General features: G+C 35.8%; 2 protein-coding genes across 2 annotated transcripts in view; one reads left to right on the top strand and one right to left on the bottom strand.

The window, feature by feature from the left end:
- LOC149846110 (ras-related protein RABA5a-like) overlaps positions 1-562 on the bottom strand; it is a 6,676-nt gene extending 6,114 nt beyond the window's left edge. The window contains exon 1 of the mRNA XM_089996177.1: positions 433-562. The gene's annotated coding sequence lies outside the window, so the exon portion shown is untranslated. The remainder of the gene's footprint in view (positions 1-432) is intronic.
- Positions 563-29,888: 29,326 nt separating this feature from the next.
- On the top strand, positions 29,889-60,154 carry LOC149846111 (zinc finger (CCCH type) helicase family protein). The gene is made up of 14 exons (XM_089990481.1): positions 29,889-30,042; positions 34,364-34,541; positions 36,675-36,851; positions 37,170-37,317; positions 41,480-41,797; positions 42,580-42,726; positions 42,797-42,977; positions 43,511-43,797; positions 43,888-44,010; positions 56,953-57,097; positions 57,179-57,444; positions 57,529-57,717; positions 59,262-59,789; positions 59,924-60,154. Exons 1-14 carry the CDS (start codon positions 29,901-29,903, stop codon positions 60,152-60,154), a joined length of 3,060 nt encoding a protein of 1,019 aa, XP_089846607.1. The 5' UTR covers positions 29,889-29,900.
- Positions 60,155-60,948: the final 794 nt, after the last annotated feature.

Genomic DNA, 60,948 nt, shown 5'->3' on the forward strand with positions numbered 1-60,948 from the left:
ATCACCTCATAACCTTAAGAGTTTCAAAGGCCCCACCAACGATCTTTGCCAGGAGAGACGCTAAACCTACGAACCTTCATGTCTCTCTCAAGCAGTCTCAGAACAAGACCCCCAAAAATAGTCTGAACTGAACCTACGTCGTCAATCTCAGAGCGAACATTCCCCACCTTTTTCCTTTTTTTGTTTAAGAAAACCTCCCCGCCTCATCATTTCTCGATCTGCTTTAACCGAGAATCTTTCCATACTAGAATTGCCGGGGGAAAAGTAACAAAATAGAACAACTACAAAACACCCCAAACTTCATACAATATAAACAGAAGAATCCGCTCTATCCAAAACAAAAACACAAAAGAAAACAAAAAAAAAAGACAGGGAAAAGAGATGAAGAATTCGCAATGGAAATTCAAGATGAGAGCGATTGATCAAGACTACCAGAAGAGGCGATGGTTGATCCCTGGATCCTCCCCTCTCCACAAGACGAAGACCGAAAATCAGAATCCTCCTCTTAGTACTCTGTGAGTCGCTGTCGATGACAACCGGTAGAAGTAAGAACCCTGTCTCTCTCTCTCTCTCCCTCTCTAATTTCAGCCTTCTTAGCATGTCCGCGTGTGTCCGCCTCTAATAACTTGTTTAATTGCATAATATTCGTTTCCTCTTCCTACTTACTTCCCCTTTTTATCTCTTGTTTGAGGATTGGTAAATTTGTGATAGGAAGCACATAGAGTGAATGGTGTGGCCCCTTGGTATTCCCCTCTTCCCTCTTTTCTTATCATTTATCAGTCTGTTAGTGTACCACATCGACTTGTCTCAATCGCCCAACAAGTCCTCTGAAAATTCAACACTGGCACCCCTTCGGTTGGCTTTTTTTTTCTTGAGTAATTTACAAAAAATCGACTCACATTCACATTTAGATAATCAGATTTTTTGTTTTTGAAATAACACATTGATAATCAGATTTAGTAGTATGCTCTCACAACTTATGTTTCAAAGACACTTTTCCTCTTAAAAGAGAAAAACATTCAAAGCAACGTAACTAAGGCTATGTTTGTGAGCCTTGCAATGGATGGGATCGCGGTTTCAGTACAAACAAACAACAACAACAACTATGCCTTCATCCCAAAACAATTGGGGTCGGCGATATGAACCAACAAAGAAAATCATTATGGGTCTTCCACATGAATCCTTCTCCTTCATTCATTTTTATCCAATGTCATGTCTTCGGTGAGGTTCAAAGCATTCATATCCTTTCCTATCACCTCCATCCATGTCTTTCTAGGCCTACCCCGACCTCTTTTAACTAATATATTTAGGCAGACTTGCAATGGATGGGAACGCGGTTTCAGTGTGTTGCCAAAATAGTGATGTTGAGAGATGGAGTTGCCCATAACATCCTCTAGTAAAAGGTGTTGAATTGTGGTGAAGGCCACTCTCAACGCATTGTTTTTTTTTATATAAGCTAGGCAGACCCCACCAGAGTAATACATCATACCATTGAGATTTGAACTTTCAAAGTCCCAAACACAAGATGACGTGCACTAACAGCTCCTACCAAACAAACGGAGCCCTAGTTGAACTCAACGCATTATTTCAACACCACCGCTGCTGCTAAACAGCAATAGAGTATTGGAGCATGGCGAAAACCACAACATAACCACTTACTCAAGGCTCCCAAACATAGCCTAAAACACATTCATTTGTTTCATTTGCTTAAAGGAAGATCATAAGCTATGTCATCTTATAACTCAACCAGGTGATTGAAATGCATTCATATAATTGTCACTAATCTTGTTATCCGAAACTCTTGCGATATATAAGTTCCTTTTTTTTTTGGAGTCCCATGAAAATATTGGTGTGTTTTAATTTTTATCACATGAGAAAATATATAAAAATATAAGGAAAACATTAACGTATTCAAATGTATAGAAATTGCAAATATCATGTTAATAACGTGATAGTGATGAGATAAAAATGCGATGCTTTCAATATAGGTGATATTTTGAGACTTACATTTATCTTATGATTGTGTCTGTTTTTTTTTTTTCTGGTGATTTTATCATGAGATTTTAGAATTAGAACGATATTGGTGACTATGATTCATATAAAATAGACTATTAAATGTAAATAACCAGAACATTATGTGGGGTTTTTTTGTAAATATATGAAAAGTATTTTTTTTTCTTTGGTAAGTTCAGTCAGTCTTTGAGCTAATCGCCACAAGATATCCCTTCATCTGGTAGGGGCAACTTGTAAATGTCACCAAGTTGACGGGACATCACAAGTTCGAAACCGACGAATGGCATCCCGCAAGATCGAAGCTAAGTGTACTCTTTGGACCTTAAGGGTTTAATCAGTCCGAGGTCAGCCAATGTGCAGTCGGTGATGGGGAGGTTTTTTCTTTGAATTATCCAAAAAAAAAAAATCTCTAAGAATCAATTGGGTCAAGCATTGTGTTGTTCTTTCACCTTTGTTTCCTTGGTATAGCATTGGCAAGGATTCAACCACTTTGGCCTAAGACCATCCAGGCTCAAATCAGTAAGAAACAGAGCAGTACTGGCTGAAAGCCTGTGGTCCATTTAACAGTCCAGCTCATGTAAATATACGATAACTATGCCCCTCTTATGCCCGAGTTCTTTGGGCTCAGCTCGTGAAAATTGTAAAGATGATGATTTTAGAAGGTTAAATATTATACAATCAGGATTATGGTAATAGCGGCGTTAGAGACGATAAATTATGTCAATTGTTCAAAAAAAAGTCTAGTACAATCAAAACCATTTTGTGATAAAATATATCCCGATATTAGATTACATTGATGGCGTGATTGAGCCACGAGTGAACCAACAAACAGTTCATGTTTGTACTGCCTTGTGATTCTTGGATGATTCTTGGATTTTATCAAGATCTTGTGAATGTAAATCACAATTGCATCATTTTAGCAAGGTTCAACAATCTTCTACTTTCTCCATTGTGATTGTTCATCCCCTATGATCAAAGCAAACATGCATAGGAAGGGATCTTTTTATCCCTACCAACTTGATCTTGTTGCCCCTGGCAACAAACATGCATGAACCATTTCGCGGAGTATGTGTCTGAATAGCCCCTATTACGTGGAGGGGATTGCAATTTTCTATGAATTTCTCATTTCTCGCTCAACGATGAAACTTTGCTTATTTCTTTTTTTGAGGATTGACGAATCAAATAATATTTCTCTTCTAATTTCTACCTCTTCTTCTCCCTCTGAATCAAACTTTTTTTTGCCATAATGGTTTACTTCCTATTATTACCAATGATACATAATACAGATCGGAGGATCCTAGATGTATAAATATAAGAAGGTGCGTCCCCCTCTCCATCGAAACAAAAAAATAGATTTTTTCTGATACTACGCCTTTGTTTTGAAAATAAATAATCAACTTAACCAAATTTGCCCGACGTAGAAGCAATCAAGAAAGTTGCATAGGTAAATATATAACCTACATAAAAGTGAGCTAAGCCAACCAATCTTGCGTGTACAATGGAAAGAGCTACCGGTTTATCCATCCAGCAAATCAAATTAGCCAAAGGTATGCGCGTTCATGAGGTGAAAGATATATGTAATCAGATTTGACCTTTGGATCTATATAAAGATCACTTGTTTTATTTCCATTAAAATCAAATAGAAGCAATTTGATTGGTATGATCTACGGATTAGTCCTATATCGATCATAAAGTGACACAAATTTTGGTAATAACCAAGGGTCCAGATTCGATATAGTACGATCTAACATTTGTTCATTCTTTCCCATCCAATCAAAAAATAACTCTTTTTGCTTTGTTTGGATTTCTTGATGAATTTTGATATAAAGATCTTTTTTATTGGTTCCAGTCATTGAACCCATAAACGTTAGTATTTTAGATTTCTATCTAAGTCACTATGTCTTCCAAAATCACTAACGCTAGTTTGTAGATTAGAGCTTTCACGGTCACTACCCCCCTTTCACTATCGTTACAAATATAATTATAAATGTAATTGTGGCTGGAATTGTTGCTACCATTCTAAATGCAACCATCCATATGGGTTCCAGAAGGAATATAACTATCAATGCAACAATTAATGTAATTCTCCCAACTATGTCTAGTATCATACACGTACGGATCATAACAGCGATTGTAATCCTTAGACCCATTATTTAGATTCAAATAACTAGAAAATAAACTTTCTAGTTCACTCGTAAACTTTTTAGTTCACCCCGAAAGTAACTATCAATATCAATCTCAAAAATCTTATTTTCAATATCAAAATATAAGGAATAACTGTCACCATTACTATCCTAACCCAAAAAGTGTCACCGGAGATGAGACTCCAAATGTCCTTGACACCGTCCAAGCCAAGTAAGTAATCAACATTATTGTAACTATAACTACCCCTATCACTCCAACTATGAATGTTTTTCTCATTATCATTTGTAATGAGAACAAAAAGTTGTTGACAGTTTTGAACAATGTTGTTGGTATCTATGTTAACTGGGCTTAATATAATTTACCCAAAATCAATTCTATTGTCTAGTTTGAGGAAACCCACAGCTTTTGATGCATTTTTGTGGGGCCCACAGCGGCAACGCAAACAGGGGACTCCCTTTCCTCGCGAAAAAGGAGCCCCAAAATCAATGCTGGACCCTCCCCTGTTCCACGGGAATGGTTACTGCATGTGTAGGGATGCACACGAGTCAGGTTCGAGCTGAGCTTGGGCTGGCTCAGCTCAGCTCAGCTCAAAAAGAAATTTCGGCATTCAAGCTCCGCTCAAGCTCGAGCCGAGCTTGAACACCTTTTGCCTGGTATCGGCTCAAGCTGAATACCTTTAATTTATTTTTTTAAAGTTTTTTTGAAAATCATGACAGGGGCCCCAAAATCAACGTTGGGCACCCCTTTCCATGGTAGTGGTTACTGTGTGTGTAGGGATGCACACAAGCCAAGTTTGAGCTGAGCTTGGGCTGGCTTGACTCAGCTCAAGAAACAATTTTTGCTGTTCACTCTCGGCTCAAGCTTGAACACCTTTTGCTCGGGATTGGCTCAAGCTGAATACCTTTAATTTATTTTTTTAGTTTTTGAAAATCATGTCAAAGGCTTTTTTGAAACAAGGAAAGACAATGGGATTTGATCTCACGCCACTTCTAAGAAATACCAACAACCTACCCATTAAGGTAGGATCTTTCTTTATAATCATATTATAAACAAAATAATACATATATAAAGTCTATTTTTTTTTATATACCTATGTCAGCCAAGCTTAATCTTGCTTACCAAGCTAGACTGGCTTTTCAAAGCTTGCCTCGATTACGTATACCAAGCATGAACCCTTGTTCAAGCTAGGCTCATTATTTGCTTGAACGAGTTCAAGACAAGCTTAAACGGTAAAAGCTAGCTCATTGTGCATCCCTATGTGTGGGGGCTACTCATCTTTCGCAGAAGAGAGCACCACGGTAAAAGCTCTCTTCGGTCACACAAACGGATCCTGTATTGGGGGATTCGGCCCCTTTATATATTCAGATGACAACTCGAATTGAACAAAATCAGCCCAATTCTAGTTTAATCGACCTTTATTTTAACGTTTTATTATTTAAAGTGTTAAATCAATTTTAATTAAAAAAATGTCAAGGTGGCCAATTCAGCTCGATTTGGTTCGAGTCTCAATCGGCCAATTCGCTGAACCAACTTGACAACATTCTTTTTAAAAACACAAATGTACTCTTTAAGGTCAAAAAGTTGCCTTCATTTCTCAACGTAAAATTATTAAAATAGTCTTTATTATTTTTCAAATTTTGATTTTGGGTTATTGGTTTGCTGTGAAACAAACGACCTGCTTCACATCTAACAAAATTTTCATGCCAAGGTGGTATCCCATGATGTGGTAAGCGGGGTCCTGTGCCAAAGCTGCCCAGGTTCGAATCCCTTTGCCACATGGGGCTTAAAAGATATCTGTTAGGGGTCTGTTTTTAAGCCCAGCTTGTCTTTAAAAAAAAAAAAATCATGTTTCAAAATGCCACCTGTCTTTTAGTGTTTTAATGATTTTTTTTATAACAAAGGAAAACTCTCACCGAGAAGGGAGAGGGTGTTGCGTGTTCTCCCTCAAAGATGCATTGTTTGCTACAGTGCGTGTTAGGGGGTCCGATTGAGCGTCATATATATAAGCATGTGGAGCTCGTATCCCCATGTGTGTCGACATCACTTAGTATCGGAGTTCGGATACTCTTTTCTGCTATTCTCGCCATGAAAGGACGGTTCGAGAAAAGGACAAAAATGTCCTCTATCCAAAAAAGGAAAACGACGGTTCGAAAAAAGAACAAAAATGTCCTCCATCCAGAAAGTCGAGGATGATGTTAACTCTTCAAAGTCCAAACATTCTATTTGCACCATCTGCTGTAACAGAAGCTTCTTTTGACGACGCACTCTTTATCGTCGTTTGTTGCCGCCAGAGCACCCTTTGTCGTCGTCTCGAGTCCAGGTTCTCACCTTGGTTTTCAGCTTATGTTACAACACATTATCGCCTTCTCGTTCCTGCCTTGTGTTACAAAACATTCCCGGGTTCGTTCCTACCTCGTGGAGATAACTATAAATCAATCGACTGGTTTGATCATTGGTGGGCATCATAGGGGCATTTGTCGGCCATCTCTTTTTACAGTCTTCTCTTCTTTTTCTTTTTCGTTAGCCAATATGGAAAAAAGCAATGACGCACAAACATTCCAACAAGTGCCATTAAGGCATCGTGAGTACCTTTCCATGTCATCATGCTATTGTTGAAGAATGTATGTCGTCGTGAGTGCCATTAAGGCGTTTTGTTATTGTAAGTGGATCTTGTCTTTTTTACAGTTGAAAAATTAAAGATATTTGTACGTTGGGACCTGTTGACAAGAATGCTTGTTTACAGATGCGAGGAAGGGCCTCTACCACATCCGGTATCGTCCATTCACTCAGTATATGCAATATATCGCAAATCGCTGTTGTATATTATTTTGTTTGCTAATATCAATTTGAAATATATTTTGCGATATATATATATATATATATCATTTTATAAGATATTATGTGTTTTGTAGTATCGATTTATAAGCTATTATGCTGAATTTCTTTATCGATTTATAATATAATTTGTGATATGTATATCGATTTGTAAGATATTATGTGTTTTGTAGTGTCCATTTATAAGCTATTATGCTGAATTTCCGTATCGATTTATAATATAATTTGCGACATGCAAATCGATTTGTAAGATATTATGTGTTTTGTAGTGTCAATTTGTAAGCTATTATGCTGAATTGATTTGTAATATATTATGTGATATGTTTATCGATTTATAAGATATTATGTGTTTTCTAGTATTGATTTATAAGATATTTGTAGAAACAATTTTAAAATGTGTGTATGCGGAAATACATTGTTGCATGCTTGCGATGGCAATTTTCGTATTCAAATTGTTGCTTATTTAGTGTTTTTTATTGAAATCGCTTTACAACATCATAGATATAATTAAATCGTTGTCACCTGAATCGATATCGTCAACACACGTATACAACAAATTGTTTCTTGTATTGGCATGGTAAGTAACAACTCGATGCATAGTATAAGCAAATAACAAATCATTATTGCTTTTATATTGTGATTCGTTGAATCATTTCTTTGACTTGCTTAACCTTATCGGTATTTGTTGTTATATGCGTCTTGAATAAATTGTAGTAAATGTATGTGCTAGCTAATGCAAAATAATATCTTTCTTATGACAGTGGTGAGCTTATCATCTGATTGCAATGAAGATGATCTATCTCAATCATTGAAAAGTTATGGAGAAGTGAACATTTGTACTAATGACGCACTTGAAGAAGTGAACATGTGCACTAATGATGCACATGATAAGAACGGTGCAGACATTGGATTCACTATTGACTTGAATGTTCCAATAGAAGAAATACAATTCGATAATGTGGTAGACGATCATGACAACACACTTGATAAAGGTACAGGCACTGGGAATGTACATGATAGTACACTTGACTTTGTTCCCGTAGAAGGAATGCAGTTTAATAATGAGGAAGTTGCATACAAATTTTATAATGATTATGCCTTAAAACTTGGCTTCAGTGTTATAAGATATTCTTGCTCAAAAAATGCATAGAGTGTCGTGGTGAGAAAGACATATGTTTGTTCTAAGGAAGGTTGGAAGAAGTCAAGTGGAAATCCAATAAGGAGCAAGTCAGATTCAAGATGTGGATGTCCAATGAGAATGGTGTTAAGAAGACTTCCGAATGAGAAATATTTAGTTCATACTTTAATCAGTGATCATAACCATGATTTAGGAGCTTCATTTATGACTCCTATGTTAAGGTCACATCATAAAGTAACTTAAGCACATATTGCAATTGCTGAAATAGTTGATAGCGGTGGCATTTCACCAAGAAAGACATATAATTTGTGCGTGCACATAGATGTGGTCGCGAGAATATGCCATTCACACCTATGGATCTAAGAAACCACTTGAGAAGGAAGAGAACAAATAACATGAAAAATAGATAAATATATTCTTTAGTTGATTACTTACCGAAGAAATCAAGCATTGACCCTGGTTTCTTTAATGCAATGCAACTAGATGAAAATGGATATTATGTAAATATGTTTTGGGCAGATTCAAAGTCTAAGAAACAACTAGAATTTGTTAGCAATAAAAGGTTTAAGAAACAACCAACCGCTAAGTAAAAGCAATCAAGCTCTTCGCATGAACAAGTATGTAATACATTATATTGCCTCTCATGTAAATTGCATTACGTGCAGCTTATCAATATCTAACTTGTGTAATTTCCAACATGCATCTATACCCTACAAACGTGCACTCCAATATTGTAACCTTCAATCCTTCCAACCAGTTTTTCTGGAATGATAGCTTCAGTTTTACAAGTCTTTTGGTATGTAATCAATGTTGGGAGGATGTTTGCATTTCTTGTGGAACTTAATGTAGTATCTTATATTGTTCTGTTTTATGACAGGCTCAGATCAATTTAAAAGCTAGCTATGGAACACAAGAATCACGTGTGAATTTTGTTTAAGTCTTACCATAAAGTTAGTTGTTATGCCTCTTTGCATGACCCAATTTCTATATTGTCGAATTTGTTAAGAGTTTAGCAAAATAGGAGTTGAATATGCTTATACACTGGATGATCTTATTAAGAAAGAGTTTTTGGATGAAGCCATTTTCATGAATCGTGAGCCACAAAAATAGAATTGTTAATATTTTTGTGGATCACCGTTCATGAAAATGGTTTCATCTAAAAAGCTATGGAACACAGAAATGGCGTGTGAATTCTATTTAATAATGTATCATTCACATGTATAAATTGTTGTCTCATCGCGGTTGTAGTAACATACTACAGATTTGTAAGATATTGTTTTGTTTATTAATATTGATTTGTAAGTTATTATGCTGAATTTTCGTATCGATTTATAATATATTTTGTCATATGTATATCGATTTGTAAGATATTATGTGTTTTGTAGTGTCGATTTGTTAGCTATTATGCTGAATTTTCGTATCGATTTGTAATATATTATGCAATATGTATATCGATTTGTAAGATATTATGTATTTTCTAGTATCGATTTGTAAGATGTTATACCATGTAGTGTCCTATCGCGATCTACACAATGATGCCTATGTCGGCAACAACTAGATGAAAATCGCAATGTGCATGAGTATAAATCATGATAAAAGTGCAGAGACAAGTCGTTGTCTCATATAGCCTTCAAATATACACATCATTGTACAACCCAATCTAATCACTCCCCCACCTAAACCCATAAATACAAATCGACGTGAAATTCAACAAAAAAATGAGGTAAATTCAAAGTGATTTACAGCATGATACTGATTTACGTTTTACATAGAAACAATATTTTAGTAACAGTGCAAATCGATGAATAAATCGCGATATTATGTATCGATATTATTTACAAAGATATATCGTTGTCGCGGTAGCTTCTTAAATACAAATTGATTTGTACTTTACTAAGTTTAAACATCATGTCGATTTCTGTACATGTACGTAAAACTTTACAAAATGTAAAACCTTAATATAGATCTATATATAAACCCCTACTCGTCCCCACCCAACCCGTTGTCTAGGTCTAAAACCCTAATTGATTTAACCTATCTTCCTTTTTTCTGCGACAACATAGCTTATTCTTCTTCTTCTTTTTTCTCTTCCGTCTTCGTCTTCTTCTTCTTCTTCTTTTCCTTCTTCTTGACAAAGCTTGAAACAACAAATCACGATTTATTTTTTCTTGACATGTCGACATATGTTTACCAATAAACATCATGTCGATTTATTTTTTCTTCCTTTTTTATCTTTTAGCAGTCATTGTGTAAATCGAGATAGAAAAATCGTTAACAAAGACAAAGCTCGTCAAAGCAAATCGCGATAGGACAAATTGTTGCAGTGAAATCAATTTGCAATTGTGACTTAAATCAGTACAAGTTGTAAATCGATTTATATTTATGAAGTAACCTTAAATTTTAAACTCTAAACCCTAAACCCCAATCCCTAAACCCTACACCCTAAACCCTACACCCCAATCCCTAAACCCTAAAACCCTAAACCCTAAACCCCTAAAACCCAAACCCTAAATCCTAAACCCTAAACCCTACACCCTAAACCTAAACCCTAAATCCCAATCCCTACAACATAAAACCCAAAAACCTAAATCTTAAACCCTAAACCCCTAAATCCTAAATCCTAAATCCTAAATCCTAAACCCTAAACCCTAAAACCCTAAACCCTAAACCCTAAACCCTAAACACTAAACCCTAAAACCCTAAACCCTAAACCCTAAACCCTAATCCCTAAACCGTAAACCCCAATCCCTACAACATAAAACACTAAACCCTACACCTAAACCCTAAACCCTAAACCCCAATCCTTACAACATAAAACTCAAAAACCTAAATCTTGAATCCTAAACCCTAAACCCCTAAATTTATGAAGTTACATTGATTTATAGTTTACTAAGTCTAAACATCGTGTCGATTTGTTTATTGTTTTTCCTTTCTGCCTTTTATGAATCAGTCATTGTGTAAATCGTGATACGACATATCGTTCACATAAAAAACGCTCGTAAAAGCAAATCGTGACAGGACAACAAACCCTAATCCTGATTCTTACTAATATAGCATTCTTATGTAAATCGCGATTTTTATTTATAAGTGTTAAACGTGAGATGACTATTTATAATAACGGGTTCTTTCTAATATAGCATTGTGTAAATCGCGATAAGACACCATTCACATAGACAAAGCTCGTAAACACAAATTGCGATAGGACAAATCATTTTTGCTTTATGTCTGTTGTTGTACAGATTGTGATAGAACACCTTCTATAAAACAATGATAGTGATTTGCAACTTTTACTTAAATATTTATATCAAGTTATAAATCGATTTGTACTTTACTAAGTTTAAACGTTGTGTCAATTTGTGTCCACATGGGTAAAACCCTATTCTATGTAAAACCCTAATATACACTTATGTAAAAGCCTATTCTATGTAAAACCCTGCCCGACTTGACCCGACCTATTGTCCACGTCTAAACCCTAATCTATTTAACCTCTCTTCCTCTTTTATGCGACAGCGCAGCTTCTTCTTCTTCTTTTTTCTCCTCCGCCTTCATCTTCTTCTTCTTCTTCCTTGTATTTTTCTTTCTTCTTTGTTCTTTTGTGTTCCTTCTACTTGTGCTTGATAGATGGGGTTTGATGCTAATAATGTAGTTGTTTCACATTGTGAGGAAAGATCTGTATAATCTTCGATGATGATTATGATTGTTATCTTCTGTGTATACATCGATATATTCATGACATATAAAATTGTGGCATATTTGTCGTGAAATATATCAAAGCTTACACAAAATATAATGACCATAATCATCTTCAATCGTTCCTGCCATACCAGAGCAAACACAGATATTCTGCATGATAGACAGGGAGTGATGTTGTTGTCCATCTATTTGATTTATTCCTATTGTCGGTCCCTCCATTTTGGGCAAACCATACTTCGCAGTTGAAAAAATATTTGCCTAATCTTCGATATACTTTATGATAAAATGGTGCAGTGAGAGTATCCTCAGTTGCACATAGAATCATTTTGAGATTATTTTCTTGAAAAAGATGTATCTGCAGTTGCACATAGAATCATTTTGCAGTAGGAAATAAACTCGACGATGAACAATATGGATGTTTTGGTGATCTCTTCTGTAAAAATAGGAGTCTCTAAAAGATAGATATGTGTTTGACAAAAATATCCTCCCATAAGTAGCTTTCCATGATGTATTGCAACTAAATACTCATTTGTTTTGATTGTTCTATGTGGGATTCTATCTGGGATGAGAATTTGAGAACTTTTGGAATCATTTGATTGAGTGTTAAATTTCCTCTGACTAGTGATAAATGCATGACCTGAAAGACCATTTGCTTTTGCAGTACATTCCTCCAGCCTTTGCAAGGCATATCAAGTTAGATAAATGTGCTAATGTCACCTTAAACAACCATATAGGCAGCCTTTGGTGTGCGAAAGTGCGCCTTTGCAAGGCATATCAAGTTAGATAAATGTGCTAATGTCACCTTAAACAGCCATATAGGCAGCCTTTGGTGTGCGAAAGTGCACGCTAAAGATGATGTCATGTTTCTCAAGAATGGTTGGCCAGCATTTGTCGCATGTCATTCTTTGCAATTTGGAGAATTTTTGGTGTTCAATTATAATGGTAATTTGGATTTTGATGTTAAGATATTTGGTAGAAGTGGATGTCAATGGGAAAATGCATATCTTGGTAAAAGTCTATGCATGGGAAAAGTCAAGCAGCTTTTATACGTTAGGAGGAACACATGAGAACAAGTATATGCATAATCAAGAGGTACAAATGTGCTACAAAAAAAACTTGCAAAGAGATAAGGACCTCCATTGGTAGATAGATTTGTCTTTTATCATTCTTAGTGACTAGCGAAGGACACTCAGTAAACTGAAAGTGCTAGTCATGCGGGTTGCATCTTCTCTACCTGTAGCAATTCATACCTTCAATATACTTCAGTTCTGCCGGAAAGCAAGTTGGATTTCATGCGCACTTTAATTGCACTTGAAGCACATAACTATTTGGACATGGGGATGATGTTGATGATGATATTTATTTTATTTGATGATGATGGTCATGTATTGTAACTAAATACTCATATATTTTATAAATGAATGTGGTTGTAATGTATCATTGAAGTTAACTCAATTTATAGTTTACTAAGTCTAAACATCATGTCAATTTGTTTATGAATCAGTCATTGTGCAAATCATGGTAGGACATGTTCACATATACAAAGCTCATAAAACTAATTCGCGAGAGGACAATCGGTATTAAGCAAATCACTATAGCAAGTATTGTTACAGTGAAATTGATTTGCTACTATTTCAGGATTTGTAGTTTACTAAGTCTAAACATCATATCGATTTGTTTATTATTTTTCTTTTCCGCCTTTTATGAATCAATCATTATGTAAATCGCGATAGACATATCGTTCATATAGACATAGCTCGTAAAAGCAAATCGTTAGAGGAAAAATATTATTATATTATGATACTTAAAGAATTGTTCTTCTAAGTAGATTTGTATTTATTCACCTTTTATCAGTTAGTGTAAATCGCGATAAGACACATTGTTGTACATATAATGTATCTGAATCGTTATACCAGATATTGTCCCAGAGCGATTTACATAATGATGTCTGTAACTTTGAAGTTAACTCGATTTGTTCTTTACTAAGTCTAAACATCGTGTTGATTTGTTTAGTTCTTTTTCGCCATATATGAATGTCATTGTGTAAATTGCAATGGAACGTATCGTTCGCTTAGACAAAGCTTGTAAAAACAAATCGCAATAGGATATTCAAACGGATTTGGTTAAATCATTTGATGGGTTTTGGTGGCATGGTTGTACAGATCGTGATGTAGCAAATAGCGATAGTATGTAGTCTTTATACGTATAAATCGTTTTATCCTTTTATCAATATTTGTATAAATCATGATATGAAGACAGCTCGTAAAAGCAATTTATAATTTATGCAGTACACAATATTAAATGCTTCTTCGATTTTTTTTTATGAAGGCCGAACATTACAATGATTTGTTTAATAACACTTGTAAGTTACGCTTATTAAAATATATATATATATATATATATTTATAAAATATCAGTTTATAAAAAAGAATTATAGAATTACAACAAAAAATTATAAAATTACAAGAAATAAATATCGGGATAAAAAATCAAATAATGTTTATTCAGTGGCACTTGACGACTCAGATGGACTTTGACATACAAATTGTCTCTTTATTTTTCTTGGTGGACTCTCTTTCCTCGATAGACTCTTGGTTCCCGCGATCTTATTAAAACCACTGATAATCAGCTCTACCAGTGACCACATTTGTCTTCCCAAATTCCTCACCTACTTCTGTAACTCCTTATTTTTCCTCTTCAGCATCTCAAACCTTATGGCGAAGTCAAATTTCTTTTTTCTGAGCTATGTTCGCTCCTCATTGTATATTGTAACTGAGGGAATCATTGTTGAAGCCGAAGGGACACGATGGACGCATTTTTTATGCTGGGAGACGACATGATAGGAGACAAGAGGAGCACATGGGTTCCCAACATTTTCACATTCCTTATTCTCAATCTCCAGATTTTGACGCATGAGTTCCCAATATTTTTTGAAATAGTTGGGGTCATATTGTCGTTCTTTATAATCATACGCTATGGCACAAACACCTCCTTTGTTCCAGCTATCCAATTGTTCCCTGAAGCGATCGTGTCAATTCACGTTCCTAGCCCCACCACTTTTCATCTTCCTTCTCACTTCCACAGGTTGCTTTGGGGTAGACTGTCCCAAGTCAGCTTGTAGGAGAACTCAACTACCATGTTGCAACTCGACTTCATAATTGCTAAACAACCGAATATCGTAGGCAGACAGTCTCGCAGCCTGAGCAACAATCTCTTGGTCCTCGTCCTTTTCGTCTCAATATGGTCTCCACACAACCTGTACATTGGAGATTATGGTTTAGGCATAGACATAATTATTCATGCTAATGAATGCTAAATATTAAAATAATTTATAATAATGAGTGCTAAATATATTATAATGATTGTTACTAATGATAGCTTTATATTAAAGCGATTTACATTAATGAATGCTACATATTATAATGATTTACAATAACGAATGCTAAATGCTAAAAAGATAACGCTTTATACTAACGAAGAAATAATCTTGCAACAATCATTGCTTAAGAGAGCTAACGATTATAATGATTTACACGCGATAACGATTTGTACTAAGAAATACAAAATCCTGTAATGATCATTACTTAAGAATGCTAACGATTATAACAATTTACATTAATGAAAGTTAAATGCTAAAGCGATAATAATTTGTACTAAGGAATACAAAATCCTGCAACGATCATTACTTAAGAATGTTAAACATTATAACAATTTGTACTAACGAAGTGAAAATTCTGCAGTGATGATTACTTAAGAATGCTAAACTTTTCAACAATTTATACTAATGAATGATAAATGCTGAAATGATTGTAAATGATTTTAAACCATTTACCTTATTTAATTGCAGACCATCTAAAATGAACTTAGCATTATCTTGCTTTACATTTATTCTAGCCCACCGGTCGATCTTTGGAAAACCATAAATCGTAGGGCCACACTGAGGACGCAAGACAACAATATGCTCCCACAACCAAGCCTACAAAATCATATATATTAGTAAGACTATAACCTTCAACTATCTTAGTCTACAACTACAAAATATATAATAAACAATTACCTAGACAAATGGCCAAAACTCTGCGATGATTTTTGTAACATTACTCGCATAGTAAAGTTGATTGTACAAGTGTGCAAGCATAGCAGCACCCCATAACTAGTTGTCGATTTTATCTAAGTCTTCAAAGAATTGCAGCTACGGGTAACTTATTCTCGAACCAGACAAATCAGAAAATAAAGTAAGTCCAAAAAAATAAAGAAGGAAGTCGCACAACTCTTGGTTAGCTCTTTCAGATGCACATGTAGTAGGTTGGCCTTCTTATTTATTATGGAAAGAATAAACTTTCATCGATGTAAAATTACTTCCACCAGAAATGCATTACCTCCATTCCTCCATCGACATTCCTAGAAGGGCCATGCACTTATCCCTTGCGGTATAGTTTGAATCTCGTAATAGGATAGCAATTCCATGACACTTAAGACCCATAATCCATGTCGCATCTTTTAGGGTCATGGTGATCTCAAAAGAATCAAACTGGAATATGTTCGTCTTATTATTCCACTTATTTACTAGATGGGTCATGGTGTTCCAACATGTTTCAAAAGAATGCTTGTCTAGAAGGTCGTCAAAGTGCATATTTCGCAATCAATCCTTCTGATTGTCACTCAGTTGTTCATACTACGACAGAACTACAGGTCACTGACACTGTCCTCTGAGCTTTTCACCTAGTTCTCTACTTTTCTTGTGACCTCCCTATAACACAAAATAACATATTATTCGTATCAAATCAAAATTAGTCTCACTTGTACTTCTACATGTCGTTGTACACAGTAATCGCTATAATAATAATCGTTACACACTCGCTATACACAGTAATCGCTATACATAATCATACCTATAATAGTGAATCACTTTTATAGTAATCGCTATCATAGTAAATCATTCATAGTAATCGCTATCACATTAATCGCTATACATAATCATACATATAACAATAAATCGTTCACAGTAATCGCTATATATAATAATCGATATCACAATAATCGCTATACATAGTAATCGCTATACATAATAATCGTTATTATATTAATCGCTATACATAGTAATAACTCTTATAGTAAATCATGACAAACATGATCGATTTATGTACCTTGGTCACACTTTTCTCCTTTTCATCCCCTCCCTCCATCCTCTGACTTTCTTCTTTCTTTCTTTGCTCCTTTGGCTCCTTACTTTGCTTTTCAATTACTTCCTTCATTTTCATTTCTTTCACTTCATCCTTCTGCTTTTTCCTTTCCCTTTCTTTCTCTTCTTCCTCCTGTTTTTTCCTTTCCCTTTTCTTCTCTTTCTCCTCCTGCTTCTTTCTTTCTCTTTCCTTATCTTCCTCGTCCTCCTTCTTCTTCATTTGTCCTTCCTTCTCTTCCTCATCCTCCTTCTCCTTCCTTTGCCTTTCCTTCTCTTTCTCATCCTTCTTCCTTCGCCTTTCCTTCTCTTCCTCATCCTCCTTCTCCTTCCTTTGCCTTTCCTTCTCTTTCTCATCCTCCTTCCTTCGCCTTTCTTTCTCTTTCTCATCCTGATGCTTCTTCCTTTGCCTTTCATCTTCCATCTTCATCATTTGTCTTTCCTTATCTTCCTCCTTCTTCTTCTTCAATTGTCTTTCCCCCTCCTCCTCCTCCTCCTCCTCCTTTCTTTGCTTTTCCCTCTCCTCCTCCTCCTCCTCCTCCTCCTTCTTCCTTTGCCTTTTCCTTTCCCTCTCCTTCTTCATTTGCCTTTGCTTTTCATTCTCCTCCTTCCTTTGCTTTTCCTTTTCTTCGCCATTCTTCTTATTCTTCTTCATCTTTAGTTCTTCCTCATGCTTCCTTTGATCTTCAACCTCAATATATAATGGATATTGCTCCGCATAATACAATTTCAATGCTTTGTCCCTTTCTTTATCATTCTCAATCTTCATTATATTTTGGTACCTTTCATAACACTCATATAGATGGGACTGGTGGATCATTTCAGTAAGTCTCATGAAATCGAACGACAAGAGAATTCTTGTCTGACGAGTTTTAGACATTGAAAACATGCACAACATATAAATTTAATTATAATAACCTCAATTTTTAACAACTAATTGTTTAAGTTTATTGGAAAATAACGGGTATTTTTCTAAATTTGGGCCTGGGATCCAAATTTCAGATCCAGAACCCATAAAGAGATTTTTCAAATAAATTTACCTCGTAAATTTGATATGTATGTATAAGTACAATAATTTTTAATTAATTAAATAATTCAGAGAATAATTATTTAATAGGGGTGCGTAGATGGGTATGGGATCCATATACCGGATCCATATACATATATATATTTTAATATATCTATATATATATATGTATAATCATAAATAAATAAAATTTTAATTTTTAAAAGTTAATCCGAGGATCCACAGTTGGATCCAACTTGTGGATCCATAGTGCTTGGAGTCGGGTTACGGGTCTCGGGTCCAAACCTAAGCCCCACCCCGTGTAACAGCCTTTTTAAAGAAAGAAAGGGCAACCCGATAAGGGTTGCCCGATAATGTTGTAACCGAAAACAAGAAAGGCGCAGAGGGGGGGGGGTACGCAGGGCATAACCGACCCCGCACCTCTCGGTAGAGGAGGGGTTTTGGGGTCGATAAAAGGAGGAGTGGAGAGGGGGGTTTTCCCTCTTCACTCAGTGGCTCTCTCTCTTCCCCCGTCTCTCTCTCTGTCAGTTTATGCACGTTGGAGGAAGGTTCGGTCGCCAGCAAAGCTCCGGCCATCCACAACCAACAGGGGCTTCGTCTGTCACAGCAGTGAGTGGAGCAACACCAGCGGCCCTACCCACGCGATTGCAGCCTCCGATCGCCGGAAAAGCTTCAAAAATGGTACAGTGCTTCTTGGATTTTGGGTGAGGGATCGAACCTGAGTTCGATTTCGGGTAGTGATTTGAGAGGTGGGGTTCGTAACGCCGGAAAAAATTTGAGAAATTTGGGGTTTTCGGTTTCTTTTCTTTGTTTTGGTGTATTCGAGCATTGATGGGATTTCGGTGGTTGGTAGGATGATGTGTTTTTCTTTAGAGTTATTGAAGATTCTTAGGTTGTGATAGTTGGAGATTTTGGTAAATCCCATATCGGAAAACCCCAAATCTTTGATTTGGGGGTTTCGGTTGTCATAAATAAAGGAGTGGGAGAAGGTTATGAGGGTTGACGGAAACCCTAATCAATCGGATTTGGGGGATTCGGCTGCCATGATCAAAATAAAATAAAAATTGATTTGGGGGTTTTCGATCTTAGAACCGATCATTCGAATCTAGATTGTTTTAAATTTTGTTTAGGTATACCACTTAGGACATGGGGTTTCTTCATCGTGAATATGCATAGGATGAGAAAATGAAAGGTGAAAACTGAAGTTGGAGGTTCATGAATGATTTTTATAACCCTAGTTGGTAGTGGGTTGGCAGAACATAACTTAAATGGTGAAATTTCTGTTAGTTGAATCTTTTAAGTCTATTTCTTGTAAAATGTTCAAATTAGGGTTTGCGGAACCCCCGCTATGTAAATCTTTAAATCCTTGGGTCGTTGATATCTATTAATAGATTTGTTGCTACTCGTTATTTTAGTGGTTTTTTTTCTATTTGACAATAAAGTGAATCTTTATGTTATAGTATTCGTTAATAGACTTGGTTTCTTTTTTTTATCAACATAGCTACTCATGTACTATCATTGACAGATATTCAGTCAGAACTTAGACGATTGAGTTCCCTGTTATCTATTCACACCTGTGTTGTTATTGATCAACACTAAGTCAGGACACTTATGTGTTAACTACCCGTACTAGATTTGATCCTAATCAATCCTGTATTTGCATGCTCTCTTGTTATATTGATCAGCCAGATAAATGGGTGTTAAATATTCATTTGAACCTAATAATAGATACTTCTATTTGGACATGTTGACTGTTATGAAATCATGTTGTTGGTCCTGGAAATCAATCCTGATTTAATAGGTTTAGCACATCATCTAAATTCAGATCTGAATAGAAAATAAAAATGGTCTCAGTGCCAAATAGAAAATAAACTCTTTGTAGGGAACTGAATGCATGTGTTGACCTCTCTAAAGCTGTAATAGGCATACTAACAGTCCAACACGCATTGGTATACGCTTAATAAGTTACCTATGTTTATCATGTTTGATGTTGTTCATAATTCTAATATTGTTCATTAATGTTAGGTTGACATATGTGTTCATGTACGAAAGTTATAAGTTCTGCCCAGCAATATGTATATGTGGTTAATCTTGCTAAACAGTGGTTCATTGTCCTGGTGATGCTATCATTATTGTGAGAATGTGTTGTCATTTAACTACCAAGTTATTGAGACTTTTGTAAGCATGTATGCTTGATGAGTATGTGTAATTTATGAGCACACTCACACTCAAAGGAAATGTGCATTGGTTAATACACGTATATGATGTAGCTACCAAACATAGTAAAAGTGAATATGGTTGAATAATTACATGTACATGTTTGGGGTTTATATTTGCATGAATATACATGCATTTGACACTTTGGCTTAGTGTATGAATAATTACTACTTGGGTTTTATTGTGTGATGCATCGATGGCTTAAATGGATCATCATCGGCCTGGAGAGCCGTGGGTATAGTTTTCTTTCACATATGTTTTTAAACTGCATCACTTGAGCCACATAAGATGGTTTGGCACATTACTACATTGTTCTAGTGGTTTATACAGGCTGGAGTCCCGAATGGGTCCCCGCAAGGGTGGATGAGGGTTTTCACTTTAATTTTGCATATGGTGTTGCAAACTTAAAGAATTAACTTTAATAAAAATATAATGAATAAGAACAGTGTAATATACATTCTGGGATATCTCATCTGGAGTATGAGAATCTTGGAGATCCAGTCGTGGAGAGACTGTGAGGATACAAAAACTTCGTGTGCTGTAATTTTGTCCCTTGAACCCGATATTGAGGTTATTTCTCCTGGCCACGGTTTTAGGGAGAGTCCGCCACTTTACCCGGGAGTGGTGTGTTTGACACGTCTGTTGTTTATGGTACCAAGAAAGTGGCACTTGTGGGCGTGGGGTGTCCCTTGTGTCCCCGACATTAGATGTAGATGTCTAATGTTCCGAAGGTGATTCGGTCGAGGGCTAAGTTGGAACTCAGTAATAAAATATAAATTGTGTGCTAAACTATTCTGGAAACCTACTTGACCTTAGGGATTGTACCCGTTTGATGTATCCGCGGGCAACGGTAATTAAAAAGAAGAACTTAAAGTTGTGTGCATTTAATAGGGCATGCATATGGAAAGATGAAACTTAAATGAAAGATAACAAAAGAAATCATGCATTGCACATAATTATGCATTTTTCATGTTATGCATTAGGTCATGCGTGTTTGAATCATTCTCTATATCATGACATGATTTGGTGGTAGCATAGGATTTACTTATTGAAATCATGTTGCAAGGTTTGGTTATCTAGTTCTTGATATATGGTACTGCTTTACTGTTCTTGACTGGTGAGCATATGTAATTGTTGGTAGGTATGAATATTTGAATGCTGCAAATTTTATATCTGCACTCACTCAAATCATTGCATGAAATCTTATCCATGTTATTTGTCTCACCTGGTTTCTTTAAAAGTAGCTGTGCTCAGAATTTCGGTTCTGACACTTGTAAACACCCCAAATTTTCACCCTCATCCAGTGTTTATATATTTCATGTGTCATTGCATGCATTCGGCATACCATTTCATTGCATTGCATGGCATTGCATGTCATTACATATCATTTTCGAGATCCAACACTCATGTTTTCAAAATATTTAATCCAGATTCGGGTTTTAAAACTTTTATTTCAAAAACAATTTTAAAACTTGGGTTTTTAATCAACATTCTCTCATTTTCCAACCTCCAGGACCTTATATTTTGAAGTGTTTTTTTCAGGAAACAATCTGGATTCGTTTTAAACTCAATTTTCAACTGATTTCAATTCTCAGATGTGGCCCATTTAGGTGGTGTCGCTTCTGAATTCCTTTATTTATCAAAAATCTCAAAAATTTTAGAGTCCTAGTTGGATCAGGACTCTTTTTTTCAGAGTCTCAGTTGGATCAGAACTCTACCTTTTACTACCTTTTCTACTTGTTTTTAAGAAAACCTTTCAAAATCTTTTGTTCTGGCCAAAATCCTAGAGTCTTAGTTGGATTAGGACTCTTCTTCAAGAATCCCAGTCGGATTAGGACTCTTCTTCAGAGTTTCAGTCGGACTAGGACTCTGTCTTTTGTCACTATTTTTACCTGTTTTTAACTAAATCTTTCAAAATGAGTCAAAAACTTAGAGTTTTAGTCAAAACAGGACTCTGTTCAGAGAGTTCTTGTTGGATCAGGACTCTGATTCTGATTTCAATTGTGAGAGAATCTTTCAAAAATCTTTCTATCTACCAAAACTATTATACTTTTATCAAATAATTTTGAAATTCTGAGGTTTTAGCCCAGAGTCGTGATCAAAACAGGACTCTACTCCAGAGTCTTGATCGAATCAGGACTCTATCCAAAGTTCATTTTCTCACTTCATTTTCACTGGTTTTCAAAAGCTTTGCTTAAAATTCATCATTTGCTTACCCGAAAAACCAAAATTCTTAGAGTTCTGATTGAATCACGACTCTTTCTCAGAGTCCTAATTAGATCAGGACTCTAAACCAAAACTTCAATTTCATCATGTTTTCACTTGTTTTTCAAAATTTTCTCATTTGTTTTCTCATAAAATTCAAAAATTAAAGAGTTCTAGTTCAATTAGGACTCTGTCCCCAGAGTCTCAGTTGAATCAGAACTCTGTTTTATTTCAATATTTGTTATTGCTTTCACTGTTTTCACAAGTTCTTTCATCTGTTTTTAAGAAAATACCAAAAAAAATTTAGAGTTTCTGTCCGATCAAGACTTTGTCCCAGAGTCCTAATCCAGTCAGGAGTCTGTTCTAGAGTCTGTTTTTACTTTTATTTTCATTTATTTTTATTTGTTTTTCAAAAATTAGGTCATTTTGTAGAGTCCAGTTAATTCAGGACTCTATTTCAGAGTTCTAATTGAGTTAGGAGTCTAGCCATGACTGTATTTTCTGACTTGTTTCACCATTTTTGATGAAACCTTTTTAAAAACTCCTTCATTTGGCTTTTAAAAACCAAAATCACAGAGTCCTAAAATCCAGGACTCTAACCCAGAGTTCCAGTTTGCTTGAGACTCTACTTTCAAAACTTTGAATTTCAACTATTGATTTTAACCCCTTTTCAAAGCCATTTTCAGTATTTATTTCAAATTTTCAAAACTCTGATTTGGGGTCCACTTAGTTGGTGACATATCCAGAGGAGTTCTGACCCAGTTGGAACTCTATGTCATTTTAAAACTTTTGATTTCAAGTCTACTTTTGAATCTCTTTTGAAAAAACTCTTATTTTTCAAGTTTTAAAATCATTTTTGAAAATTCAAGTGGAGCCCACTCGGAGTGGCGCCACATTTGAAGAAGTCAAGGTTAGACTAGGGTTAGTCATTGTCCTAGTTAGGTTAGGGGTTTAGAGGAGTCAAAATCAATTTTAAAAATCCATTTTATTTAAGTTTTAAACCATTGGTTTTTAAAGGTTTCAAATTCAAGTTTTAAAAACCAAATGTGGATCCATACTAGGTGGTGCCACATTTGGACTTTATAGGGTTTAATTAGGTGTTAATTAGGGATTAATTAGAGTCCATTTAGGTTAGAATTCTAAAAAAAAATCGTCCTCCTCATGTGGTTTATCAAAAACAATTAAAAAGAGTCCAAAAAATCAAAACTCTTCCTAAACAAATAAAAAAAAAAATCTATAAATAGGGGAGCTAAAGGGGGTCAAAGGGAGCTCTTTTCTCTCTCAAATTTTCGTGGCTTCTTTCTCCTATCCAACACCTCCACCTTCTTCCATTGCAGCCCCTAGGTGAGTTATTTAATATTATTTTTTTTATTTTTTTATGATTTTTCAATAGATTTCACCATGGAAACTCTTGTGTTCATGAATTTAACCATGTATTTCATCAAAGAACCCCAAAATCGACCCAAGAAGGTGATGTAACCCTATTTTACTGTTTTTTCAGGGATTATAATTCCTTAGAATCGATTATTGTATTGATTTTCATGTTCTTAACCAAGAAAACATGTGATTTACCCGTTAAATGGGTTAAATCCATGATTTCAAAGGTAAATATTAATTTCAGCCATGGATTCTCTGTGTTTTATTTATTTTTTTATGTGTTAATGTTTATTACATGTATCCCATCATAGAAATTAATTTTGTTTTACAGTTTAAGTATTTTTTTAATTGTTTTCATTGATTAGAGCATGTTTTATTGAGTTTTATTAAATTTCTGTGTGTTTTAAGCTTAGATCAGTAAAGAACATGTTATTTTGTATTGAAGTACTCACTGTAATTTTTTGATTTTTTAATATGTGATACATGATTATGTCAGTGAACTACTGTAAAAATTTTGGATGTTTTGGAATTCGAGAACTCTGTAAAAAAAATAAAAGATTAAACTGTGATCTTCAGTCGTTTAGAATCGATATTGAAATTCATAGATAATTTGCAGTTATGATATTTCTCTTATCTGATATTCAATTCAAGATCCGTAAAATGCAGTGGATTTCTATTGATGTGAACTATTTACTGTGAAATGTTGATAATTTTTAGCCTCTGTTTAGTATTTTTCCTCTGTCAGAGAATCAGATTTAAAATTTAAAACTCTTTAGAGTTTACCAAAACCTTAATCTGAATTGTACTCATCATAGATCTCAAACCGTAGATCCGATTCATGATTTGTAAAAAAGGAGTTTCATTATTTTTAGGTCTACTATTCACTGATAAAATTTCAAAAATTCTTGATTAGGTTTGCTATTTATTTTTGTATTTTCAACCCAAAGTATCTGTTTTAACCAATGCTAGATTCATTAAATTTTAGTCCAGATTGTCGGAAAGGTTTCTCCCTAACCGGCGATGCTTTTTTCGATCTGTAAATGGGAAATCTTTGTTGTTATGTCTTGTTTATCTCTGTAAAATTTCAAAAATTTTTATGGTGAATTGACCCCTTATTAGGGTCTAACTCTGGAACTGGTCTGTGACCAAGGATAAAAATAGCTTATTTTAGGGTTTTAATGCAATTTTTGAGTTGAAATAATATCAAAAATATATTTTTATAATTTCAATCTGGTTTTAGGGTTATAATAAGTATATGTGTCGATTTGTATTAAATTTGGAATTCATTTGAGGCTTGAATAGATCAAATTGCAAAATAGGGTACTTGAAAGATCTAAAAACACTGCCAAAATTGTGATATTTCTTGATTTTCGTGTATAAGTTCATGTTTTTAGGGTTTTTTTATGTTTAGAATCATATTAGGATGTTTCATGCCCAATTTTGTGCTTATTTGACTTCATTTAAACCCTAAATCCAAAGTTTTTACTAAAATTTATGTGAGATTACCCTGATTTCAAGGCCATAGTCTTGCTATCATGGGTAATTTGGTCATTTGACCTCAAATTCGAAATTTACAAACCCTAAATTTCATATTTTTAATCATGTCATATCATATTTGAGTTAATTTATCATTATTTGTATTTCAAAAGTTGTATTTTACAAAATATCTTTCTAAAAACCCTGATTTTAAGGCCATAGTCTTGCTATGAGGAGTATTTTGGTCATTTTGACCCCAATTTCGAATTTTCAAATCTCATCTTTATTATTTATTTAGTTTTATTTCATATTTCATTAATTTTATATCAGGAAATCATGGAAAAAGGCTTATATCTAGCAAAATCCAGTAATTTCCAGATATTGCTAGATAAACCTAGAAAAGCCAACATATCTTTACTAACAAGTTTTCTAGTTTTACAGGGATATTGAAGACTTTATTTTTCTGTATTTAAATTCAATTAGTGATGTAAATTTTAATTAAATTTGGAATAAGAATTTCAATTTCTGCTTAGATTAGGATTTACAGTGCATATAGTTTTAAACTTTGATATATAATTGTTGTGTATGCCAATTCATGCACATTCTTTACAAATCCACTATGGTCTACACGAATGACACATGCACTAGCTCTTATGGAGTTGACAAACTCGGTGGAATTTGTATTTATGGCCATAGTCAGAATACGAATAAGACCCAGATTTGTGATCTTCGTATTAGTCACATTCAACCTACACTCTTAGGCTAACTTCAAAATGCACTGCATTTCTCAAAAATACAAAAATATTTTCTCAATTCCTCAAAATCAAGTCTTTCAAATCCATATTCATTCATTTCATTCATTTACAAATTCCAATTTGAATTCAAATAAATCGATTTTCTCAAAAATTCTAAGTATTATTCAAAAATTGATTTTCTCAACACATTGATTTTCCAATGATATTTCAAGCATTTCCCAAATTCAAAACCCTGATTTTTCAAGTTACATTTTCAATTTCCAAGTTCTAATTCAGAGAAATCAAATTTTCCAAAGTTATTGGAGTTTTCTCAAAAATCGATTTTCACAAAACCTCTAAATTCCTCAGAAATTGATTTTCATTTTCCTCATAAATATTCTCTCACCATGGTTCACGATTTTCCAAGTGTTATCTTTTCCAAAAAAATTCAAGTATTTCAAATCTTAAAACAAACATCATGTTTTCAAATCTGCATTTTCAGAAAGCTATAGCACATGCCTGATTCTTTGTGCATTTAGGAAATATAACATGATTTAGACAAGTTGAGCAAAGTTAAACATACAATTGATCCTTGGTTCAATTACCCCTGGTAAATGTGCTCGAAACGGTTGAACCTCGTACCGACAAGTGAGTCCCATTCTTCGAAATTATCCCACATTTTAAAACAGAGGTGAGTTATTTTCAAAATCTTTTTCAAAGGTCAGTTTGACTTGCAAAAGTAAAAATTTTGCGATGATAACAACACCCTACTTTGTTGGTTTTTCACAAGACATGGTGAACAATGAGGTTGGACTGGCTACTGGGGATGGATGAGAGTCATACTTGCGCTTGTTAGTTTCAGCAATGGACAAAGTGGCTCTATTTTTGCTTCTTTAGTTCTTTTTAATTTTTTCAGTTGTTACTTCACTTTTGAGTTGTGTATGTGACTCTTATTGGTTCATTAATAAAAGAGTTTTAGTTGGTTCTTATGGAGGATGGTTGCAAGGTCATAAAATATAAAAAAATTATGGGTTTTACATCCTTCTCTCTTTAAAGAAATTTTATCTTCAAAATTTAACTAGGGTTATTTATTGAAAAAAATTTAGATGTTTTGTTTTTATTATATTTTTTTAATAATTATAGAAAAATTTACAAGTATTATATATTTGGACCATGATAGAGTTGTTAGTTGATGTTTGTATGAGCACAAATTTATGAGTTTTTGATTAATGACATTGTATTTTCTGTAAAAATATTAGGCATCCTGTTTTTTTGCAATGACACAAACACCTTTTCTACTCACGTGTTAACCCTGCTTCATACTTCTTAGTAGAAAGTATCACCTATGTCATATTTTTCCTTCATTGGCATTTTCAATTGTGTTCCAATACTAGCAAATGATGTGGGTGTAGACCCCTTTGAGACAATCTTCTCAATTATCATATTATAACAAACAAATTCAAAATTTTCCAAAATAACAAAAAAAAAAATATAGGTATACATGCAGGTAATAAAGACAAGACATAGGCTATTGAAAAAGTATAGCAAAAAATAAACAAAATAGTCTGTTGATGATGCAAAAACTTGAATCATTAAGAAAAAAAAAATGCTCCCTAATCATGTTTATAATGTAAGATATGCAACATATAGGCAACAAAACTGGAGAATAGTTATATATGAATTGTTAAAGAACTGGTTAGACAAATGGATGATTATACACAAATGATATCATCAACAAAAAGAAATGTAATAGGTGGTTAAACATGAAAAGATAACTTGAAAACCATGCAATTCTTATACAAAATAACTAACTCATGCCAATGTTAAAAAAAAATAAATTACAAAACTTAGTTTATGCAAAAATAACACTAGGTTGCGAGCATTCAATTTTTAAACAATCGAAGGGTCACATTTAATGATCGTACAAAACTTTGTAAAAAGAAGAAAAATCACATTTTATTTATCCTTAATATTTATGGTGTTTACGAAGATATGTATTTTTTGTTAAAAAATTTGCATATAAAGTGCATATTCACAATAACCTTATTTGCAATTTTATTTTAGAGTGCGAACTTCACAGAACTTTGCAACATGTTATATCGACAAATCATCACAGATTTATGAATCTCTTTGAGTATCAACCATTTACAGGAAATTCACACGGTTCTTTACAATCTTTGTACTATATATGCGAATTTAGTGAAAATTTTGTAAAGTTATAACATGTTTCAGTTATAAGAAGTTCACAAATTTGGTCATGCAAACTTCATACTATATATGCGAATTTATTAAAATATTTGTGCTATTATGATAAGTTTAAGTTATAAAAAGTTCATAAATTTAGTTAAGCAAACTTTATACTATACATGCAAATTTAGCAGAATATTTGTAGAGTTGCACAAAATTTATTTACAGAAAGGTTACAAATTTAGTTATGCGAACTTTGTACTATATATGTGAACTTAGTGAAATATTTACAAAGTTATGACATGTTTTAGTTATTGAAAATTCACAGATTTGAGTATGTGAACTGTGTACTGTATATGCGGATTTAGTGAAATATATGCAAAGTTTTAACATATTTTAGTTATAAAAAGTTCATAAAATTTTTTATGTGGATTTCATGAGGTAATCTACCTTTTAGTGACAGTTTGCAATACGCGGAGAGTGTACCGATATATCGCACAAACTTCATAAGGTTCACTCGTGTGAGGGGTAGAATGATCATAAAAAAGTTGAACATTTGCAAATTTGGATATGGGGTAGATTTTGAAAAGGATGGGTATTTCGGAAAATATGTCATTTTTTGTCATATAGTACAATCATTTTTTGATAAGAAATGGGTCCCTTGAAGACCATGCCCAACTTATTCTTGAACCATGTTAGCCCATATGAGTCTGCACTTTCAGTAGAACCCAGACTTGCCTGAGACCCATACCAAATTGGGTTGGGTTATTATTTTTAGATCTGGTTCAAAAAACAGGTTTGACCAAACCTGAACCTAATCGACGTGGTTACACCTCTACCACCTTTAGGAGTCACAACTAGGGATGCACGAGCCAAGTTAGAGAGCCTGGGCTGTTCAAACTGGGTTTGGTGCAAAATATTTCTGTCCAAGCTCATCTTGAGCTGAGCTTGAATGATTTTGTTTGAACTCGGCTCGGTTTTAAGCTTGGGCTTTAATGTTAACCGTGGGTTTTGAACACAAACCTCTCTCAAGTTACCCAAGTGACCCACCCACTAAGCCAAAACATATTTTTCAATCATTGGCACCGAAAATAATATATACATACTAAAAGTACTCTATATTAACAGTAGGAAAAGTAAAAAACGAGATTCAAACCGCAAGACTTTTGATAAAAAACCAACGATCCGCCCATTACACTAACAATAACTTATTGCATAGAATTGTAAATATATTATATATATACTTGTATCCGAGCCTTATTCGGCTCGGTAAAGCTCGGTTCATTTGCTTGTCCGAGCCTTAGAACCATATTCAAGCTCAACAGATTTAAATCACAGACGAGCTTAGAGTGGAGCATACTCGGTTCATTGTGAATCCCCGTTACAACCCGACCCCACCCCCCCCAAAAAGGTAAGTAGCCTAAATATTCCACAGCATTTTTTGAAAATTGAGAGAATAATTCAATTACATTTACATAAAAATTCGTATTCTTGTCATTACAAAAAAAATTTGAATTCCTTGTCATTACAAATAAACGCTGAATTGCTAGTAAGCCAAACACTCCCGCCAAAATTAGGAGGTTTCTTCTCGAGGAAGCATTTCCACTGTTGCCTTTTGATAAAAGGTCTGGGCCCAAGGGATCCCTCTCTCAGCGAGAGAGAGAGAGAGAAGGCATGGCGTCGTCCTCCTCTCACTCCCCATCTTCATCTTCTGCGATCCCTCGTCCTCCTCTTCCTATAATGGCGATGAAGGATCTGATCGTGGAAAAGATCCAGATGAATCGCGTAACTCTCATCGTCGGAGACACCGGCTGCGGTATCAATCGTAACTCAATCCTCTTTAAGTTCTCCTTCTCGCGTCCTCATCTTTTCGCCTCGCTCTTATTCATGGTTTCCTGCGAGTGATCTTAGTTTAAGGGAGTTCCATTCCATCTTCTACTCGTTTTCCTTCTTTCGTCTATATACATTTTACTATCCCGATCGATTACATGAAGAAAAAACTCGTAGGGCAGGCTTGTTATTCGTAACGTTTTTTTTTGAAGTTTTAATATCATCATGTTCTCCGCGTGAATTGCGTGCATTGGTTCAATCGGATGAAAATAAAGCACGACACTTCTCTCATACATATCGACAAGGACACTTCCGATCACATAAAAGGAGTGTGCTTGTTATCGCTCCCTAGCGGCTGTACTATAGATCGATGCATTTTCTGGCATCCTAAGATTCGCGTCATCATCATAGAGTTAAAGAGCACATGTGGGGAAAATATCTGCTACTAATGAGTTAGAAATCATAGATGCAAGTTGTATCAACTCAGTCTAACCACAGAGATGTTTTCAGCATGGTTTGTTTGCTAACGATCAAGTCTTGGATCGTGCTTTTCTGATGTAAAAACGAGATTTTTTTGAATTATGAAATTTTGGCACATTGTGGTTCATTGATTTTTGGACCCTTTCAAAAACCTAACTACTTGTCATAATTACATGATTCCGAACAAGTTTCCTACTAAACAAACCACGTAGATCTCATCCATAACATTTGATTTACAAAAAAATGGAAAATTTTGAAGAAAAGAGTGATTTCTACTCATTAGTTCCTTACCTTCATTAGTAGCCAGTATTTACCCGCACACGTGTATATCAGGATGTGTGCAAGTATCTGCTTCATTGTTCGTGTATTGCAAGGAGATTTGTGGATAAGATTAGGGGGAAACACTTCATGGTGACATATTCACTTGTTTCAGCTTCTCAATTGTTCAGATTTTATAGATCACATGAAGATAGATGAAGGTTCATAATGATATGTTTACCAATCGAAGTTGCTATATATCTTACCTATAATTGCAGTGGATGAGCTATATGATAATTTCTCTCTTAATAGTTTGCTAGTCTTTGTTACAGTTAATCTTGAATGCTCACGAGGTATATGAAAAGCAACTCTAAATACTCTGTTTGAATGATTATTCCTTTTACTTTCTTAATTCACACAATTTGTTTCTTCAATGTGCCCCTTAGATCTTTTAATTAAGGTTGCAGCTGTAGAGAATGACAACTAGCCTCTATCTTGTTAATCTCATTAATATATTAAGGTTTTGAGAAAATTCCAGAATTACTGCTGGCATTGACAGGCATTATGAATCTGTTGTTATAGCATATCACAATATTATACATTAGAAATAACAATGTTGAATTCTTGTTCTTCGTAGTAACACTTGATAGTCATGCCCTGACTAACAACCCATCTTAAGCTGTGCGGGCAAGCTCCATGGATAGCTTTTTTATTCAATTGCAATGTCAACATGTAGACAAAGCCTTTGTAAATTAATTAACTATTTGATTTTCACCAATTATATATTAAATGTGTAGGACTCTCGGCTAGCACAAGGTCCACGTCCAACGTAAGGATCTCATGTGATAAGCCTAAAGAACTCTAACATGAAGAAGGTTTTAAAGAGTCTCAAAACGTGAAGTCCAAAGATAGAAAGTCCCAATGTAATATGGAGTATTATTACATTCAAACTCTTTGAAATCAAGAGAGTATCAACGATAGTAGGAAGGTGAAATTGTTGGAGGTTTATCTACATGTACCACCCATGCCTATTATAAATATAAGCTCCTCTCTAGTAAAGGAGCATGAGAGAGGGGAATAAAACTTGATCATGGATGTAGGTTACATTTCAGCTGAACCACATTAAAATTGTTCTTGTGTACGAGTGTGTTCTTGTGGTGGTCGATCCCTGGTACCTTCACACGGTATCAGAGCCAAGCCGTCTTTAAGCGAGGAAACCCGATCTTTCATCTTGGTGGTTGTCTGGTTGTATTGACCAAGGTGTTCAGTGTTATCGTGGTGCATCTTGTACTATGTCACATGGGTGCGGGTGAGGGTGCGGGTGTGGGGATGCGACACTTCCAAAAAACCTGGGTGCGGGGGTGCGGCAGGGGCAAAAATGAAAATATATATATATATATATATATAATTTTGAAGTTTTAACATTTTAACATTTAACAGTTAACATTGTCATAATATCATTTATCATGCATGTAGTATATTAACCTAAATATCAAATTATCATTCAAATAAGTAAAGCAATTACATAAACCGACCTAAATATCAATCAAATAAGTAAAGCATAAAAGAACTAAATTACATACCAAAGTATATCCTGATGAAGTAATGGATGTTAATAATTTTCTTTTTCATCATCAAATGCATCATTAGAAGGAATACTGGGCTCAGCTAAATCCATGTTTGTTATGTTGAAATCATGTTCTCCCTCGAAGTCACACTCTTCTGGGTTTACATCTCAAAATTTGGATGTTCCTTGTCTGCGTTACAAACCCAATTTGAAAATGATAAACACAATACAAGTATATTTAAATGAAAACTAAGAAATAATCAAATAACTAAGAGAGCAAATTAGTACCTGTATTCATCATTGCTTCGCGAAAGTAATCGAAGATTTGAATGAACATATACTAAATCCTCTGCACGCTTGCTGGTGAGTTTATTTCTCTTCATGTTGTGGATTTGAGAATATGTGCTCCAATTTCTTTCACAACAAGATGAACTAGCAGGCTGCGATAGCAATCTTAATGCAAGACGTTGGAGAAGAGGTGTTTCTGATCCAAATGTTGACCACCATATGATAGGATCTATATTATCTTCTTCTCTCGCGAATAATGCCAGTCCATATAATCTCGAAGATGAAAATTTTTCAAACTCTTGTGTGACTTGATGTAGAAGATATGCTTCTGGAAAAAGTCTTGTCATACACATATTTCTATGTCTTGATAGCTCTGTGTCTAAATTTGGAGGGACACGGCCAATACCACCAGCCCGCCACTTATTTGCATAATATTTTGGATTAAGAGAATGTGCCATGCAATGCAAATGAGTGTTGCTCTTATCCCATCTTCTAACTAAAATTGAATGAATATGATTAAAAAAATCTGAATCATCAAATGCATGATTTTTTTCTTCATGCTTGAAAACTATAGCTTGTATTTTTTCAATCATATTATCCCACATTTCATAAACTCTGTGAAGCATGAGCTCATCTTTATCAACTTCTCTTAACATTTCCCAAATAGGTTGCGTAATTTGCCTTCTAAACATTTAACTAGATGTTTGTTCATGGAAACAACTTCCAAACTGGTTTACATTGAGTAATCTTTGACTTAAGAAGATGATGTTTACTGGGAGAAGGCATCAAACAATTTGGCACATTAATACACTTCTATGTGGAGTCAGTACTCAATAGTGAAGATGGCAAACTCTTTCATTTGAATCTTTTCATGGAAGAGTTGCTTCATTTCTTGAATTGGATTGGAGGAATTACTTGTGATTATCATGCCATTATATATGAAAGAATGATCTTTATATGTGATCTTCCATGGTAGACAATGATTGAGTGGTAGACATGAATTCTAGTGAACCATGGACACATGCAACAGTATAACAGCTATCAACCTATACTTGTTTGGCTTTTTAAAGTATGTATTAGCAAGATTTACTCAAAACCATCCATTTCCTAACACAATAAATAATCCTTTGTACATAGACCCCTTCACTATATCCAGGTTACTGCTCCATGTACACTTTCTCATGTAAGGTAAGCATCATGCTGTAACTATTCTCACAACTGAAGTATGATAGGTATGCGCTGTTCTTACCACTTCCTTTGTCAGGTTACTGAGGTATTGGTTATTAAAAACAAATTGTCCATGGTTTGAACCATGTACAATTTATTATGAGGTTAGATATACATACAATCATGCATATATACATACATATGTATATGTATACATATTGATATATATGTATGTATGAATGTATATAGACATACATACATGCATACATATGTATGTAATGTGCATACATACATATTATACATTGGCAAATATGTATTTTCTTCAGCTGCATATCTGTAATTTCTAGAGCACCACCACCTGTCAGCATGGTCTTGTAATATTTATATTTCTTGTTTTTCTGTTGTAATCTTCATTGTATACTGTGCATATGCAAGTTATCAAGACTAATTTGGTAATTCAGCTTACTAGGTTGTCTTGTACGGTTTGTATTGATTTTCCTTCTGCACATTTGAGAGTATATGAAATTGATAACTTAGTATGTTAAAGGTAAAAGCTCTCAAGTACCTCAGTTTCTTTTGGAGGAGAGATTGGAACCAATATTGTGCACGCAGCCTCGAAGATTTGCTGTTGTTGCTATTGCCAAGATGGTATCAGAAGCTCGCCATTCTGCTGTTGGGGATGAAGTGGGTTATCATATCGGTCATTTGAGGGTAACGACAACAAGGTACAATGATCTTAAGAAGTTTTTTTCCCTTTTTTATTGTCTTTGTTTTTGTCTTCTGCTGGATTATATGCATATATATATATATATATATATATATATATATATATATATATATATATATATATATATATATATATAGAGAGAGAGAGAGAGAGAGAGAGAGAGAGAGAGAGAGAGAGAGAGAGAGAGAGAGAGAGAGAGAGAGAGAGACTTTCTTTGTTAATTCTCGAGTCCTTAAACTGCTCATGTTTTTCTTTTTGCAATTACAATTCTCTTTCACTTGTCGCTCTCGTCTTATTGTTGTAGATTTTGCATCTGCATATGTTCTCTTATTGAATTGCAACTCGTTGCAGTTGAACTGGTTACTGCAGAAATTATGCCCATTTTTTAATGGGTGAGATACAAAAATTCATGTCCTCCGAACTTCCTATCCAATCTATCTCTACTTTGATGACCTATATGCCATTCTGTTGCTTCTAGAATCATTTTAGTAAAGGCCGACATACTCCACCTGCTTTTTTTTTTTTGTATTTAGTGCTTCCAGGGGAAAAACTTTTTTTTGGATACAGTTTTTCTTTGTTTTTTAAATAAAGGATGCAGATAAGGAGTATCTTTTCCATGAATTTTTATTGCACCATTATGAAGTCTTGTGCCAAATTTGCACTAACACAATGCATGTGCTTCAAAAAATTTCATTTGATAAACAAGTAGTTTTGTTTAGGGTTGATACAGTACATTTTACAACACTGAATAAAGAGTAAAAGGAGTCTATCAGGGAAAAAACGGAAACGGGAAAGTCATAGACAGGTTATACGTGACATGCACACATGAATCTTTAAATATTTTCAACCGTAGCTATCAAATATCTTAACAGTGTGCCTGTTTAATTGAATGAAAGCTCTATATTTCTACACATTGATGGCACAGAAGGGCTAGGATAGCTAAGACAATTATATAACTGAAAAAAGAAAAATAAAAAAAGTAAAAAAAATGAGAAAATGAAGCATTACAAAAGATTAGCAGGAAGGGTATCCAATGGTATTTTAGTGATAATATTTTGAAATATAATCTTTTCAACATTTATTATGTTACTTTTTTGGATTTATAACCCGAAGAAACCACACCTGACATGAAGACCTGGTCGCACTCTCTCAGCCTGCCATACCTACGGTCGTCGTGCCGGCAGCATAAAACTCTGAGGCTAGGATCCCTGCCCCCTGGGCCTATGCTATGCGTTGGCTTGTGCAGAGAGGCGATGCCCATGGGAATCGAACCTTGACTGCCCGTCTAGCAGCCAAGGCCCCACCCCACTATGCCAACAACCCCCCTTGGAGCAAAAAGAGAATGCAACACGAGGACTTTCTACGGGGTCAACCATCCTAGTACTACTCTCACCCAAGCACGCTGAACTTAACTTTGATGGAATCCGGTGCATTAGTGCTGGTATGATCAGACCCTATTATGTTTACCAATAGTACTTTGCATTTGTACATGATCTTCTTACAAGTGATTAGTATACTAATTTACTGAAATGACCTTGGTGGTGAGTGTTGGTGCAAAGTCCCTGCAGTATTTCAAATGTTCACTACTTGTTTGGGGCAAATAGATCCTGATGAACTTGTTCACATCCACCAAAATTAGCATCATCAATATCAGCCTTAAAAACACCACATATTCCTTTTTTTCATTTTATTTTGGGCTGTCCCTTTTTTGTGAGTCTGTTATGAATGTATGCTTTTCTTTTCTCATGACAAATTATTAGCTGGTTCATTTACATGTATGTTATTTCTTTTTCTGCATAAATACAAAGAAACAAATGTGTGATGGCTTTCATCTTTCTGGTCAAAATGCAAGATCAGGAAGTCATTGATGACGTAGTTTCCAAAACCCTTGCAGTCATTTTGCTGTCATTTCACTTGCTTTCTCGTAGTCTGACATTCAAACTTTGCAAAGTCAGCTATTTTGGCTTTCTTTTTGGGGCCTTTTACCCATTAGATCAGAATCTGCAATCAAAATCTGTGCTTTTTTCCCTCCATTATGGACAATGTGGTTAGTCATGTTGTTTAATCAGCATATACCTTTTTTAAGGTCATAAATTTATCTGCCTCGATTTATTCTTTATTATGTTAGCAGGTCAAAGATTCTCTTCAAAACAGCTGGTGTACTGTTGGAGGAAATGCGGGATAAAGGATTGTCTGCCCTGACAAAGTACAAGGTTATTATTCTTGATGAAGTGCATGAAAGGTCTGTGGAATCTGATATGGTTCTTGTGTGTGTGAAACAGTTCTTACTGAGAAGCAAAACCTTGAGGTGGGCAGTCATCTAAGTGGTTGTTTTTCTCCCTGCATTTGTTATGGCACTTGATAACTCACGAAGTAACTTGTCTTATAAAAAAAAGAACTGGAGAAGTCACAAAGTTCCTTTTTGCTAGTCTTTCTTTTTCCTTTTTCTTTTTTTAATTTAACAATAGCGCGCAACCTTAAAGCACTGTTGTAGTGTGCAGTATTTGTTTACGTCAATGACTGTGACTTTCAGAGAGTATTCAGTGATGAAATGCTCTATGAATTTATTGATGATACAATAAGTACAATCATATTGCTGAGTTTCTGGTTCTCTTTCATGAACTAGGGTAGTATTGATGTCTGCTACAGCAGATATAAATAGATACAAGGACTATTTCAAAGATCTTGGAAGGAATGAAAGGGTGGAAATTATTGCCATACCGAATCAGGCACAGCAAGCAATCTTTCAGCGGCATGTTCTATATCTTGAACAGGTGATCATTTTCACATACTTCAGAGCTTGACTATCTAGTCTTGTTGCAGTTGTGTGTGCTATGTTTGGAGTCTGGACTTTGCTAGTGTGTTTGATTGATCTGGAATATAGTCATTAATGTGCATAAAACTTGATTCTGTAGTATTTTGCAGTGTAATAACTATATGTAAAAAGATGATGAGAAATGGGGTCTTATTCTATCCATATTGTTCTGAACTTTTGTGCTGCATCATCCTTTCAGGCAATAACTTGTTAGTTGATACACAAGAAATTATTGGATATACCGATGTAGTCAGTTGATTTGTATGAGGGTGCACACTCCTGTATGTGTATGTGTGCATATGCGTGTGTGCATACACATGTGTGTGTGTTCATTTGCATGTGTTAGCATGCACTCTTTTCTCTTTTTGTTAATTCTTTTCATAGATGAACGGGCTAATTTAATCTATAATATAATAGGAATGGAAACCACTCCCCATGATTTTATCCGTGTTATGTCAGTGCTAGATTCTGGAAACTTGTTCAATGGTGATTCAATTTCAAGGAACTGAGTTTCACAGTTAATGAAGTATCTGCATATGTGTCTTGTCTGCATGCCGAATCGAGATTGCATGCGCATGAGCATGGTCATTCATACACGGACAGACATGATGATTTGGAGTCAGTCCTAAGGGCTGCTACTTACTGTTTGTTGGATGTAATCTGGTCAGATTTGGTCAAGTGTTAATTGAATCCTGTCTGGTCAGATCTAGCATTCTCAGGTCTGGACTATGATGTAGAGCTAGCATTCTCAGGTCTGGACTATGATGTAGGACTCGGAGTTGGTGTGAGCAAACTTTTCTCGATCTAAATCTAATTATATTTCCATCCTTAATGAGTCCAAATGTGGCTTAATCAGATCCCGTTCTTCATTCGATTTGGATTTAAAAACCTTAAGTCTATGTCACACGGACTCGGCTAAAGGGTTGCCGCACCCGCGTCGACACGCACGGACTCGGGTGCGGACTCGGGTGCGGCTTCGGACTCGGCCCGGACTCGGTCAACGCCGAGTCGGACTCGGTCAACGAGTCCGGGCCGAGTCCGTCCACATTTTGGACTCGGTCAACTTTGACCGAGTCCAAAATTGTCCATTTCGAGTTTTAAATTATGTTTTGGATCCGGGTCGGGTCGGGTCCAAACCCGACCCAGATCCAATTTTTTTGGCAGCCGAACCCTAAAAGGGGTTTATCGATAGGGAGAGGGGCTTACCCTCTCGATTTTGCCTCTCCCCCTCAGCCCCTGCAGCTTTCTCCTGCAACTGCGCCGACGATCCGAACTCCGGCGACAGGCAGCCACCGTCTCCCCCTCCGTCAGGTATGTCGACCCTCCTTCACCCTCTGCTCGTAGCCTCCCTCCTTGCACCCTTTGCACGCAGAAGAGGGGCTCAGCCCCCCTCCCTGCACCCTCTGCTCGCAGGGGAGGGGCTCGGCCCCTCCCTGCACCCTCTGCTCGCAGGGGAGGGGCTCGGCCCCTCCCTGCACCCTCTGCTCGCAGAGGAGGGGCTCGGCCCCCTCCCTGCACCCTTTGCACGCAGAAGAGGGGCTCGGCCCCCCTCCCTGCACCCTCTGCTCGCAGGGGAGGGGCTCGGCCCCCCTCCCTGCACCCTCTGCTCGCAGATTATTTTGGCAGTATATTATAAATAATTATAATATTTAAAATATATATATATATATATATATATATATATATATATATATATATATAGCCGAGTCCCCGTGTCCAAATTTTTTGGAATTGCGCCGCACCCGTGTCGCACCCGCACCCGCACCCGCACCCATGTGACATAGCCTTAAGTTCAGATATTTCTGATCAGTACTGATAAAAACTTGCCAATTTCAGTTTGGTTCAGTACCAAACCTGAACCTGTACCCTCTGTGTAGAAATCAAGTTTCTCATCTTTGTTCTTTGATTCTTGAGAATCAATGAGTGCATTTTGAAAATTTCATTTCCTGTTTAATTATGAACTTTTTTGCCTTGAGATTTGGTACATAAGTCGTTTGGTAGAGGTGTTGCCTTTTTTTAACAAGATGTCATCTGTCACACGGACTCTTCTAACAGGGCACCACACCCACGTCACACCCGCACCCAGGCGGGTGCGACACTTGGACACAACTTCCTTTGTGTTAGGTGAAGTGAACCACACTGAGGTCCATTTCTATCCAAAAGTAGATTCAGTTAACCCTAATCAAGTCCATTTTTATCTATATTATGTATATATAAATACATAAATGCACACACATTCACGTAGTGTTAACTTAAAATTGTTAAAAATTATATATATACCCTCCCCGCACCCCCACACCCAAGTTTTTTTAAAGTACCGCATCGCTGCATCCACACCCATGCCCGCATCCGCACCCGCACCTATGTGACATAGGATGTCATTGAGTTTGTCTGTTCAAGGATTAGTGATATTCCCTAGGGCTGGTGGCCAACTTTTATAGTAATCCAGTGTTTTCCAGAATGAATTCTGTTGTGTTTCATTAGCTCACCTATTTTGGTAAGATTGTTGTGTGTCACTTTCATGTCAATCTGCTTGCTTCCTAATTGAAGTTGGTTGTACACTTGTACTCATGTACAAGTGAGGGTTCTACCACTCCAAACAAGTTTAAATATTCTTTTAGTCTTTCTCATGAAGGATTGTAACTCAAGTGAAGGGTATACTTGGTTATGCATGACACTGCCAACGTCTGCATAGATCATTTGATGTTGCCAAGGGTGGTGAGAATGTGTACCAATATGAAATCATTGGGAGTTAATAATGTTTCATCAGGGTTTACTCGGTGCATATCGAGTAGGATGATAGTGTGAATAGATTCATGGGATTTTGCAGCAAATACATTATCTAATGAGATAATAGAGATCTGCTTCTGCAGGAATTTACAGGGGCCATTCACTTCAAGAATTCTCTCCATCATCAGAGGTTTGTAGTGCTCTTTTCATGCATATGGTTGCAACGTGGAAGTTGCATGTGTAACAGTAATTAATGTGGCCTGTTATAGCCAAGTCATCTGATAATGCACTATTGGAGTTTGAATATGATAGCTGGACGCGTTGAGTCACACTGTATCAAGCTGATGGATCTCAGGTTTGAAACCCACCATGGGGGAAACTTTCCCCATCTTAGCCATCAAACAAGGGAAGAAACCAGAGGGAACATGATTTTAGTTTTTGGGTTTTTCGTTTTCTGATCATTACAGTTTGAGAAGTTGTAGTTGCAGCCCTTGGGCACACTTTTAATGGGTGTGTGGACACTGGCATGATATGTAACAGGGATTCGGCTAGCAGGGTGCCGCACCCGCGTCGATGCGACTCGCCGCGGGTGCGGTCAACCCGTCATTTCGGTCCATTTTTTGGATTTAAATTTTTTTTTTTGGCCTATGAAATGGGCTGCGGAATTAAAAAAAAAATTCTTCGGGGGGGGGGGGGGGGAGCTGCTGCCCCCCTATAACCCCCCGCCAGGGGCGGCCCCTGCCCGCTGACCGCGCCGGGGGGAACCCCCGACCCCCCTTCTCTCTCTCTATATATATATATTTACATTTTTGCCCCTGCTGCACCCCCGCACCCAAGGTTTTTGAAAGTGCCGCACCCCCGCACCCGCACCCATGTGACATAGCTGGCATCAAGTCTCTTATTATTCGACTGGTGGTTGATTTGAATTTGCTGCATTAGATGTATGGACAAGGTCTTACTTGACCCTTGTCCTAGGATTCTCACACCCCCACCCCTTGGCACTCCGAAATTCTCAAGATAAGAATGAGCCGAAACCGAAAGTGCATTTTGTTAAAGGCATGCCAGAAAATTGCTTATATTTGTAATGTCAGTTTTAATTATATTGACCGTTATGTCGTGCTAACAAATTATTCATTCTCTATGACATGCATGCGTTCTTTGTGCATGCATCTACTGGACATTGACCAACACATAAGTATCCTTTTTTTCCCTTGTTTTATCTTGATTGTTTTCTCTTTTCTTGCTGTTTGTTATTCTTTTCATTTTCTGTGGAGCAGTTATTTCTACTTTTGTTCTCATTTGAAGATCCGGTGAACATACTATACTTGCTGAGGAATGTTAAGTTAAACATTTATGAGCATCTAATTTCTTCACCATTCTTGGCAGTCCAGGTTATTGAACTACTTGGAAAGCATGCTGAATCTTTGTCTGGAGACAAAGGCTCAGCTGTGAGTTTTAATTCTGGTGATGCTGAGATCAAAGAGCAAATGCACGAGCTTATATGCGATTTGGTGGTCCACATTCATAACAATGAGCCTGATATTGAGAAAAGCATTTTAATTTTCCTTCCAACATACAGGGCATTGGAACTGCAGTGGGTGCTGTTGAGGTCTTTGAAACAGTTCTCTTTTGAAATTCACATTTTACACAGTAGCATTGATACAGAACAATCACTTAAGGCTATGAAAGTTTCCATGATACATCGCAAGGTAATTTATTATCGGCTTTTTTTTTTTTGTTTGATTATGTGGTGACATGTTTGTCATAATTTATTTGGAATCTATTCTCTGATATTCATTTCACATTATCTCAGGTGCATATGCTTTATAACTAATGATAAACTTAGCAGTAGGATTGCTTTTTAAGCAGATACTTTATAGTTTATTGAGATTCTGATGAGTATTGTGACTGTAGAAAGTAAATATATTGGAACCAACCAGTGTTAGTCGCATTGGTAGCTAGTAAAGTTGTAAGGACTTAAAACAGGTGGTCGTCCATGATTCAGTTGACTCAATCCGCATTCACTGGATTGCTGTCTTGGTTGCGTGGTGCTGCATTCCTAGATTTTAGGTCATCATACTCATTATTGGGCGTTTTTCACTTGGTAATATAAACCACTTCCATCAGGGAACCTTGACACCTTTTGGGCAGAGGGAAGATGCACTCAGACTAAGGGAATTTTTTTAGTTTCTTTTCTAAAATCCTTGAGAACCTGGTGATTATGAAAATTTTAGTGAACATACATAAGCCTTCTAATGTTATAAAGATCTAAAATAGAAGTGGAACCCACATTTTCTTTTCTTTCTTAGTTTTTATTTTCTTCTAAATTAGCGGGATAGTAATGGGAAAATTTCTCAGACTAGGCAAAGCTGATGCCAAACTTGACTGCCCCAGATCATGCCATCTCTTGTTTTTTCTGTTATGTTCCTTTATTTTCCTTCCATCCTTTTCTTGTTTCTTCTCTCAATTAAAAGTTGGGTTACTTTTATAGGTGATACTAGCGACAAGTGTTGCGGAATCATCAGTAACAATACCTGGAGTAGCATTTGTTATTGATTCATGTCGATCCTTGCAAATATTTTGGGATGATAATAGGAAGAGGGATGTATCAGAGCTTGTTTGGGTGTCCAAGTCTCAGGTGTAAAATGGCTTCATACTCTCTTTCTCTTTCTCTCTCTCTCTCTCTCACTTCGTAAGTTGTCTGGTAGGCTGATCAACGCAAGGGAAGGACAGGCAGAACCTGTGATGGTACAATTTATCGGTTAGTTCCTAGGTCATTTTTTGTCAATTTGGTGGATTATGAACAGCCTGCATTGTTGAGGTTATCTCTGAGGAAGCATGTTCTTACAATATGTTGCTCTGAGTCAAAGGTGATCAATGATCCCAAAGGTAAACCACTTTCTGCAATGTAGTCTTTGAATGTTTTATCTGACGTTCCTAGGTCCAAGGTTCATTCCAAATATTAGTCCATTCATCATTGACAACTATCCATAGAAAGTAGCGTTAATTTACCTATGATACATTGACATATAGCAGAAATGTAAGGGACTATGCATCATAACATTTAATCCATACTGGAAAAATTCTATACTATTCTCTTCTAGTCAGTCCAGCCTTTTGGTCCCTTTAAAGATTGGGTTCTCTGCATGATGACAAATGTAATGTGACCCCTCCTTCACTGTTAGATGCTGCAAAACAAGGTGTGTTCTGCTAGGATTTTGGTGCTACTTTCTGTTTATCTGCTTTTTTGTTCTCTAGTTGGCATTTTGGGCTGTTTTTGTTTTAGTATGTATCGAAGATGATGTTAATCTTTCTGAAAACATGATCAGAGTTCCTTTTGTTTGATAATCTAGGTGTTTAAGTAGAACACTTGGAGTAGGATATGGGAGGAACAAATTAATATTTTATATTGTGTCCATCAGCTTTGTTGCAGAAGGCTTTGGATGCTCCAAATCCTAAAGTAGTTGAAGATGCATTGAAGTTTTTGGTTCGTGTGCATGCTCTGGAAAAGCCAATATCTCCAAGAGGTGGTCGATATGTACCAACCTTTTATGGAAGATTGGTGGGGAGTCTTCCACTGTCATTTGATGCATCAGTGCTGGTAATCAAATTTGGTGCTACTGGAATGCTGCGTGAAGGTATTCTGCTTGGTATATTGATGGATGTGCAGCCACTGCCTATTCTTTATCCATTTGGCCAGCACCAGATGGTATGTTGAATGAATTCGTAGGCATGTATCCATTTACATAGTGGTTTGGTATCTCATCCTCTTCTGATCTCATGTTTCATTATTCCACAGTTTGCAGAATATCTTGACCAATACTTCCAGTTTGATTCTGGTGGTGCAGCATCTGCAGATAGAAAAGAAATAGTTCTTGTGGGAAATTTATGTGCTTTTGAGTTTTGGTTGCGCGTATTTAAGGTAAACTTTTTACATGGTTCATTCTCTTTGATGATTGTATTTTATTTGATAGTGAACTACGATTTACCACTATTTTTGTTTTTTCCCCTTGTTTTTGTTTGTCTGTGTGTCCATGCACGTGCATGTGTGTACTTTTGGCCATGTTATTTTTGTTAAAATGTAAAACTGTACACATATGTATATATAATAATATTATATTATTATATATATATAAATACATTTTTCATTTCTTTCTTTTCGGTAATTTTTTTCCTTTATTTTTATTTTTTGTCTTTATGTCATCTAGTTCAGTTTGAACTAGAATGACTGTTGCTAGTCAAGTCCTGTCCAGACTTGACTAGCAATAGAGCTGTTGGACTGACACAGTCCAACAACTCTATTGAGTCCTCTTTCAGCTGTGTATATAAAGGGGTGCAGCCCCTCTTGTATTTTACTCCAATGCTTCTTAAGCAATTGGTTTTTCATATCAATAAAGAATACATTTTTATTTTTATTTTGTTTCCAGTTATACCCTTTTTAAGGGTTATGCTTTAGTGTCATTCTTGACACTTGCTCTTGTTAATCTAAGCTCGTGTTTCGAAGATCCCCATTTCATTTCATGGTATCAGAGCCGTGGAAGTACTAAATCTTGAGGAAAATCTGCCTCGGTTTCCGTGCCCGTTTGCAAAAGTGTTCGCCACAGAGAAGTGTTTTATCACTTCATTGGAGAAGATTTCACATCTTGTTGTATTGTTTTTTTTTCTTTCTTTTTCATTTTCCTTCTTGTTTCTCTTCTATCCCTATTCATTCTCTCCTTGTAATCGATGGATGACAATGATAAAGTCACCATCATGCCTATGAAACTAAGCGATACGAACTATGTAACATGGGCTTCAATCATGAAGCACCATATATGGGGAAAAGGCTTATGGGGGATTGTGGATGGTTCCGATTCGGAACCTAAGTTATCTCTTACTAAAAAGGAGGGAGATAAAGAGGTCCCTCTATCGGAAGAAGAGAAAATCAAGGCTATTGCCTCATACGAGAAGAAATGGAAAGAATGGAGAATATCTCATGCGAAGATAATGTCATGGCTTATCAATAGCGTTGACATTAAAAAATGCTCAAATCTTGCCAAATTTGATCATGCCGATAAGGCATGGGAATACCTTAAGAATATGTATTCCCTTAAAGATATTGCACACGTGTGCAACCTCCAAGAAAAAGTTCGAATGATGACACAAGGAGACAAAACTATTCGTGAATATTACAATGGGTTGTCCGAACTTTGGGAAGAACTTTCCCTTTTAGAACCAAAGTGGCATTGTGCCGAAGACATCGAGCTTCGTCAGAAACAACTCGATGCCGAACATTTTTACCAGTTTATCACTGGATTAAGGCCGGAATTTGAAACCACTAAATCAGCCCTACTTCACCGGGGAAAAATTCCTTCTATTGTTGAAACTATTGAAGAGTTAACAATGGAAGAAAATCGTCTCCGGAAAGGTTCTTTAAAAATTGAAGATGATTCCGTTTTAGCCGTGTCTAGACCAGGGAATCATGTTCGATCATATAGGCCTCCTCACTTTAACCGACAAAATGGTGACTATGATAAGAAGAAAGTTATTTGTCATCACTGTCATGAACCGGGACACTATAGGCCACAATGTCCCAAACTTAAGGAGCTGAGAGAAAAAAGAGCTGCAATTGCTGGATCGGAGCCTAAAGATCAGGATGCACCAATTTCCCTGGCCCAACTAATGGAGATTCTTCAGCCTCTCATCAAAGGTGCCTCTTCCTCATCTGAAGCTTCAACCGGCGCAGCAGCCTCATCTTTTTCTGATCTAGGTAAAATTTCTTGGCTTCTTGACTCTGGTGCATCTTTTCATATGACCCCAAATAATCAAAGTCTATCCAAATGTGTTAAAAATAAAACAAGTGTGTCAAAGGTCTTTACTGCTGATGGGACTTCTCTTGAAATAGAAAGAATAGGAAATTTTGAAAAAATTTATAAAACAAAATTTTTTTTTATTCCAGAAATTAGACATGTTCCCAAAATAAATTTAAATCTTTTATCTGTATCTCAAATTTCTGATTATGGGTGTAATATTTCTTTTTCTTCTCATGGTTGTTGGGTACAGGATCGTCAGTCAGGCAAGTTGATTGGGGAAGGCCATAGAGAAGGACTCTATTACATGGATTTTTTGGAAATGCCGAAGAAAGCTTTTTGTTATAATATTCAAAAAACAGAGTTGGAACTGTGGCATAAGAGACTTGGTCACCCACATATAGCCAAAATCCAACATTTTCCAAATCTAGGGAAATTTTGTAACTCTGAATCATTTGATTGTAAAGATTGTATTCTCAGCAAAATGAAAAGATTACCATTTCAGAACAGAACCTTTTTCTCTTCAAGACCACTTGAATTAATACACTCGGATGTTTGGGGTCCTGCACCAGTAATTTCTAAAGGAGGATTTGTTTACTATGTTATTTTTGTCGATGATTTCTCCCGACATACGTGGATGTATTTTCTCAAACATAAGTCTGAAGTATTTTCATACATTCAAACTTTTCATAATATGGTTAAAAACAAGTTTCAAAATGATATTACTATTTTTCGCACAGATTCAGGGGGAGAGTTCTTATCCACAGATTTTCAAAATTATCTTAAATTGCATGGCATCACACATCAAAGATCTTGTCCTTATACACCTCAACAAAATGGACTGGCAGAACGAAAACATCGCCATATTATAGAAACCACTAGGACTTTATTAATAGCAAATCAAGTCCCGAAAGACTTTTTGGCAGAAGCTGCCTTAACTGCCACATATCTCATTAATAGGATGCCATCTTCTTCGTTACAAAATATCACTCCCATTGAAAAACTTATGAACATTTCTCCAGACTACTCTAGACTAAGAATATTTGGGTGCAAATGTTTCATATTTACTGACAAAAATGATAAACTTTTCCCTCATGCGATTCCCTGTGCCTTTTTAGGATATGCTGAAAACCAGAAAGGTTATAGATGTTTTGACTTCAAAAATAATAAACTATATGTGTCTAGAAATGTTTCCTTTCTTGAAAAGGAGAGTTTCTTTGATTTTAGAAAATTAAAAGACGTCACTGAGTACTCCTTTTTGCTAGATCTAACATCAACATCTAATGAATATGACCTTGACTGTAACTTTGATGATGATCAAAGAATTATTGATCTTAATGTTGAAAATGAAGAAGTTCATAGAGATACTAGTATTCAATATTCCAGGCGACAAGAGTCTAATCCTCCATGTGCACTTGAGAAATATTCTAACATTCCAACTAGACAATCAACCCGAATCTCGAGGCCTCCAGGAAAGTTTGTATCATACGAGTCTTTCTCACCCACATATAGGGCAGTTATTGCATTAATTCACTCATATGAAGAACCATCCACATATTTTCAAGCAAAAAATGATATCAAATAGATAGAAGCCATGAAAGCTGAATTAGATGCACTTGAAAAGGCTTCTACATGGAATATTCAAGATCTTCCTCCAGGGAAGAAAACTATAGGATGTCGATGGGTTTATAAAATTAAAACCAAGAGTGATGGTACTCTTGAAAGATATAAAGCCCGTTTAGTAGCCAAAGGTTATGCCCAAGAATATGGGATTGATTATGAAGAAACCTTTGCTCCGGTGACTCGTATGACTACTGTCCGAACCTTAATTGCCTTAGCTTCTATCAAAAAATGGTCTATTTTTCAAATGGATGTCAAAAATGCTTTTTTAAATGGAAAGCTAGTTGAAGAAGTATATATGGAACCCCCTCCTGGTCTAAGTATTCCTAAGGGTAAAGTCCTTCGCTTAGAAAAAGCTCTTTATGGACTTAAACAAGCACCAAAAGCTTGGTATGATAGGTTTAGTCGTGTTATGATTGATATTGGTTTTCAATTCTGTTTAACTGACACTGCTTTGTTTATTAAGAATTCTGATGCAGTGATCATTGTGCTTCTTCTCTATGTGGATGATATGATCATCACCGGAAGCGATAAACAGGGAGTTGAAACAATCAAAACACTTCTTAAATCTCATTTTGAAATGACTGATTTGGGCTTGTTGAGATATTTTTTAGGCATTGAAGTTGCTTATTCTCCTAGAGGATATTTATTATCTCAGACTAAATTTGCTTTTGATATTGTTTTCAGGTCTGGTATTACTGATGATAAGAAAGTCGACACTCCAGAAGTTGTTAATGTTAAAATGAAGATTGATGATGGAGAACTTCTTGCAGACCCTACTCCTTACAGACAGCTTGTCGGGGCACTTTTCTATCTATCCATTACCAGACCAGATATAGCACATGTTGTTCATACAGCAAGTCAATTTCAACATGCTCCTACTTCTGTTCATATGGGAGCAGTCATGCGTATTATCAGATACATCAAGTCCTCTCTTTCACGAGGACTTTTCTTATCTTCCTCCTCTTCTCTTGATTTAATTGCATATACTGATGCTGATTGGGGAGGTGATCCCAATAACAGACACTCAACCACTGGCTTTTGTGTCTTTTTAGGGGAATCATTAATCTCGTGGAGGTGTAAAAAGCAGCAGAAGATATCTCTCTCATCCACCGAAGCTGAATACAGAGCCATGGCAACCACGACCATGGAAGTAGTTTGGCTCCGACGACTGCTTGCTGACATGGGAGCTGAAGCAACAAAGGCTTCACAAATGTGTTGTGACAACAAAAGTGCGATCTACATTGCTAGTAACAGAACATTCCACGAACGCACCAAACACATCGAAATGGATTGTCACTACGTCAGAGAGGAATATCTACACGGGATAATTGATCTGCCATATGTCACTTCAGAATATCAGTTAGCAGACTTCTTTACAAAGCCTCTCGCTGCTCCCCGATTTCACTTTCTCTTAGACAAACTTTCGCTCATTGTACCGTAAGTTTGAGGGGGAGTGTTAAAATGTAAAACTGTACACATATGTATATATAATAATATTATATTATTATATATATAAATACATTTTTCATTTCTTTCTTTTCGGTAATTTTTTTTCTTTATTTTTATTTTTTGTCTTTATGTCATCTAGTTCAGTTTGAACTAGAATGACTGTTGCTAGTCAAGTCCTGTCCAGACTTGACTAGCAATAGAGCTGTTGGACTGACACATTCCAACAGCTCTAAATAGAGCTGTTGGACTGTGCCCAACAACTCTATTGAGTCCTCTTTCAGCTGTGTATATAAAGGGGTGCAACCCCTCTTGTATTTTACTCCAATGCTTCTTAAGCAATTGGTTTTTCATATCAATAAAGAATACATTTTTATTTTTATTTTGTTTCCAGTTATACCCTTTTTAAGGGTTATGCTTTAGTGTCATTCTTGACACTTGCTCTTGTTAATCTAAGCTCGTGTTTCGAAGATCCCCATTTCATTTCAATTTTAAGTTTCCTTTTATGTCCCCTTTCCATATTATTGTCAACTCCTAATAAATAACTGTTTGCTTATGTCAATGTATCAATGGTAAATTGAGTTAACTTTGTTTAACTCCAATGCAATTAGCATGTCTTTAATCTGGTTATAGAGATTACCTTTTTCTTTGAATCTCCCATTTTCTTCTTGTAATCAAATAACAATGAAGAATACAAGAAGGCTATAAGCCAATAACATACGACACTAAGGGCAACACAAAGGCCACTAAGGGCAATACAAATGCACAAAGGCAAAGAGCAAGAGAGCGACACATAAAAAAATAAATAAATTTTATTGAAAATAATGCTCACAAAAGCATATTTTACAATTGGCAAGATGCCTACACAAAGAGTGAGAAGGGACAACCAACTATCCATTAAGCATGTCTAACAGCTATTCTAACTAGCTGCTAGACTAGCTGTTAGGCATGCCTGATGGCTAGCCATCTCTAACTCCTAGTTAGGAAAAAGAATAAAATACAAAAATTTTAAGTAAAAGAAAAATAAAGTAAAAAATATTATATGCATATACTAAATACATATGTATATACACTACACATATATTAAATACATCAATATTTAACACCCCCCCTCAAACTTATTGTGAGATCATTGAAAGTTTGCTAAGAAGAAAAACAAATCGTGGTAAAGGTAGGGTCTTGGTGAAAAAATCCGCGATTTGATACTCCAAAGGAACATAAGGTAATTAAATAGTTCATTTTAAGTACTCCCGAACATAGTGACAATTTATCTTGTTCGTGGAAGGTATGGTTACTGGCGATATATATGGTGCTCTTGTTACAAAAACATGATGGTTTTTAAATATCAACTCCCATATCTTTAAGAAGAGTTTGTAGCCAAACAACCTCAGTTGTAGTAGTGGCCATAACCCTATACTCAACTTTTGTAGATGATAATGATACCTCTTGTTGTTTCTTGCATCACCAAGATATAAGAGAATCACCTAAGAATACATATAAACCAGTAATTTAGTGACAATAATTGAGATTTCCTCCCCAATCTGAATAAGAATAGGCAATAAAATTTAGACAAGAAGATAAGAAAAACCCTTTAGAAATGGAGTTCTTTTTAAGTATTGAAGTAGCCTACTCGCCAAGAGGGTACCTTGTATCTCAAATGAAGTTTGTAACTGATATTGTTGCTCATTCGGGAATCACCGATAATAAAAAGATAAATACACTGAAAGTAATTAATGCAAAGATGAGAGCAAAAGATGGAGTCTCTTGAGAAGACCCAACACCATATCGGCAACTTATTGGCTCCTTAACCTACTTGTTCATTATTAGACCAAGCATTATGCATATCATACATACTGTAAGCCAATTCCAACATTTGTCAACAACAGTTCAACATAAATACCTCAAATAACTAAGGTCAGACACATCAAAGGTTTCTTTAAGCACATACTTAATTTGTTCTACGCCTTTCTTTTAACTCCTAGTGATGATCATATCATCAACGTGCAAGAGTAATATGACAATGTTAGAACTTGTGGATCTTACAAAAAGAGATATATCAATATAACAAGATTTAAAACAAAGATTTAACATGGTTTTATTCAAGGTTGCAAGTATCGTATCGTTACCCGTAATGGTCGAGCCTAAAATAAGATACATATCGTATAGTAAAAAATTATAATTTTTAATAAAATTCTAAAAAATCATAAAAAGCAGAAATAATTACCTAAGATTCTAAAAAAACCATAACACATGAAATAATGATGAATTGCACAAAATACAACCATAAAATCACATATAAAACATTTATGTCTCTTTGAGCTGCATAAGATATCATCAAACATCAACTATCTCACAAGAACAATGCAAAATATTAAATATTTTGCAATTAAGAGCATGCCACAAGACTTATACTTTCATATTATATAAACAAAAACAAAATAGCCAAGTTTATAAACACTTAAGTTAAATAACCAAGTTTTTAAAAAATATAACCTTAATCATCATCATCATTATCTTCTTTCTTCTCTTCCTCTTTCAACATTCACATCATCTCCAATATATGTGGGATCTTCATCATCTACCTCTTGTGCTCCTTCCATATTGATCGACTGAATACCCTTTCATTAAAAATGCTTCTTCTTCTTTAACCCATGCATGCAAATAGTAACTATACATATAGTACCATATCATATGCTACTTACAACATTGGTTTTATTGAACTTATCATACAAAGCTTTACGAAGACGTAGAACCTTATCCTTCTCGACATTAAGATCATGAGGTGGATCAATGTAAACATCTTTAAATCTCCATTTAGGAAGTTATTTTTTATATATAATTGATATTGTTAAAATATTGTGTATATATTCATACCAGACTGATATACATATATTTATAAATATTATGTATATCAGGGGTATTTTTGTCATTTCACAAAATATATGAAAAGTCTTTTTTATTTTCTTTGTTTTTGTTTATTTTATGTACAATCAATATGACTGTTGGAGGACAGTCCAACTAGTTGTTGGACTGCCCCTAACGGTCATAAATATGACCGTTCTATAAATAGAGCCTCACCTCTTCATTCATCGGAATGCTTTTCTATAGCGTTTGGTGAAGTATTAATACAGTAATTTTTTTGTTATGCTCTTGTGAGCTTTGTGCTTTTGTGATATTGTGGATTTCACATTTTTGTGTATCTCTTTTATGAGGTTGTTATCGGTCCATTGGAGACCATGTTATATTTGTGCGCTTGTGTAGCCCTTTGTTGGCATTGTATTTGTGCACTCTTGTTTCATTACAGATATATGAGCCAGTTCTTAATAGATGCTATTACAAAGAGATCTCTAGCACTAGTAGAGTTCTCCTCTTCTATGGCCTTGCCCAGTCAGCTTCCTTGATTGGGGATCCTTCATGGTCCCATAATTTTTTACCTTTAATATGATTCTCTATAGCGGTAGCCCACATTAGATAGTTGGAGTCGTTGAGTTTGAGGAGATCACGGTGGTAGACTCTTTTTTGGCCATGATGGAGGATGATGAAGAACCTGAATCCGCAAGCACTAACGTGGAACAAGAGAACCAATGCTTTGGTCAACAAGATTGCACAATAGGATCAAAGAGCACAAGGCTCTCATACCATGTAATCGAATAATAATGAAGAATACAAGAAGTCTATAAGCCAATAACATATGCCACTAGGGGAAACACAAATGCACTAAGGCAAAGAGCAGGAGCGCAACACATAAAAATAAAATAAATTTTTTTATTGAAAAATAATGCTCACAAAAGCATATTTTACAATGGGCAAGATGCCCATATATGTAAACAAAGAGTGAGAAGAAAGATACAGCCAATTAGCCATTAGGCATGTTTAGCAGTTAGTCTAATTAGCTGTTAGGCATGCCTAACGGATATTTAGCTCTATCAGCTAGTTAGAAAAAGAGAAAATATGCAAAAAAATATAAAGTAAAAGAAAAATAAAGAATTTATTGTGTGTGTATATATATATATATATATATATATATATATATATATATACAACAACAACAACTACGCCTTCATCCCAAAACAATTGGGGTCAGCGATATGAACCAAAAAAGAAATTCATTTTGGGTCTTCCACATGAATCCTTTTCCTCCAATCATTTCTATCCAACGCCATGTCCTCGGTGAGGTTCAAAGCATTCATATCCTTTCCTATCATCTCCATCCAAGTCTTCCTAGGCCTACCCCGACCTCTTTTAACTAATATATTTTCCCATTTCTCCAATCTTCTAACTGGAGCATCATTAGGCCTTCGCCGAATATGTCCAAACCACCGTAAACGATTCTCTCGCATCTTATTTTCAATGGGTGCAACACCTACCTTCTTACGTATCTCTTCGTTCCGAATCTTATCTTTTATTGTATTTCCACACATCCATCTAAGCATCCGCATCTCAGCTACACTCATTTTTTGAATATGATGTCTCTTGGCAGCCCAACATTCCGTACCATATAGTAAAGCGGGTCTAATAGTCGTCCTATAAAACTTTCCCTTCAACCGCAATGGCATTCTACGATCGCACAACACTCCAGTAGCACTTTTCCATTTCATCCACCCAACCTTTATCCTATGATTTACATCTCCATCAATTTCTCCATACTTTTGAATGATGGATCCCAAATATTTGAAATAATCATTCACCGGTATATCTTGCTCACCAAGCTTCACTACACTCCCATCACTACTTCGTTGCTTACTAAACCGACATTCCATATATTCAGTCTTACTCTTACTCAACTTAAAACCTCTAGCTTCCAATGTCTGTCTCCATAATTCTAACTTAGCATTAACCCCAGCTCTAGACTCATCAATCAAAACAATATCATCAGCAAACAACATACACCACGGTACATTTTCTTGAATTGATCTCGTAAGCTCATCCATCACTATCGCAAATAGGAAAGGGCTTAAAGCAGATCCTTGATGTAACCCAACCGTTATCGGAAAATTGGTTGTCACCCCTCCACAAGTGCGGACATTGGTTACTACTCCTTCATACATATCTTTAATTATACTAATGTACTTGAGAGAAACACCTTTCTTCATCATTGTCCACCAGAGAACGTCCCTAGGTACTCTATCGTATGCCTTCTCTAAATCAATAAAAACCATATGCAAATCTTTGTTCCTCTCTCTATATCTTTCAATAAGTTGTCTAAGAAGATGTATAGCTTCCATAGTTGATCTTCCAGGCATAAAACCAAATTGATTCTCCGATATCATGACAACCTTCCTCAACCTAGACTCAATCACCCTCTCCCAAAGTTTCATAGTATGACTCATGAGTTTTATACCACGATAGTTTGTGCAATCTTGTATATCACCCTTATTCTTATATAAAGGCACCAAAGTACTCTTCCTCCACTCATTAGGCATCTTATTTGTTCGCCAAATCAAGTTAAAAAGATTTGTCAACCATTCTAAACCTTTCTCTCCCAAGCATTTCCAAGCCTCGATAGGTATACCATCTGGGCCAACTGCCCTTCTTGATTTCATTTTCTTCAAAGCCTCTGCAATTTCTTTCTTTTGAATCTTGCGCATGAAGTCACGATTTATCTCATGAAAAGGAATGGAGAAGTCTCCAAGATCTTGAGCATGACTATCATTAAATAGCTTATCAAAATAATCTTTCCATCTCTCCTTAATCTCCTCATCTTTGACTAAAACCCTTTGCGTTTCATCTTTGATACATCTAACCATACCCAAATCCTTCGATTTCCTATCTCTCATCTTTGCAAGCCTATAAATATCCTTCTCGCCTTCTTTGGTATCCAACTTGTCATAAACCTCCTTATATACCTTAGCCCTCGCGTTTCGAACAACTTTTTTAGCTTCCTTCTTTGCTATCATATACTTCTCCAAATTCTCATTATCACGACTCTTACTTAGATTTCTATAACACTCTCTTTTAACCTTAATAGCTAATTTGACATCCTCGTTCCACCATGATGTATCCTTACCTAGTGGTGCACCGCCTTTAGACTCACCCAATACCTCCTTAGCTACTTTTCTCATACCACCCGCTATCTTATTCCACATTGATTCTGAATCCTCCTCGAGACACCAATCAACTTCCTTAACTACCTGCTCTACAAACATTCCTTGTTTAGCTCCTTTCAGTGCCCACCACTTAATTCTAGGATCTATCCTATGTCTATCCCTTTTGCGGCATTGTCTAATTCTAAGATCTAAAATTAAGACTCTATGTTGTGTAGCTACACTTTCTCCTGGTATAACCTTACAATCGATGCAACAACCCCTATCTCTCTTTCTAAGTAGGAAAAAATCTATCTGACTCGTATTAACCCCACTTTTAAATGTTACTAGGTGAGACTCCCTCTTCCTAAACCAAGTGTTTGCTAAGATCATATCATAGGACAAACAAAAATCTAAAATCCTTTCTCCACTTTCATTTCTTTCTCCTATACCATAGCCTCCATGGATATTCTCAAATCCATCCCTACTAATGCCTACATGTCCATTAAGGTCACCGCCGATGAAAAGCTTTTCTCCATAAGATGTCTCTTGTACTACTCCATCTAAATCTTCCCAAAATTGATGCTTAATGGAATCATCTAAACCTACTTGAGGTGCATAAACACTAATAATATTAATAATATCCGTACCTAATACTAATTTAATAAGTAAAATTCTATCACCCTTCCTACGGACCTCAACTACATTATCTATAAACTGACGACTCATAGCAATCCCTACTCCATTCCTATTCCTATTTATTCCTGTATACCAAATCTTATATCCCCAAGGTTCTATCACTTTAGCTTTCTCACTTACCCATTTGGTCTCTTGAAGACATAAAATATCAATCTTTCTCCTACACATAACATCTACTAACTCTACCAACTTACCAGTTAAAGACCCTATGTTCCAAGTGGCTAACCATAATTTTATGGTCTTGGACTAACTTCTTTACCCCCACCCGTCCAACAAAGTGAGGGAACCCTTGCCTATTTGACACCACACCCGGGCGCCGGTGTGACGCGTCGCTTCTGGGCGACGACCTAGCAACCCTTGCACATTTATCACTGCCTCCGGGCCTAGAGAGTACAGCGCGTCGCTCAGTAGGGAACGCCCCAACGAAATTCTCATATTGGTTCATTTTCATAGGATATGACAAAGTTTTTATGCTGGCTGTCACAGGCCTACCGCAACCCTCCTCCTTTATCCGGGCTTGGGACCGGCAGTGTATAACTACACAGGCGGAGTTATATATATATATATATATATATATATATATATATACACACACACACATCGATATTTAACACCTCTCTCCAGGTGGTGTCTTTCTGGGCTAGTTATTGGTTATTGCATGTCTTTGTTGATGTACTATGTCAAAGCTAGAAGAAAGAGAAGAATGCGAGAAAGCAATGGAATAGTAAACTTGGAGGAAAACTTCATTATCTCAATGAAAGGAGTTGCAACAAGGGATCGACCCTCTTCTCTAACCACTAAACTAAAATTGGACAGGAAAGACCCTCTAACATTGACCCAACAACAAACTTGCTAAAAATTAAAAAAAATATCCTTATAAATAATAGAATGTACAAGAAGGGGGTAACAACAGCGAGCGTAATACACTATATTACATTCCTCAATGCTACTTCAGTTGCAGTAGAAGGCCTCATGTAATATCTTTCTGGTCTTCTACTTTGTTTGCAGTGTGGTTTTATTTTCTATCATCTTTGTTAACTTCTTTGTCTTGAGTTCTGTGATTGAAAAATAGCAGTTAACATCACAATATCGGAAAATGAGATTCTAGAATTTGTAAATTTTGCATAAGCTGCTGGTTTCATTTCTTCTCTTGGCATGATATTCTTTGTGCATGAGATAATTGGCAAGGATGGATTTATCTCTGTTTTGATTTTTCTGACGTTTGTGGCATATGTTTATTATAGATTCTATGGCTGATTTTGTTAGTGTTGTATGGTTTTGAAGGATAAGCATCGGTTGGAGTTGTTAAAAAATGTTCTTGGGATTAATGAACCAGAAGCTATGCTTTCATTATTTCCAAAGCTTGAGGAAGAGTGGTGTTGTTTTCACAATCTTGTTCAAACATCACTGCATGCTGTTGCTGAAGCATGTGCGTGGTCCTTTGTTTTTAATTGAGATTTAAAAGATTTAAGAGCACACATATTCAACTTGTTAATGTTTATCATTGCAGATGAGGCTGTGCTCAGTTCAATGCATCGGTTTCGTCCTCAATTTTTGGCAATGTCGCTTGGGCAACCATCATACTACGTCCCTTATGAGTTTAAGCATACATGCCTTCTTCAGTCTCAACATCTAGAAGGTATAAATCCCCTAAATGAAAATGATGTCTCTGAACCCACTTCTCAAACTAGAAAATGTCTTGCTTCACCATTTGTTGGTCCTGAGGATTTCTGTGCTGTTGCTGTTGCTGAAAGGTTGAAAAGAATTGTCAAAGAGGTATTCTTCTTGAATTTCTTCATTTTCACTATTAATTTTCCTTATCATAATTTACTCTCTTCATTTTCATGGTTTGTTGAACAGATAAGAATCCAGTGTTCAGAAGAGGATACTCCTGAGGAGCACCCTCATATGAATTTCTTTGCGCCTGTTAATGCAGCTTCTCAATGTATATTTTTCATCAAAGGAGCCTGCAACAAGGGAAGCCTGTGTCAATTCTCACATTCTCATGAAGCAAAGCGTCCCTTGTGCAAATTCTTTTTATCGCTTCAGGTACCATCTTGTTTTGTTATTTAATTGTTTTTCTGGTTCATGTCATTTGCCAACCAGATGACCAAAGTGTCTGCAACAATCACTTAATTGTGCTTGTGAACTTGGTGCTCATATTTCTACTTAGTCATGCTTTAGCTATTTATCAGATTTTCACTGCAAAAACCTAAAAAATATGCTTATCCACAACAATTCTGAGAGCTTGAAACATGTACATGGAGAGGAGGGCCATATATAGCAGGTAGTCATGCTACCACTCCAAAGGCAGAATAGAAAGAATACTTCTCTAGTTATTTTGTCCTTATAACCAAATGAAAGCTGAATTGATGTCGGGGCTACAAATACCAATCTATATGTGTAAAACAGTGCTCAAATGGTCTCAAGAATCTGCCTATTCTTGCGCTCAGCTACTTCATGTTGCTCTGAACTTTGAAGTATACAAACAGGGTTTGTAATGTACTTTTTCTTTTTAATTAAAAACTGCTGCAGCTAAGTACTAATGTTTAGATGTGAGTTCAACATTTTTTGATTAGTTGAAAATTGTATTTCAATCATGACATATAGCTATTTTAAGATATCAAACGACTCACTGCGATTTTTTTATATAATAAATCATATAAATCTTGTGCAATCATTAATATAAGTAACAAAGTAGTCAAGACTACCTTTTGAGTGAACAGGTGAAGGTCTCCAAACATCGAAATGCACAATATCAAAAGCATGCAAGGATTCAAACTATTAATTCCAAATGGCAATACCTGATTCTTGATTAGTTTACAACTCTCTCATTCCTTGATTAAATAAAATACTATTGCCTTTGACTCATTGATTAGACCAGTGGATGACGTATTTTGAGTTGTTCAATTAGCCACATGCCCATGACGCTAATGCCACCAAAACTGACAAATCCAAGGCTGCGCTTACATATTAAAAAAACAGCTAACTGAAGTCTTAGAACCAAAGAATGTAAAAGACAGACGTCCCTTCCTATGCTCAGTTTTAATCTTCATCCTTGGCTACCGATCCTGCACAAGACAACCATCAAGAGAAAACATGACATTACAGTTATGGTGAGTTATTTGACCAGCTATATCAGGGTTTATTTTTTCCAAATGTATATCTGGGCTAAGAAATCATTATTCTTTCCATTAAATTAGATATGTATAGTATCTCTACCGAATGGTTAAAATAAGTTAATTCAAAGTTTCACACATTTATGTAAGTTTGTGTGTTCTGTCTTTTGTTCTAAAGATATTCAACATATATGCACATATGAATGGACATTCTTGTTGCCTGATAAATATGTTTAGACCTGAAAATAAGCATGCCTGTGTGTTCTATGGTTAGTCAACTTGTATGTACATATAGTGTTATACATGCTCACTCACTACCTAATGACTCTATTTCTGAAAATTAAGCTTCTGATCACATCTCAAAGTTCTATATGATGCTTAAAGGTGCACTCTTTTTTTCTACATAAATTCTCATGTTATATTTTGCATAAATTGTTTGGAGTTTCCAGCCTTATATTCTATGTTGATGAGCAGGGCTGTCGCAACGGTGATTCCTGCTATTTTTCTCACAGCCTCCTGCATGCAAATCTGCCAAAGGACCCACAAATTGAATGTTTGCCTGAAGATGCTGCTGCTGACGCCAATTCACTTTTAGAAGTCCTACTTCTGGATGTTGGTCGATGTATTTTTGTGTTTGATGATAGCACTGATCTGCACTTCTCTGCCAACCTCTCTAATTATTGCAGTGCACAAATGTTAATTGCAACTTCCTCGTCATTGCATGTGCCCATATTTGATGGCCTGAGCAATATTGAAATAATAAGGGGTGTTCATGATATCCACAAATTGGTTGTGACAAATAAGCAAGACACAAAAATATTGTGGAACAAAGTGCAAAACGTGATATGGTTTGCTGACTTCATTAATGATGAAGGTGTGGAGGGGCAGTGCCACCTAGTGCGGAAATTTTTCGAGTCTTTTGCCATCAGGATGCTAGCAGAAACACTGTATGACATACGAGTTTTCCTAATCATGAACAATAACAAATTTGCGCAGCTACAGGTATAATTCTGCTTGTCTATAGTACTTTATTAAAAGGAAGCATCTTTATTATCATGTAACATATCTAAAATGGTACCTCTGTTTCTTGTTTTCTACAATGATAATCAAATAATCAATCTTGTATTTCATTGAAGGTGGAAAAGTTGGGAAGAGACTGCTTTTTTTTCCTTGCCGAGTCATTTCCATATGATGAAGCAAGTTTTGGAGCATTCCAAAACATCAGCACTACAAGCAGTCACTTGGCATTTTCAAGAACTGTTTCGTATGTTTTTGATCTGTATCCACCCATCGACATACTTTTTGGAGACTATTCTTCGATGCTGAAGAAAGGTCTATACTGGACCAAAGTTGAATCAAGGACATGATTGGCCTCATCTTTTGGAGGTCTCTCTCTCTCTTTCTCGGTTTACCTTTTGTGTGATCCTCATGTTAATGCTTGTAAATAGATCACAAAGGTAGTTTCAGGGCTTTGTGTAATCCTCATGTTAATGCTAGATCACAGAGAGTTTCGGGGAAGATAGTTATAACTCAAAATCTGAAAGTAAATTGCTAATGTCCCTATTAGTACTTGCATATATTTGTATTTCAGGGACCGACTCAATCTGGAAGCAAATTGCGAATGCATTACTAACCCAAAGTGGCTTATTGGCTATTCAACAATTTGAATGAATTGACTACATAACATTATTGTTTGAACAGAATGTTAAATGTTCAGAAGGCATTTCAGATTCTCGTGCACTGGAAGAATTGATTTTTTTAAATAAACATTGAAATAATGTTGATAATTACCTCAAGAGTCAATGGATATTGGCACCATAAAATTTGACTTTGGATTACTTCAAAACTAGAAAAAAGAATGTCATATTGACGTTGAAAACCTCCCTAGTTTCAGGATGGAAATGGATGAATAATATCTGGGTTTCTATTTTTCAACTTTTGTATTCAGGTTCCTCTGAATGTGCTTTCAGGACGTTGTTGCTCATCTCGTCTTTGAGATGCTTTAGCTAGCAATGGTGGTTACCGTGGCTAGGATAATCACCAGGAAATCATGAGGTATGAGGTGATGATTTTGTTGCTGGAGCTATTATTAGGAAATTTATTGTCCTAGGATATGTTTAATTAAAGATTAAATCATATGCAGTGCGCTAACGCTTGAAGC

Source organism: Nuphar pumila, chromosome 2, assembly GCF_984573655.1.
Source record: "Nuphar pumila chromosome 2, dmNupPumi1.hap1.1, whole genome shotgun sequence".
NCBI classification, from domain to species: Eukaryota; Viridiplantae; Streptophyta; class Magnoliopsida; order Nymphaeales; family Nymphaeaceae; genus Nuphar; species Nuphar pumila.

Coding starts and splice junctions, on each gene's coding strand:
- LOC149846111 (XM_089990481.1), top strand. CDS start 29,901: ATGGCGTCGTCCTCCTCTCACTCCCCATCTTCATCTTCTGCGATCCCT. Junction 36,852..37,169: donor CTGAGAAGCAAAACCTTGAG/GTGGGCAGTCAT, acceptor TTCATGAACTAG/GGTAGTATTGATGTCTGCTA. Junction 41,798..42,579: donor TTTCCATGATACATCGCAAG/GTAATTTATTAT, acceptor TTACTTTTATAG/GTGATACTAGCGACAAGTGT.